Source organism: Hyaena hyaena, unplaced genomic scaffold (genome assembly GCF_003009895.1).
Source record: "Hyaena hyaena isolate Hyena2069 unplaced genomic scaffold, ASM300989v1 scaffold_635, whole genome shotgun sequence".
NCBI lineage: Eukaryota > Metazoa > Chordata > Mammalia > Carnivora > Hyaenidae > Hyaena > Hyaena hyaena.
Window position 1 is genome coordinate 1,074,401 of NW_024081269.1, and position 72,089 is coordinate 1,146,489.

Here is a 72,089-nt window from a genome sequence, read left to right on the forward strand (position 1 = left end):
TTGAGAGCAAATCTTTTCTAATTCTCCCTACACATCTTGTGGTTATCAATTAAAAAAATCTTCAATATGAGAACTTACAATGGCTTCTAAGTTATGGAAAATTACCTCTATTAGCTTAAACTGTTTGCTATCTACTTTCTAGACTCCTGATTTCCACTTAATATAAGTAGCAAGGGCTGCTCTTTGCAGTGGAAGATGATGCCAGTGACTCACTTTCTGGAGGGCCACATGCTCCGAGAGGCTTCTCCGAGTGGGAGAAGGAAGGATTTGCATCCTTTACACTTGGAGGTTGCAGTTCTTCCCCATGTAAGGTGAATAGGCTTTCATAGACCTCAAACCTTGAACTCAGCATTGACACCATGCTTTTTCCAGGGACTAAGAGAAACACTGATGACAATATACATTGAACCCTAAATGGAATAACTATTTTAGAATGATTACATCATGAAAAAGATTCCTGAACATTTAATCCTAGAAGGGACATTGAAAATCACCTACTGTAAGCTTGGGACACCTGGATGGCTCAGTTGGTTGAGCATTCGACTTCAGCTCAGGACATGATCTCGTGGGTTCATGAGTTTGGGCCCCACATTGGGCTCACTGCTCTCAGCCTGTCAGGGCAAAGCCTCTGTCCCCCTCGCTCTGCCCCTCCCCAACTTGCGCTCTCCCCCAAAATAAATATAAAAAGAAAATCACCTACGGTAAGCTTATATTTTTATACTGGCAGTAAGAGATTTTAACAAATAACTCTTTTTTAATTTATTTACTTAAAATTTTGTTAACATTTATTCATTTTTGAGAGACTGAGACAGTGCAAGGTGGGGAGGGACAGAGAGAGAGGCAGACACAGAATCCGAAGCAGGCTCCAGGCTCCTCCATGCTGTCAGCAGAGCCTGACGTGGGGCTCGAACTCGTGAACCATGAGATCATGACCTGAGCCGAAGTCTGACGCTCAGCAGACTGAGCCACCAAATAACTTTTTTCTTTAATCAGGTGAAGATGATAAGCACCCGAAGGAATGCGATGTGCTCAAGATCCTAGTAGATATCACCCCTGACTGCACAATGGAGTAACTGGGAGAGTTCTTAAAAAATACTGATGCTTGGGCCACACTGCAGACAGGTGAATCAGAATTTCTGGGCCTCCGGCCTGGGTACTAGCACGTTAAAAAAAAAGCTCCCAGTTGACTCACTCTGAAGCCAAGAGTTGAGGACCACTGAGCTAGGCACGAACCTCGAGTCGTCGAATCCACTGTAGTCTCTCATTCCTCACCCTTGAGCCCACGGCAGACCTGCCTAGCGGATCATGGACTGCCTTCCTGCTGTGCCGCACCTGGCCTCCTTATCCTGTTCCTGGAAGCTACCATCTGCCCATCAGCATTGGGTGACAACCTGAGACCTAGCTGCTCCTGGGCACTCACGGTATCTTGCTTCCTCTAAACAAAATTCTAGAAAGTATCTAAAAGTATTACTCTGGTAAAACCAGGATTGTATATTCTCATAGTCCAGGGTGTTCATCTGTTAGTCCATCAGGGCTCTGCTGGGGAATACTGGGGTGAAGGCCCTGGGTTACTCACCAAAGGTTCTACCAAAGGTTCCCCTTTCCTTTTACACACAGATGCAGTTGGGTTGATCTAGGTTTTTAAAAAATTACTTGTTTTGTATTTATTTTAGGGAGAAAGAGAGAGCATGAGTGGGGGAGAAGGGCAGGGGAGAGACAGAATCCTAAGCAGTCTCCATGCTCAGTGCAGAGCCCAATGCAGGGCTCGATCCCATGACCCTGGGACCATGACCTGAGCAGAAATCAAGAGTTGGATGTCCAACTGAATGAGCCACACAGGCACCCCAGGTTGATTGAGGTTTGAATCTTACTCTGCTATCTAAAACCCATATGATTTTGGGCAAGTTCTTTATGTCTCAATTTCCTCAACTATTGGTAAGAATAATGATGAAACTATCTCATGGGTTCATGCTTCATGCCTCTCTTCTGGTATTGGTCTCTGGAAAACTGAAGCCTTCTTTATCTATCTGAACCCTCTGGGCTCCTTGGTAACAGCTTGCTCTGATGAAAAAATTCTTGATAAGAAAGGTTTGATCCTTAGGCTTCACTCCCTAGTACTTCAAGGGCCTATAATGGCCTTCTGAAGACAATGACTATGTTTCGATACATTTTTTGGTGGTGGTGGTGGGACTTTGTACTCCCACAGCCAGAGATAAGCTTCAAAATTTCCTAAAAACCTGGATTATTTATTTTTTTAATTTTTAAAATTTATTTCTGAGAGAGAGAGAGAGAGAGACAGCGTGAGCAGGGGAGGGTCAGAGAGAGAGGGAGACACAGAATCTGAAACAGGCTCCAGGCTCTGAGCTAGCTGTCAGCACAGAGCCCAATGTAGGGCTCGAACCCACGAACCATGAGATCATGACTTGAGCCGAAGTCGGACGCTTAACCAACTGAGCCACCCAGGTGCTCCAAACCTGGATTATTTGAATCGATTCTATTCAGAACTGAGGGCAAAGGATGTAGATTTTTGATCTGGATGCAGAAAACAGCAGTCCAGCAGCCTGGGTCACCGCTCAGGGCCATGAGATAGTCATGCAGATACTGCCTTGTTTCTTGTTGGAACCAGAGTTTCATTTAGATCCTGAGACAGGCCAATCCCCCAGAGCTCTGATCCCTATTGATTTTTGGTTGAAGTGTTAAGCTCCTTCCAGCCTCTGCTTTCAACACTGCTCCATTCTTCCTACACATCTCTCTGTTCACCATGAGTTCTGGAACTCCTGTTCTATGGTAAACTCCACATACCCTCCCTCTGCCTTAACTGAACATAGCTTTCTTGGGAATGCCTCCTTGAGGTCCTCCTTGAGGGTGTGGGATATCATTCTTAACCCCCTGAGCTCAACAGGTGAGGATGTGCAGTCCTCCTGGAGGGAGGGGAAAGAGTAATTGTGAACAATAGCACCACACACATTCATGTCCCTCAGGAAAAGTGTTTGTCAGCTTTCTCTCTCAACTGCTTCTTCCTGTTACTTCAATTTCTATTCCACGGGACTCTAATGGACACGTTTCCTAATTCAACCTACTCGCCTGGGTAGCCTCGGATCTTACCACTGCATCCCCTCACCCACATTCACTATAAAAAATCAAGCCAAATCAATTTACTTGTAATTCTTCAAACATATCAAGACAACTTGAAGATCATCTTCTCCATGGAGGAAGAACCTCCTTCTCTCCCAACCTGATTTAAGCATCTGTGCTTGGGGCGCCTGGGAGGCTCAGTCGGTTAAGCGTCCGACGTCAGCTCAGGTCATGATCTCACAGCTTGTGGGTTTGAGCCCCGCGCTGGGTTCTGTGCTTGACAGCTCAGAACCTGGAGCCTGTTTCAGATTCTGTGTCTCCCTCTCTCTCTACCCCTCCCCTACTCGTGCTCTGTCTCTCTCTGTCTCAAAAATAAACTATATATTAAAAAAATTTAAATGTCTGTCTTCTGTAAGGACCCCTTTAACTTCTGAGAGCAGTCATGGTCTCTGTAGTAAATGTTTTACTTGTTTCCCCCACTGCCAGAAAGCTCTAACAGGATGCAGATATTGTCTTTTTGAAACCCATGTTTCTCTGACCCCAGAATCTGGGTACTTCTCCACTACAAGTACTTCACCTCTCAGTGTATGGATGGTACCACATTGGGGCCACCAGATTTTCTAAGAGGAACAGCATTCATACCATCTTCAAGCCAGAAGGAAACGTGTTATTAAATCCAATTCTAATTTTATACATGGGGCCAAAGACACAGTGGCTTCCCCGTGGTGCCCCAGGAAGTTGGTGGCACAGCTGTCTCAGACAGCTCCCCCTATACCAGTGAGAAATCATTCAAGACTTTAAAGAACTTGAAATCTAATCTTCAGGATGACTACACGAAGCACACAATTATAATACAAGGTATTATATGAGAAAAAGTTAAGTTTGAAAGCAGTTGAAAAGGGGAGAAATCATATCTTCAGGCTGGTGTGGGTGTGGGTTGGGAGGGCACAAAGGATTTGTATAGCAGACCTTTTTGGTCTCAAGTCCCTTTTACACTCTTAAAAATTATGTGATTCCCAAAAAGTTTCTTTTTTGCAGTTCTATCTATTGATATTTATCATATTAGAAATTAATACTGAGAACATCATTAAAAACTATGTAAAAACAATAAATATGTTGTTACATTTTTATGAAAATAACTATATTTTCCAAAACAAATAGAGTCAGAAGAGTGGCATTCTGGAGCACATGGGAGGCTCAGTTGGTTAAGCATTCTTGGGATTCTGTCTCTCTCTCTGTTTCTCAAGGTTAATAAACTTAAAAAAACAAAAAAAGAGTGGCATTTTATGTTTCTGTCAATCCCTTTAATCTCTGACTTACTAGAAGACAGCTAGGGTCTCACATCTACTGCTGCCTTCAGTCTCTTGGGATCTTGTTTTGGTTGAAGCCTTGGACGTAAATTCAGCCTCATGTAGACATATTGCAAAAGGAAGAGTATTTTAATAGCCTTTTCAGGTAACCACGGCTCTTCTTCAATACTACATCAAAACTTGAAAAATGCTAGTTTCCCTGTGGAAACGGAAATCCTATCGATGAACTTTTAGTACCCTCTTACATTAAAATCCATTGGTCTATCTTGAATTTTATTTTTATGTATGTACGTATGTATGTATGTTTATTTTTGAGAGAGAGCAAGAGAGAGCGAGAGAGAGACAGAGCACGAGTGGGGAAGGGGCAGAGAGAGAGGGAGACAGAATGTGAAGCAGGCTTCAGGCTCTGAGCTGTCAGCACACAGCCCAACGTGGGACTCGAACCTACTAACTGAGAGATCATGACCTGAACCAAAGTCAGACGCTTAAATGACTGAGCCACCCAGGTGCCCCATATCTTACATTTTAAAAGCATAGTTTTGTGATAACATATGTTGGTCATTTAGCAGTGTTGCTTAGCTGAACTATACAGATTTTCCAAATATTTTCACATTTCATTACATAGTATGGAAAAAAAAATCATTTGTCCATATCTTTACTCGTTTTGTCAGGAAAGTCTTTAAGTATTGGGGAAGATGTCATACAGTGCTTGATACCTTTCCCAGAAGTCTTATTTTTGCTTAAGACTTGAATTTTATCATTGGCAACAAACACTGGCAGTTATTTTTTGGAGGTGACTCACTTAGTTAATTTTTGAGAAAATATATGCCAAATATTCAAGTCTGATCTTGCAGTTTTTGTTCTTTCACGCAAAAATGAATTCCATAGAAAAAGTGGTTTGTTCAGCTCACAACTCAATTGCACCAGTGGTTTTTGTGTACTCTCCGTTTAGTTACTTAGAGTATTAGAAAGACATGTTCTTGAAGACCACAATTAATAAATTTAATAATTTTTACTGCCTTTACCAAGGACATTCTTTTTTTTTTTTTTAACATTTATTTATTTTTGAGAGACAGAGAGACAGTGTGAGCAGGGGAGGTGCAGAGAGAGAAGGAGACACAGAATCGGAAGCAAGCTCCAGGCTCTGAGCTGTTAGCACGGAGCCTGATGTGGGGCTCGAACTCACAAACTGCAAGATCATGACCTGAGCCGAAGTCGGCCGCTTAACCAACTGAGCCACCCAGGCGCCCCAAGGACATTCTTAAGTAAAACTGGCTTTTTCTACTGCATATGCCTGTGCCACTTACTACTTTGAATCACGCTCAATACATTTGCACCGTCACCATGAATGTCAACACAGGGAAAAGGGAAGTTAATGTCTTCGCATTATGAAAATAGGTTTGACCATGTGGACTCTCTCCTGAGAGTGGACAAAGCTCTGATAACAATACAAGGTGAAGGCTTTGAAAAATGAGTCAGATTTGGGGATGCCTGGGTGGCTCAGTTGGTTAAGCATCTGACTTCGGCTAAGGTCATGATCTCAGGGTATGGGGGTTCGAGCCCCGCATCAGGCTCTGTGCTGACAGCTCAGAGCCTGGAGCCTGTCTTCAGATTCTGTGTCTTCCTCTCTCTCTGACCCTGCTCATGCTGTCTCTCTCTCTCTCAAAAATAAACTAAAAAAAAAAAAGGAAAATGACTCAGATTTGGATAGGATAAGATAAGAGAGAGTAGGAACATTAGGAAGGCAGTAAAATGTGAGGTGTATCTAAAGAATAGTGGGTAGGATGTATGTCTGGTTCGAAGAGGAGGGAAGCAGAGGCAGATAAGCTGAGAAGATATCGTGAAAGGCCCAGATGCTGTCATGGCAATCATTTAGGTTTAAACTAGACAGGAAGAGGCTAGGGCGAGTGGTTTTTTTTCTCTTTGTGTGTGTGTGTTTGCTTTTTGTTTTTTGTTTCTGAAAGCTTTAGTTTCAAGTTATATAAAAATAAAGTTTGCCATGTTTACATTTACTAGTTATGAAATAAAAATGAGAGCATAGCTACTTTCCTGATAAGTAATGTTTAGGGAATGAAAAAATAAACATGTGGTCAAATGCTTTGCTGTACAAAACATGCTGCACTATTTGATTTAGACAGTATTATTTTCAGAAGGAAAAAGAATGAGAACATTTATTAAGCACTTATTGTGAACTAAACACTATGCTAGTCACTTTTCATACAATGTAATCCTTACAACAAGCTTATAAAAGAGATATCACCATTCATACAGATGAGGCAAATAAAGCCCAGAGACTTAAGTAACTGTCCAAGGGACATGACTCAACTCGGGTTTGGTAATATTTCATACTGTCACCTATTATCTCAAGGCATTTGGGGAAGGTTTGAAAACAAATTAACAACCAGATACATATATCCATATATCCACTCAATCTTTTAAAATAGGGCATAAAATGGTGTTACAAACCTAAATAAATATATTAAATCTTAAAAAAGATGCATGTTCACTTTGAGAACCGTTTTTAAACAATAGGTAAAGCTGTATTACTAGTAGTGTGTTGACTGACAGAAATTTTGTTAAAATGTAGCATATGAGGGGTGCCTGGCTGGCTCAGTTGGTAGAGCATGAGACTCTTGACTCTTGACCTCTTGACTCTTGATCTCTGGAGTTGTGAGTTTGAGCCCCATGCTGGGTATGGAGATTGCTTAAAAATTAAATCTTAAAAAACAAAAAGTAACACTGAGAAAAGTCAGCTAAGTTACTGCTAAGCTTAGTCACAGTACTTACTGGATGCAACACCTTTTTGTTCCGTATTTAAAAATATCACAGAGAAAAGGAGGAAAAGCAATTCAAAATCATAGTCTGATGCCATCTTCTTTGGCCCAAGAGAAACAAGGTGTCAAGTTCACAGACGTAAGGGTCTAGATGTACACCACCGTATCAACATGGCTCGTTCTTCTTGCACTTGGACCTGCTCCTTTGAATATCAATGCTCCAGAAGCTCCCAACACAGTGTGGTTGTGTTTGTGGCCTCTGTGAGGAGGTGCTTTGGAACTAGTTAGTCTCCTGGTGAGCAGCACACAGAAACCTGGAGCTGGTGGAACCCACTCCTAACCTGGAACCCAGAAGGCCGTGAAGACAGTACCACTTCCTCAGTGGTGGACCCTTGCAGTAAGAATGTCTTTCCCCTCCCATTTGAGTTACCCTCCCATGGGAATCCCAGCTCACCCATCAGGGATCCATCCCTACAGTTTCCTGGCTTTCTTCCACCTGTACCTCCAGGGACCCCAACAAGTCCTGTACCAATGGACATTATGGCTGCTGCTACAATTGTCTTAGTACCCACTGTGTCTATGGTTGGAAAGCATTTAGGAGCAAGAAAGGATCATCCAGGCTTAAAGACAAAAGCAAAAGAGGAAAACTGTGATCCTACCACTATGGTTTCCGTTAGTAACATTTCTAAGTAATCCTCGGACATGCTATTAGACAACTCCTTGCTAAATGTGGCTTGGTTTTGAGCTGGAAGAGAGTACAGGTGCATCTGGAAAACTTCAAGCCTTTGGATTCTGTGAGAATGAGGAGTCTGAATCCATCCCTGTGGCACTCAGGTTATGGCATGATCTGAAGGTTGGACGGTAGAAGCTACTTTTTAAAGTAGATGCAAAGATGAAGCCAAAACTGGATAAATGGAAAACAAAGAAAACTTTTGATGGAAATGCCAGGCCAGAAATTCACTAATGATAAGAAGCCTCAGACGAAGAAACAAAGAGATCAAGTGTGCCTTTGGGCCTTTGAACTTTTAATACATGAATATTCCAGTGAACTCAATGCCCGCTCAAAAGAATCTGATTCTCACCCCAGGAAGAAGAAAAGAAGGACATTTTCTGCAGACTCCAGTGGCTCCACTGATCCCTTAACCACTAACCACTAACGAGGATATAAATGCTATAGAAATGGAAGAAGACAAAAGAGACCTGAGATCTGCAAATTCAGAGACACACACAATAAACTGGGAAAAAAGGGAAAAAAGGAAATGGAAAGACAGGAAATTGACAAAGAACAGAGAGGAGAGAAGGAATGTGAAGGGGAGCAAGAAAGGGAAGAGTGGGCATGAGAAAGGGAGACAATGTGAATGAGGAGAGGAGAAGGAATGGGAGAGTGAGATAGGGACCATGACTACAATTGGGAGAGGAGCTCACATTGGAAAAAGCATTGGAGTCGATCAGGAGAAAAGAGCAGAGATCCTGAAAGGGAGTGGGGAGAAAGAATGGAAATGAGGGGTAGAGAGAAATGAAGTGGGAATGATGGGGAGAGAAGACAAGAAGCAGGATTGTAAAGAGGGTGAAGATGAAGATGAGTGAAGAAAACTTGAAAGCTCTGAGAGAAGAAGCTTCTTATCAAGAACGCCTTAAGAACTGGGAATGCAGAGACCGGAATAAAACCCGGGAGCATGAGAAAGAGGCTGAAAGAGGAGAGAAATGGGAAAAGAAGCTGAATGCCTGGAAGGTTATACTGCTCGAGATGACCCTGAGTATTACTGAGGAGGTTTCTTCAGAAAAGGGTGGACGATAGGGAAAAGGAAATGGAAGCAGATGTATGGGATTGAGGAGAGAGAAGGAAGAACTAGAGGAAATCAGGCAGGGCCTTCTGGCTGAAGGGTGTGGGGATCCAGATGCAGAGCTCCAGAGGACGCAACAGGAGGCTGAGAGGGTGCAGACAAGTACCAGAAAAGCAAGAACCAGAACCAAAGGAAGAAGAAGGAGAAAAGCACAAAAAAGAAAAAAATGAGAAGACTCCATGGAATAGGAAGAGCCAGAACAAAAGCTTGATCTCAAACTAACTCTGAGGCCATCAGTTCTGTTCCATCTGTTTCCTCTGCCAGTGGCAATGCGACCCCAACAGCCTTGGGGGTGAGTCTTCCTGTGGTATTATTATTGCCCATGAAGACTCCCCAGACCAACAACTACCTGAAGAACATAGGCCAAAAAACAGGGCTAAGTCTTTTTTTTTTTTTTTTAATTTAAAGTATTTTTTTTTGGGGGGGGGGGGCGCGGAGAGAAAGAAGGAGACACAGAATCCGAAGCAGGCTCCAGACTCTGAGCTGCCGGCATAGAGCCCAAAACGGGGCTCAAACTCATGAACCATGAGATCATGACCTGAGCTGAAGTCAGACGCTAAACTGACTGAGCGATGCAGGCACCCCTGAGTAGGGCTAAATCTTAAATGGGGTGCTTCCAACAGTCCTGGTCAGCCTAATTCTGTGGAAGGAGAGAAACTCCCCATAGATGGTATCCTTAACAAATTTGAGGATGAAGTCAGTGATGATACACTGTAATAGGAAACTGGTTCTCTTGGATTATTGTGAGGATGATAAAATACTGCCCAAGGCATTGTAAACACTGAAGAAAAGCACAAATACGCAGGAGTCTCATTGAGAAGATCCTTACTGCCAAATCTGAGCTCTCTGCTTACCTCCCAGATTGGTCTACTGTGGAATCTCTACTGACAGAAGGACAGGTTAGACCATGGATTAAGAAGATCATGGAAGGGGCACCTGGGTGGCTCACTTGGTTCAGTGTCTGGCTCTTGGTTTTGGCTCAGATCATGATCCCAGTGTTGTGGGATTGAGTCCTGCACTGGGCTCCTTTGCTGAGCTGCAGCAAAGATTCTCTTTCTCCCTCTGCCTCTCACCCTGCTCACTCACTCTCTCTCTCTCAAAGAAAAATAAAAAAGAAGAAGAAACTTATAGACTACCTAGGTGAAAAGGGAGCTACATAAGCTAGTTTTGTCTGTTCTAAGGTTATGGCTCACAGTTTACAGCTCAGTATTTTAGATGGTGTTACCATGGTACTTGATAAAGAAGCAGAAGCTTTTATATTAAAATGTGGAGATTGCTCTTTCCGCCATCTTTGAACCTGTGGAGGCCTGCTGGGAACAGGACTCCTGAAACGACAAATATGTCTGGAAGGTTGTGGTCCAAAGCCATTTTTGCTGGCTATAAACGGGGTCTCAGGAACCAGAGGGAGCACACAGCTTTTCTTAAAATTGAAGGTGTTTATGCCCGAGATGAAACTGAGTTCTATCTAGGCAAGAGATGTGCTTATGTGTACAAAGCAAAGAACAACACAGTGACTCCTGGTGGCAAACCGAATAAAACCAGAGTAATCTGGGGAAAAGTAACTCGTGCTCATGGAAACAGTGGCATGGTTCGTGCAAAATTCCGAAGCAACCTTCCTGCTAAAGCCATTGGCCACAGAATCCGTGTGATGCTGTACCCCTCAAGGACTTAAACTAACTGAAAAGTAAATAAATAAAGGTGTAGATTTGTTCTCTTGTAAAAAAAAAAAATAAAATGTGGAGATTACTGATATGAAACAGAAGAAAATTGGTCTCATTACATAAAACTCTTTTTCACATTAGGAAACAAATACTAATGCGCTTCTATCATACATGTACACACACACTTCAACTTAGGGCATGTGTCTCCCCTCCAATCTAAATGAACAAATTCTCTGTTCAAACTGGATGGTTTGAAACTCTTTTGTTAACATTTTAAAAGAAATTACCACAATTATTTCAAACTAATCCCCCATATGAATATTTTACTATAAAATAAAACAACTAAATACAGAATAGAGTTGTTTATTATTTATTCATTTCTACACAGGATAAGGATCTGAGAGTAGATCAAGAAAAGTAGCGACCTAGCTTGACAAAAAATAGATAATCACTAAAGTAGAAAATTAGAAATATTAAAAACAAATTAGGCAGAACATCTTGAAGGTTTTATAGACTTTGCATTTTAAAATTATAACTCATCAGAAACTATATTTTTCTTATGCACTGTTACTAAACTAGTTGCATTTTGGCTTAACTTACAACTGGTGATAATTTATCCATTTGTATATAAACATAATTAATATTCTTTCTACAATTTAGATTAAAAATTGTACAACTGCCAACAAAAATGTGAACTCATATATACATTTCTGATATTGGGGAATTACGTTATGGCATGCCAAACATGAGCAATGTATCTATGATATAGAATAGTTGTGAAATAATAAAAGAGAAAAAAATTCTTTCAAATTAATGATTCAGTTAATTTGCACATTTGAATAAAAAGAAAACATCATTATGACTAATGGTTTCTTAGTCAAATCTCCCTGTTTCTTATATAATTACACACAGATAAAATTTTAGGGAGTAAACACTTTTTACTCAGAGATAAGGTCTGTATACACTGTCAATACAAAAATGTAAGCATCTGCCCTGTGAGTTCACTGTGTTCCGTTGCAATGCTAGACTTACTAGAGTAAGTTTTACAGGTAAGCAAATGTGTCATGGCTAGGAAAAGGATTTTAATGGCTGATCTTTCTTCTTACTTGAATAGGGTGACTGGAATGTATTCAGCTTAAGACTAAGCAATCACAACTTTGTTTCAATTACTCTCTTTCAGCATACCTTGTGTCATATATTTGAACTAGATCTTAGACACATGCAGTAAAGAGCTTATGGTAGATTGGAAAGCCCCCACAATTTCTTGATGGTGCTGGGACCTGGTAATTTTGAGGTAACTGACTTCCTGAATGGGCTGCTATTGTAGGGCTCCTCAAGTATCAGTGATGTAAAAGGAGGAGCCCAACAGATTACCTCTTGGTTCAACTATGCTTTATTTCTCTTTCATGCACTCCTGTAATAAGCATTATGTTAAGCTGATCCTACCAAAAAGTCAACAGGCTGCTGAGAAAATATCTTGATGGAATTTTAGGCACTGAAGGCTAGAAAGTACTTGGAAAAAAGTCTAATAATGATCTACCTGTATTAGGATTTTTCCTTGTGATTTTAGGTGCATCAAAAAATTTTTTTTACATATAAATGGATTATTTGCTAAAATAGCAAACTAAGTAACTTTTGATATCTAACTCAACAAATAGAGAAGAAATAAGCTAAAACTAGTAATATATACTTATGATTATTGTGCATATCACTGTGAGTTGTTGAGGTAAGGTCAGATATAGGCAGTGTTTTCATTTATAGCATATCAGTACTCCAAAAAATCCTTCAGTTAGCCGCTGATCACATGGTTTCTGCCGTGTATAAATGATGATTTTTGGCAATAACAGATTTGACCGGAGGAGATGATGTATATACCCCTCAGTAACCTCTCTATACTGGCTAGCTTTATCACCTTTAAATATTATAAATGAGGAATATTTAGCTAAGTGTATTAGCAGTGACTAATACTACAGTTGCTAGTGAATGGCTATATGTTTGTATAAAACGCCATAATTAAACTTCCATTTGACAGGAGATAGGTTAGCAAACTATTTGGATGAACTGCTACCTTATTTACTAAGTAAAATGCCCATATATCAAAAAGAAATAATTCCAAAATTATTGGACACATTATCTTCTCAAGTCCATTTGGTCTTTGAAAATCTATGCTGTATAGTCATTAAATGAAATTTCCTGTCTTTTTCCAAAGGGCATGATACTGCTATGTGCCTTTACCTAAATATGATGGATAGTGGAGACTGCTCTCATGGATGCATTTGTTTAAACATGAAAAGTCTGCATTCTTAATGTTTACCACAAACCCAACGAAGCTGATGATCAGTTTGAAGGTCAGTCAGTTCTTCAATAGTTCTCCAGCTACACTGGCAGGCATATGCCCGTGTTCCTTTCTTCTTTATCAACTTAGTTCTTAATTTGTGGAATTCTGGCATGTTGTTCCTATTAATAAAAAATGAAGATTTTAGCATAGTGGCTTTGTCCTATCAGAGACGACATGATATGAGAAGAGAGTAGGAGGGAGGGTGATTCATCTTCTACCTCAGATACTCACCTATACCGTATTCTACACTTGATCTTAGCCAAAAGGCTGAAAAGCGATCCTATACCGTATTCTAAAAGCCTGCAATATCATCAATGGAAGGTACATAAGAGACATACAGATAATAGGCTTCTGATGTGTTAACTACAACAATTTTTCATTCATAGAGAAAAGGTGCCTGTTATTTTTATTTGTTGAACTAATACCATATCTTTCATTTATCAGCAAGATATACTATTAGTGACAGAATGTCTATGCTGTGTTAAATGTCAATAATGTTAATGTTTATTCATTTTTGAGAGAGAGACAGAGAGATAGAGTGTGAGTTGGGGGAGGGGCAGAGAGAGAGGGAGACACAGAACCCGAAGCAGGTTCCAGGCTCTGGGCTGTCAGCACAGAGCCTGATATGGGGCTAGAACTCATGAACCACAAGATCATCACCTGAGCCAAAGTCGGACACTCAATTGACTGAGCCACCAGGAGACCCTGTCAATAATGTTAAAACAATTAAACCAATGGGCAGGACCATTATAAAAAATGGTAACTATCTGACTTGATGCTACTATAAAAAAATTAATTTAAGCTTAATTATCTGAAAATCAATTATAAGGTTTTCATGGTAATCAATGTATCGAATTTACGTAACGTAAAAAAAGGAAAAATTCAAAATGAAATGATGAAACAATACAAAGTAAAATGATGAACTGTGGTATAAATATTAAAAAAAGAGACAAAGTGCTGTTACTTTTGATGTCACTGCAATAGAAGGCAGGCTACAAAGTGCCCTCTGGTGGCCAATGGGCACCATACTCAGTACTGTTTTGTTTTAAAACCAGGCATAATTTAGGTTTGAACCTAACAAAACCTAGGAGATTTTCCAGGCCAACTTTGTTTTCAGGAAACTGAGACTTTGACTAGGTAAGAGTTACAGTAAACTAGAGGAAGAAATGAATAATCTAGTTTTATCAGAAATAAAAAAACTCCACAAAACTAAATGTGTTTAATAAAAACTAAATGGTTAAATGAAGGAAAAAACGTTCTTTATTCAATCTGCAACATATTGGGACAAATTTAACATTTGATACTTGACTGAATCATTAATTGGAGATTTTATGAGTAGGAATCCTAAATATCCAGGAAACTAATTAATGTATTTTGAATTATTCTAAGAAAGCACATACCTTAAAAGCCTAGAGGGGGACCTGGGTGGTTCAGTTGGTTAAGTGTCTGACTTCGGCTCAGGTCATGATCTCACGGTTTGTGAGTTTGGGCCCCACATCGGGCTCTCTGACTGACAGCACAGAGCCTGCTTTGGATCCTCTGTCTCCCTCTCTCTCTGTCCCTCCTCTGCTTGTTCTCTCTCTTTCTCAGAATAAATAAATAAGTAAAAAGCTTAGAAATATAATTTCCTGTAAAAAATTATTGATTTAGTAGAAAAATAAAAGCATTTTATTTAGCTATTATTGCAGGATGGTCAAGTATAGCTTATACTTCTTTTTGAAAATTCCAGAATTTGTCAAAGCTAGAATACACTATTTCCCTCATCTATGAAATAAGGACAATAAAACAAACCAAGGTACATACTGATACCACTAAAAATAAATGTCTCCCCGTGTTCTGCTGGGCAATCAACGGCATCCTGTAAACCGTTTAACTTGCCTTCTTTGGTGACCAGCTACTTGTGCTTTCCTTCAGCCATGATTCCCGACCCTCCCTAAGTGTTTCATCTTCCCTCCACTCCTTTACTTTCTGTAGTTCACATCCTCATTCAGAATCCAGGCCATCAGATGTGAAAAACAATTCCGTTTCCTAGCTTTCCCCCTGAAGGCATCACTATTTTACTTCCTATTCAGTCACAGAGGGCTCATCATAGCACTGATGCTATATGCATTCTATTATTCTACACTAGTGTTATAAAAATGTATGTTTCATACTGGTGACATATGGGGATTATTGACCACTCATTATATTAATCGGAAGCTAGCACAGAGCAGAGGACTGAGAAAGGTCAGAAATGGCAAAATGGATCTGAAATCACAAGCTAGGATTAAAAAGTGGGCTAACCTGATCTGGGATTTGGGGACTTCATAAGGGTTTATTTGGGTTGGGAAAGGTGAAACTTCTCAAATTACAATTTTTCCATGTACTTGTATATTTGAATTTTTGTGGAGAGGATTCAAAGTTTTCATAAGATTTTGAGAGCAGTTTGATGTGAGACAGTTTAAAAACAATTCAACAGAGGAGATTCCTATGGATTTATAAGAGAATGGCTACCAAAGAGGTGTGCAAGAAACTCTCACCTTTTTCTTTTTCTTTACTACTGGAGAGAGCTGCAGTATATTCTGATTACTTTTATTGGAAAATAGAATTCTTATTCAGGCCCAGGTTTGGGAGGGGGGGAGGGTCTAAAAGCATGACTTATGTACTTTACTAGTTTTTAGCTCTTAATTTTTTTTGAAAATGTGATGTACAGATCAGATACATTTTTATAACTTACAACATCTTGAAAATGTTAGGTATGGTGTAAGTGTATAAGAATTTACAAACTGTGGGGCGTCTGGGTGGTTCGGTCGGTTAAGGGTTTGACTCTTGACTTCGGTTCAGGTCATGATCTCATGGTTTGTGAGTTCAAGCCCCGTACTGGGCTCTGTGCCTGCTCAGGATTCTCTCTTTTTGCCCCCCTCCGCTCGCACCAGTGGACTCTCTCTCTCTTCAATGTAAATAAACACTAAAAAAAAAAAAAAAGAATGTACAAACTGCGAAAATATAAGATACTATCCTGAGCGCAAGGAGGGAGGCAGACGTATACCAACTAAGATTTTTCAACCTTCTATTCCCGTGAACGCTATGATAGGTGCAACGTGCTGTGGAGACACAGGAAAAAATAAAATTACTTCCAAGTTGACGGAGTGGTGAGGGAGTCGTGGAAGATGCGCAATGGACTGTACCCTGAGGGACAGTTCAGGTTTAGGTAGATAAATGGTGGGATGGTGGGAAGGTGTCCTAGGAGGGGAAGAACTCGCACTGTCCCAAGAATTGGCAGTACTGAGTACTCGGATGCAGCTAAAATCTCGTGAAGGTGAGAAGTAAACGGGGGAAGGACAAGGGAGGGGGCAGACAGATGAGGGCTGGCTCGTGAAGGGTCTTGATCTGTACCCAGGAACTTGGACACACTTCCATAAGCAGAAGACATTTGGGCAAGAGAATGACACACTCAGAGTTATGCTTTAATTCTCAGCAAGGAAAGGGTGGTCCGAAAGAAGAGACTGTGGGCAGAAAAAACAGTGAGGAAGCTATTTCTACACTCCTGTCCACAAGTAACAAATCCTCGCCTAGCCTGACAGCATGGAGATGAGAGAAACAGTCAAGAGGTGGAGGCCATGCGATCTTGCCAACTCCACCAAGAGACATTAGATCAAAATAAGAAATATAAAGTTATACTTGGTACGTTTTTTTCACAGAGTGAAGCTCTCTGGAAACATACCTGAAAAACAGATAATCGCACGATTTGTCCCACATATAGTCGTCGTAGCTTACTACCTGGAAATCACACGCTGTACAACGCAGATGGTCACATGCTCTGTTCAGAGAAAAAGAACAGTATGTTAAAGATTACTGGTAAAATTAAATATGGAAATCTGGTAATTATTAGGATAAACCACATATTAGAGATGACTGAGTAAACAACAGGAAAGTAAAGATTAATGTGATTATATCTTATATTTTAACTAAAGGACTGATTATATTCAGGTAAAAATTTTCAGGTTTAATTCCTGCACAAACTGTCAGGTTCAATTTCTGTACAAATCTACATATTTTACTACCATCTTACACACTGATACACACACATACAAACTGTACAGATATAAGACAAACAAAAGGGATGTGCATATCTTTTAGTTCAATGGTTTTCAAATTGTGTCTGAGGGAGATCTTCACTTAGGATAACTTCTTAAAGTTGCTTCCCTCCCTATTGAAAATTCCAGGGGAGCCTCTATCACAGAATTTGCCACATTATATGGAAATAAATCTATCACCCCATAAGCTACTTAAATGCTAAGATAGCATCTTACTTGCTTCTGCTGTCCCACTATTTGGCATTAATGCATTCATCCAGCCACTTAAAAGATATTTACTGAAAGCATATTATGAGCTGGTACTCTGTTCTCATGGAGCTTAGATTCTAATGAGAGAAGAAATAGACAATACTCATAACAACTAAATACAGTATGTTAGAAGGTGAAAAGTGCTTCTGGTTTTTGAAATGATGAGTAAATAAAATTTGGAGTATCAGGAGGGAGTGGATTACAATTTTTAGTGGAGTAGTCTGCACAGGCCTCACTGAAAAGGTACATCTATCTGAGCAGTTTCTTTAAAGGGAGTGAGAGGTGGTTAAGAAAACGGGTTAAAAGAAGGTTATATTTAAGAAGGCAAGAAAAAAAAAGCCTATTTTTCTACTGATGGTAAAGATGCAGAGAAAAGAAAAACACTGATGATACAGGAGAAAGAGGGTAGAATGACTGGAATGACACTTAGCATGTACTAGGTACTTACTGAATATGTGAGTAATTGAAATGTCACACGTTTTTCAAAACTCATAGTACACAGTAAGTTTAGGAGTAAAATGACAATATATGGAAATAGTTATGAACTGCTGCTGCAAACAACTTGATTTGTAGAATGACTGTGATTTACTTTAAAAAAGAAGACATTTCCTCCACTGTTTGAAGTATTTAAAAACTAGAATCAAGGTATGGGATGCCTGAGTGGCTCATCTGGTTAAGCGCTGGACTCCAGCTCAGGTCATGATCCCATGCCTCGTGGGTTGGAGCCCTGTGTAGGGCTCTGTGCTGACAGGAGACTGCAGCTGCTTCAGATTCTGTCTCCCTCTTTCTCTGCCCCTCCCCTGCTCATGCTATGTCTCTCTCTCTCTAAAAAATACATAAACATTAAAAAAAAACTCTAAAAATTAAACATTAAAAAAAACAAAAAACAAACTAGAATCAATGTAGATACACATTTGATCATCTAAAAATTAAAAGGAAATAAAAAGAGGTTTAAGATACCAAAAACAAAATGAAAAGACCAGTGATAGAGTGGAAGAAAATATTTTCAACACATGGCTGAATACTTAACACTATAAAAAGAGTGCTTACAAGTGACAACAAAAAAAACCCCTAGAAAATATTCATTATCTTTAATACAGGCATCACAGTATAGACGGTGGAAACACACTGCCTAGCTTCAAATGTGATTCTACTACTTACAAGCTGTAGCCAAATAACTTAACTTTGTTGTGACTCAGTTTCCCCATCTGTAAAATGGGGGTAATAAGAATACTTCTATACCTCCTAGAATTATTATTAGGACCTAGTGAGTTAATATTGGTAAAGTGCTTATAATAGTGCCTGGGGCAGTGTTTGTTAAATAGTTAAAAGATAACATAATTAAAATTTAAAGCAACCACAAAATAAATGTTTAAATCTAGCACTTTCAGACATTCCTGGTGGGTACGTAAATGGCTATCACCTTTTGGGAAAAATCTTAGCACTATCTTAAAATTATCTCTAGCTGTTGCACCTAGCAATACCATTTTTGGGAACCAATTACATATAGACAAAAACATGAGTATATAAGCATTTATCAAGAATTTTTACTGTCCTGCAGCATTGCTGAAGTGGCAAAAACAGGACAGCACCTGGATACCTATTAAAAAGGGAAAAGACTGAATAACCTTCAATATATTTATACTATGGAATATCAGGTAGCTGGCTGATAAAGAGAATTAAATTTACCTATTGATCTAGAGGGATGTCTAAAGTAAAGTGCACATTTAACCTATGTGGCATGATTCTATTTTTGTAGAAACAATTAAAAAAATTTCCTATATAGGTGTTGTACGTTTGGAAGAACATAGAGAAAAGTCTAGAAGGTTATATACTATGCGGCCAACACTGGCTGCCTCAGGGATAGTGGGAATGGAGGCATTTATACATTTTTAAATTTTGTTTTTATCTCTTAAAATAAGCATTCAAGATGTCTGCAATTAAAAAATAATTTTAAGAAACCCATCATTAGATTTTTTTTCACTTGTTGCTCTCTAAAAATCAGATATGGTAATTTCAAAATTGCAAATATTTTTTGTCCCGAATGTTTTTGAAAACAAAGGCATTTATTTTAAAAATTATTATTAGTCATAAAAAATTAAACACTCAAAATCTATACAAGTTTCATAAACAATTCCATATTTTCTTTCAAACTGTTAACAATTTATAGGGTTGTATTTGTACATATGGAAATTTAACACAATTACATTCGTACGTATTTGAACTTGGATTTTGAACGTACAAATCAGGAAATGCAAAATGATGATTCCCAAAGCTGCCGTAACTTGCTTTCTTATGCATATGTAGTTTATTACATGATTGCACAGAGTGTTAACTTTAATGCCTTAATACATATGCGCAATTTGGCTAAATTATTGCTGTTGTGGGAACTATAATTTAGAATCTCCTGACATGTTGTATGTGTAAAATCTCAACCATAATGTTAAATACAGCTTTTTAATTTAATTTAAAATTTAGTAGTTTATTCAAATCTATTCACACTACCACATTTTCCTACAAACACTGCCCTGCGAGAAAAATAAAACTAACTTGCAGCTAAGAAATCATTCTGCTGCTACGATTCACTCTATTAGATCATAATTAGTAGCAGCCTATGAAATAATCCAGTCTTAAGAGTAGTTTAAAAAACAGGAGAGTAAAATTCGATCTGGCTAGAAAATAACTCCTTGGTTTTATCTGTACTTTACTAATGCCACCATGCTTCCTGCTACGACCACCAACTAGGTAAAAGACTCAAATCTTTACATTCTAAATTCAGTCAGCATTACTCCCAAACTAGAGCTTTAGCTAGAAATCAGACAAATAAAACACATGGAGAATTTGACTCGATTTCCTTTATGTCCTTGGCATGTAAATAAGTGCTTATTTTCAGGGCTAAAATATATTTCTCTCTCATAACTATGTACATATTAGAGCACATCTAAAAAAAAAAAAAGGCATGATTCTAATGAAAGATAAACTGTCAGGATTCTTCCTCCAAAATGTGGAGGGAACACAAATATGAAGTTGTCACCACTAGCCTTGTTCTTTTGTTCAGCTAATAAGTATAATCTTTACCATTTTAAAGATGTTCATGATGGGAATCCCCAAAATACAGTCCAATGTAGTCTTCTGCCTAGACTCTGGTTCTCAGTTAAATCCCGTCAGATCTACACAGTGGACTAGGAAGTCTTGCTGTTTGGACAGTTGGAAAATGACAGTCACAGCATTAGGAAAAACATCTAAGATTCATCCATTTTGCATATATTACATGGCCTTCTGCAAACTGGTATACTAGAAAGTATCATAGACCAGGAACACGTTACATATTTGAGTCCTTTCTTTGTAATGATTTTTGTGACCTTGGCAAGGCACATTACTTGGGGTGTCATTCTTGACAACGTTCTCTCTTACTTCCCGTAGCCATTTAAACACTGAGTTCATCAATGCTAGATTCTAACTAGCGCAGAGGTGACACTTTTCCCTACAGCTACTGTCACCACTCAGGTTACAGCTACCATCGTTGTGTCTTTCCTGGAGCACCATACCTACTACCTGCTGACTGGTCTCCCTGTGTCCTTGCCAGTCGTGTCCCTCCAACTTCCAATCCATGTTCTATTCAGCAGCCAAAATGACTTTCTTTAGAGACACAAATATTATTGTCACTCCATCCGCTAAAAACAAAATCTAGTCTCTTCCTCCCCTGACAAATAAAACAATTAATGGCTTCCACTGCATATATTCACATACATTTTCTAAAACCCCCCAGAGGACCACAGGACCCCAAACAAAATGTCCCTCAACGACCTCGCCAGCCCCATCAAGAGCCATTCTTTCCCCGACTTGCTATGCTCCATCTCACCTGGCTGCCCTCTGCTACTCCAAACCTCTTTCCCAGCTCAGGGGTCATCTGACACCATGTGCCCTTGGGCTCTAAGGGTCTCTTCTCTTTGCTAACTCTTTTTTCCTACTGTAGTCTGATTAAATGTTATTTGCTTAGGGAAGTATTCTCTCGCCCTTCCTATCAACTGGGTGCTAATATCTATGCTTATAGTAGCCTGCACTTTCCCTTCAAATTATGTATTATATGGAAATTAAATACTTACTTGTGGAATTATCTATTTAAAGTCTCTCTCCTTATCTAGACTGAAAACTCACAGAGAAGTGTCCATGTATTTATCACTTATAGCCTAGGACCTAGCAAACAAGTTGTTAATATGTGTTCAATGAATTTGACACCAGTGTCTCAATTTCCTTATTTATAAAATGGGGCTAAAAAGTCTTGCTCTATTTGTATCCTGATTTTTTTTCCTGTGGAGTTGAACCAATAAGCATATTTTAAAAAGTGCTCTGGACAGCATAAATTACTCCACACATAAAATGTTTTACATACACATGAACAGGTATATGCTTAACTTCCTGTGGGTATAGATCTCTGTTATGAAGACGTTGGTAGATGAGGGTATCTTTGTAATGGTGAGGAAGAAAAGATCCATGAATGTAAGCATTTATCTATGCATATATATGCTAACAGTATGTGTTTTTTCCCTTTGTAGCTATGCAGAAAGTAAGAAGGGGTTTGATGGATGCATCATGCACAGACCCATGCATGCTTTATGGGTCAATATTATGTGATAGTATCCTCCAGGTATAAAAATAGGCTGTTCTTCTGTCTACTTAAATTCCATCTAGAGTAAGACTCTTCTGTGGTAGAACTGAAGTACACATGAAAAATACTATATAAAAGAACATCTTCATGAAACATTTACTCTTTAGAAGTAAACCAGAATGTATTATCTTAAAGACCATTTTTAAAATCAGAAGATACCTGTAAGTAAACACTGATACATACTTTCTGAGACAAAATGGGAAAGTAGTGGGCGAATAAAGGATTCCTGGTGCTGAGGTATAACATAATGAGAAAGCAGCACTGGCAGATGAGAAAGACCCACAAATATTTGCTAACTATTACTCAAACTATCTCAGCCATCTTTTGCACCATCGGCATACTCTAATGTACCATTCCTTTTTAATCCTCACAATATCACCATGGGCTATGTTCCATTTTTACAGGTGAGGAAAATGAAGTTTTAGAAGACAGATCCCTTCTCTCAAGGCTTCCCATCTTGCAAGTGGTACAGTGAAGGAGCTGAACTTCTGCATTCTGCCATCAAAGCCCTTTCTCTTCATGTTTTGGCGGTGGGGGGTAGGGTCGTTATTTGCTTCTTTACCCGTTCCTCTCCTGGTTAGGGTTGTATGTATGTATGTATATGTGCATGTATTTATTATTCTTGGTATCTAGGATTTAGCAAAGGGCCTAGGACACACTGGGCATTTAATGAATATCATACAAAGAAAAGAAAAAAGCTCAAATAGAATGAGAAAATAAAATTGTAGATAAGCAGGGAAGACAGCGAGGACACACATTAGAAAGGATGGTCATTCTAGAAAGGGAATAAATGTAAAAAATACTCAGAGGCAGAAAAATATAAATGGAAAGTAGAGGATAACAAATGTTCTGGTGGAAGTGAAGTATCTGACCTGGGCTTTCACTGGAGGTGAAGGGACCCAGAAAGAACCCAATTTGGCAAAGAAAATAATGACTCTAGAGTTCATGTGAGACCAATGGTAGCTTTCATTTTCCCTCTGGACAGGGGAGATGTGCTCAAAAGATCATCCTTCATGTGCGATGTGGGCGAAGCTAGAGAAGAAGGAATGGGTGGTCACTGGGAAACGGCTGCAGTTCCTAGGTGACCCGAGAGAAGCCGGGGTTGGAGGCGGTGTGGTCTGGAAGCACAGAGACAAGTCCCAGTGACTCCACACAGGTGAGGCAGGATTCCCAGCAAGCACTGTGCTCTTCCGTGAGGGCCAGCTTGTGTTTCTACTTCTTTGTATAGAAGGCCCTTATCACACAATGATTCAAGTGCTATCAATTGTTATTTACAGCCCTTACAGCAGGCAGCACCCCGGGTGACTTCTAGTAGCCCCTCTGAGCCCATCTGCTGCCTGGTGTCCTCAGTACAGGGTTCCCCAGACTCCCAACCTCCCTTCGGTCCCATGGCCTTTCTTTCTAGGCTTTTTAGGTTTTAGGCCAGCAACACTACAAATCCTCCTACAATGACTTTTTAGATCCCACTTCTATTATTCAATATAACCATTATTCCTTCTAAAACGTTGTCAACATGTAATTATATGTCTCATTCTTTTCTTTCTTAAAAAATTCACAGAAAGTAACTAAGTGGTTTAGAAATGACTAGGCAAAATATAATAATCTAGGCAAACAGGCCTCTGCAAAAATAGAATCAACAGTATCAGGACAACAGAAAGATACACTAAACCAATTTGTGTTCCCACATGATGATAATGATAATGCACTATGCTAGCAGTACGGGGTGGGTGGTACCAGGACCATAAAATTGTCCTGAAAGAAGTAATGAATGAAACAGCGGGTGTAAGGGGTGGGGAAGAGACAAAGAAAGAAGGGTTTCTGCTTTTTAAGTATGTAAAATCAAGGGACCAAGCTTGAGGACTTTCTGGGTACCCAAGACCCAGCTTTCTCATGCTGTTTGGCCAGGACAGTGGGTAAGACATCATGTAGCTGCATGGCCACATTGCTTTGCCTGTCTTATCCACTGGCTTCTACTGCCTAGAAGGCAAAAATGGCAAGGTAGACGTTCTCTTGGTGTCCTTTGGAAAGCAGACTTGGATTGGAGTGAACCAGGCACTTCAAGTAGGGCTTAGAAATGGGCATCAACACAATGAACACCACACCCAGCATCACAGCTTTCAACAGATATCACCCAGAATAACAAACATTTCAGTAGTGTTCTTAGCCTGGCTAATAAAATACACCTCTCATCACGAAACAGATGGACGGCAAGATGATAAGAACTACATTTTAATGACAAGGTATCAACTGGGAAAAACCTAGTGAAGAAAGAGAATCTATTTCTGACCTCTTACCTCTGTGAAGTATTTGTTCCAATTCCACATGGAGTGGTGCTTCCGCCAAAGTACACCGGGCTGCAACTAGACATGCTCAATAGATGGGAGAAAAAATTATAACAAAAACATATGAGAAGTTAATTTGGCCTCGTTGACTCTATATATTTGTAATCAAATAGTATATTTTCCTGAGCAGGCTAATTCTTTTCAAAGAAGAGATATTTATTCCAGGATCACTGCATTATTGGATATAACCCGTACATTCAGGAACACTCAAGGAGTTAAAATGAGTCACAGAAAAATGTGTTTGCCAAATAATATAACGGACAAAGTAAACACTGAAGAATATAACAGAACATTAATTTTGAGGTACTGTTCACACTTATTTTTTTTCATGTGGCAGAAAATTATTTACAATAGCAATAATCTTCCATTCAAGTTCTTTTAAACCGAGGGATCACAGACAATAAGAACAGGGAAGATATTGTGATTGGTCTTTCTTTTGAAAACCAACCAGTGCTTTGTTGTTCAATGTCACTGCTGTTTAAATGGTAACAAAATCTACTAGACTATGCTCATAGTGTTTGCTCACTAGTGTGTAGAATTCACTAAAGCAATCTCAACTTACCTTTTACAAAGGCCTTGAATGGGAGCTCTGACAGATGTGTTACCTGAAGATTTAGATTTTAATTTCTGTTAAAAAAACAAAACAATAAAAGGCCAAGGGTAACTTGGAGAATTCTAACATAAAAACTAATATTCTTTATTTTACAGCAAGAGTATTTTTTAAATGACTTAAATAAAAATTTTGTATAATTTTAAAGTTACTGAAATAAAAACAATGATCAAAACCTTTTAAAGGCAAAAGGGAAGTAGACGTCCCTAAGGAATTGGTAAATTACTCGGCTAACTTCTAGTCTAGAAAATTGATATATGGCTATTATTAGCATGCTAAGATTTAGAGTCACTTTATAACTCTTCAGTTAATACTAAGTTCAATGATTTAATATGAAGGACCTGCTATTTAAAACTTTATCCTGGAAAAATTCAATTGAGGAGGAAAAAAACCTCAAGACTCATTTTTAAAGGCTGTGAATGGTACTCACCTGAACTGAAAATAAACTAACCAAACTCCTGGGTAACTTCAGAAATATTAATTTTGATCATATGGAACAGTACCAACCAATAGACATTCAAGGAAATTGTACAACTACCTAGTCACAACCATACGGTAGTTCCTGTATAGTTACATAACATCATCATCATTAGCAAGCATTTATTAAGTGTTAACTGGTATATGGTACCAAACAACATAAACCAACCACATACTAGGACCACCGCCAAGGAAAGGAAGTAAGATGGAGTAAATGCAATTTAAACTATGCAGAGACATGCCTTCATTTTACCTAGCAGGCGAGGAAATTTAATGGAGGCAAAAATATTTCATTTCACTATTTCTTTTTTATTGTTAGAACTGGAAAAATTTTTGATGCATGTCTAAAAGATAACAAAGTGGGGGCGCCTGGGTGGCTTAGTCGGTTGAGCGTCCGACTTTCGCTTAGGTCATGATCTCACGGTTCGTGGGTTCGAGCCCCGCGTTGGGCTCTGTGCTGACAGCTCAGAGCCTGGAGCCTATTTCGGAGTCTGTGTCTCCCTCTCTCTCTGACCCTCCCCTGCTCACGCTGTCTCTCTCTCCTAGAAATAAATAAAAATATTAAAAAAAAAAAAGATAACAAAGTGGATGGGTCTTTTTTTTTTTAAATTTGAGGGAACATGTTTCATGTACCATCCAGGCTCGCACCACAGTGGGATTTGTTGTTCTTAGGCTTTCTTGTGTGGGTCTGAGAGCAGTTCAGAAACTCAACAGAATGAGTGAGCAATGGGGGAGGAAGCAGTATTCTCTTGAGGACGAGCTGGTTTCTAAATACAAGGTGGGCATGGACACCTCTTCAAAGACACCTCTCTTCCTCACCCAATCTATGTTTTACATAGATCTGCTCTACTCTAGAAGTCTACTTAGATTGTTTTTTCCTTCACGATCTGGAGAAATGGATATAATAATTAAAAAAAGGGAGCATCAGAAAAAGTGCGAAGTTTACCTACCCATCATTGTAGGAATTATTTCAATTTTGTATCTTAAAGCCAAAGCAGAGAAGTATTTCCTTCTCTTTCTGGACTGTCTTGAACTAAAGAGATAGTGCCTCACATACAGATACATGTCCTATAGTACTTAGTAATGAATTGTTCAGATGATTCATGAATAATAAGAACATCATATGGTTTTTGTCAACTATTGATTAAATCAACATTACTATTTGGCAATTATGACACATTGTTTGCAGAGTACACATCATTCTTACTATGTTGATATGTTAACCAGCTAGGTCATCAGCTTAGTAATTTACTATCTGCTTATGATGCAAAAATGTTAAATTCAGAGAAATAAAGTTGTTAAGCTCTATACTAGTCATTTGATTTTTAGCCTGGCTACCCAAAATAAAAGTGGCTCTTATCTGTATCCTTACTACCACCACTGCCTAGTGACTTTTAGTCTACTATCTTGCTTTAATCTTCCCCCTTAAAAAAAACCTCTTTGAGGGGCACCTGGGTGGCTCGGTTGAAAGACTGACTTCGGTTCAGGTCATAATCTCACAGTCTGTGAGTTTGAGCCCTGCGTTAGGCTCTGTGTTGACAGCTCAGCACCTAAAACCTGCTTCAGATTCTGTGTCTCCCTCTTTCTGCTTTCTTCAGCTCACACTCTGCCTCTCTCCCTTTTTAAAAAATAAACATTAAAAAAATTTAAAAAATCCTTTGATGTATTTATATATACATATTTATTTGATATGTTTGAGAGAGAGAGACAGAGAGAGAGAGGATCAGAAGTGGACTATGTGCTTGATAGCAGAAAGCCTGATGCAGGGCTTGAACTTGTGAACTGTGAGATCATAACCTTAGGTGAAATGAGGAGTTGGATGCTGAACTGAGCCACCCAAGTGCCCCTGGTATTATATTTGTTTCTTAGATTGTTTTTTCCTTTGTGGTCTCTGTGATTTAGACTTCCATTTGGTCTCCTTCTTTTAAATTTCATAAATATATTTTCACCAAACTGGTAAAAATTAATGTATACAGATTCTCATCCATTGCTGGCCAGAAGAATAAAAATGGTATAGTCACTTTGGAAAACATTTTGGCAATGGGTAGAAAAGTTGAAAATAAGCACACCTTAAGACCTAGCATTCCTCCCTTAGGTTTGTACATTCTAGAGAAACTCTTGTACGTGGATAAAAGAAGCCATGCAAAGACTATCAGAAGAAGCAATGTTTCTAAAAGCAACAACTGGGTACAATCTAAAAGTCTATTACCAGAGAAGTGGATAAACAAACTGTGGCAGGATTACATAATGGACTATTGTGCATCAGTTAAAATGGTTTAGGATTATATAAGTATGTAATTAAAATATAAAAGTATGGATGGAAAGGATAGGTTACCTCTGGGAAGGAAGGCAGTAGAGGAGGATTTGGAGTTATTAAACTATATCTGCAATTTTTTTTCTTAAAAAAATCCAGAGAAGCAAATATGACAAAATATTAAGATATGTTCACTATGAGTGGTAAATATATAGCTGGCTGTAATAGTATTTTATGAGCTTTTTATAAAGTGCTTTACAAAAGCACTTAAACATTGAAATACAATGTACTGATTGGTTCATGGGATAACAGCAATGTCATTATATCTGAGACATTAAGCAAATTTCTATAATTAAAGTTGTTTTCAGTCTTTTATTTTTATTTTATTTTGAGAGAGAGAGAGAGAGAGAGAGAGAGAGAGAGAGAGGGAGCACCAATGGGTGCAGGAGAGGGGCAAAGGGAGAGGGACAGACAATCTTCAGTAGGCTCCACACGGGGCTCATTCCCACAACCCTGGATCATGAGCTGAGCAGAAATCAAGGGTATGATGCCTAGGTACCTCTGTTTTCAGTCTTTTAGAAAAATATTCTTAGAGCATACAAATGTAGGTAAGTAACCAATTTCATCTGTGAGCTGACTTCCGTTCTAACAGCTTTTCTAGTCTCATTCTTGTTGAGAAATGAACAGCAAAACACATACTGAGAGTTTTTAATATTTTATTTCTTCTATAACTCTAAGTAGAATAATTCCTTTAAAACAATTTTATTTCTCAGAATTCAAAGGACAAGATATCTGTGCATTCTACACATTTACAGACTATTCTAAACATGTTGAAATAACGAGAGAATTACTGCACATTTATAATACTTGACTTACAAAAGGTTTTTTGTCAAAGTTGGGCTCTTCAAATATTTCATTCATAAGACTATCAAGATCATCTTCTTTCACAAATGTTTCTGTTGATCTGAAAACAAAACAGTTGAAGCTTAAGTGCAGATAAAGTCAGCCAGTGTCAGAAGAATTCTGTCTAACTGGTTTATTATTAGAGTTGGTAACAGAAGGATAAATGTGATGTTAATTTTTTTCCTTCTATAGGCAAAGTTGAAGATTGTGGACACAGAGATGCAGTTTATCAGGTACAAATTCACATATGTACTTTACTATTTCACACCTAAAATAAGATACTTAAAGCTTTGCATTATATTCAAGAGAAAGCTGTGCATGTATCTTTCTAAATTACATCAACCACTTATTTAAAGAACACAAAATATGTACAGTTACAAGTAGAACCTGAGAATTATAAACAAAGATACTTTTAATTAGTTTTTCTATTTGTTTCCCTAAGAGTTTCATTGTAAGTCAAATAACCATATCTCTTTACTACAGGAGCTGAATGTTATATAATCAAATGATCTTATCTCTCTCTCTCTATCTATAAAGAGCATTCGCTTGACAGAATATATCAATTACCTTTCTACTTTGTGCAGGGAAAGCCATCACAGGATTATTGATATGAACCATTACTGCACAAAACTCTATTTAATAGCTAACATTTACTGAATACTTACTACATAGATGAAGAAGCAGGGACTGAGAGATTCAGAAACTTACCCAAGGTCATACAACTAGTGGGAAGAGAGGTTTGGAATTCAGTCTAGGGCAGTCTGCACACCTAATGCTAGACAAGATGAATTTTTTTAGAGTTTATATGTTATATATACTCTACAGCAACTTCATAATTTCATTAGACCATTAAAGTATATATTTTAGAAGATAAGTTTAGTTAGACTCTGACTTCAGAAATGTATTTACTCTGAAAATTCTATTTTGTTGTTGTTTATTTTTTTATTTTAGAGAAAGAATCTTAAGCAGGCTTCCCACTCAGTGCAGAGCCTGATGTGGGGCTCCATCACATGACCTTGGGATCATGACCTGAGCCAAAATCAAGAGTTGGAGTTCAACTAGCTGAGCTACCCAAGTGCTCCTGAAAATTCTTAACTTCAGGATTATAGTCCTTTGTTACTGCCTGGAATAATTAACCCAATGTAAGAAAATCCAGACACTGCTGCTTAATACTGAATGTCTGATTCCATCTATTTCCAGGCTTTGCCTCTTAAGTTGCTCCCTCTCTTTTATCCTTAAAGTCTTCCACTAGCCACTGGCTTGTTCTCTTGACTTACAAGTATGCGCAAGACTCAAAAAAATTCTTGAGCTGCCATCCTCTTACTCACTACTGAAGTCTATATCCTCTATTTCTACTCCCTCACAAATATACTGGATGGTGATCTGAGTGAAGGTTTCTCAACCACGGAGCTACTGACATTTGGTACCACATTATTCTTCGGTGTGTGTGTGTGTGTTTGGTGGTAGAAGCAGGGCGGTTGTGCTCTGCAGGATGTTTTACAGCATCCTAACTTCTATCCACTAGATGCCAGTAGCATACACCTTCCCGGCCGTGACAGTTAAAAATGTCATGACATTGCCAAATGGCCCTTGAATGGTAAATCATCACTGGCTGAGAACTACTGACCTAGTTTAAACTATTTAACCTCTCTGAACCTCAGATATTTTGCTTGTAAAAGTGAGATCTAGACAACTATTTAAGACTTTTTCCAGGTGTAATATACTATCTCTGTCCTCTACATCCCTCAACTATAGTGAAACTGTTCTCTCAAATGTCAATACTGTCTACATCACTAACTTCAATGGATGCTTTCAGTTCCAATCCTCTTTTAATCTTTCAGAAATACTCAAGGCTGTGAGACACAAATTCCTTCAATTTCTTTTATGACAGCAGGTTGCTAAGTTGTTCTCCTGAAACTCTCTCCTCCTTTAGTTTTTAGGGTATTCACAATTTCAAAAATCAGATGCACTTAAACTTTATGAACCCAATGAATGCTATTAGGGATCCACACTTATGTAAGATTCTAGTCTGTTATGCCATTTCATGATGCATACAATTGCCTATGCTTTACTATAGAAATGAAGGAAAGAAAAAAAAGAATGCTATTATTTCAGTGAGAACTCATACAAATTTTAACGGACCCTAGAATACTTTTTTTTTTTGTCTTTTGATGCTGTAATACAATAATCTTTTTTTTTAGTTCATTTATTTATTTTTTTAGTAATCTCTATACCCAACGTGGGGCTCAAACTCATGACCCCAACATCAAGAGATGCATGCTCGCCCAACTGAGCCAGCCAGGCATTCCTAAAATACAATAATCTTTATCAAAGGTTCATAAACACTTATTGGTTCCCCCCAACTTAGCTTCTTATATTCTAATTTTGATTAAAGATACAGTTTTTGTCAAAAGTAAAAGGTATACTCTAATATATATTATATATATAAAAATAATATACTCTGTATATATATATATATTATATATATATACATACAGCTGAGACCCACAATTAAATGTAAATGGTATATATAAAAGCTTAAATCTAGATGTATAGTATCCTGGTAGACCTGGAAATATGACCTTGGGCAAGTAACTTTTACTTAAGTTTTAGTTTGGTCAGTGAAATGGGGATAATAATATTATTCACCTTATAGGGTTGTGGAGATTAAATGATATAACACATACAAAGCACTCAGCATATAGAAATGACTCAATAAATGTTGGCTATTATTATAGCTATCATCTAGGAGGTTATGATATCTGTAAATATTCCCATCTGTATCATCCTGAACCATTCAGTCCTATTGCAGTTCAATCCACAGTTTTTTAATTTTTTTTAACTAACCATGTCCTTCTCTTTATCATTTTGAATACTTCAACAAATTGTATAGGTTTTGACCTCTTATGTAAGCAGTTTTTCCTGGTGTCCAGATGTAGCATGGTCATTTATTTTATTATTTGTAGAGCTATCATTTTAAGAGACAATTTCAGTATTTTAACTCTTATAAGGAAAAAGATACTGGCTACATTGCTATACAATTGGCAGGTAGTCTCCTGTTAATCAATTCATAATATAAATAGGTTCCTAATTTTTAATATCAGTTTTGGCTCATGATAAAATTTTAATGTTTGATCTTATATAACAGGTAGGGACTGTATTTGGTGTTAGGTTTAGGGCCTTTGCTGCTATTTTTTTTTTTTTTTTTTGGCATAATTCACCTTAACAAGTACATCACCAAATGAAAAGTTTTAACACTCAAATAACAGCAGTACTGGTTTGCTACAGCTTTTGTAAAAGTATTACTTAAAAATCTGATGTAGTAAGGTGGGATGGGATGCCAGAAACATTTTGGATGGACTTTAGTAATGTAAGAACAGGCTATGGAGAAAGGCATAAAAGGACCTCTTCTTGAAGAGGATACACCTTGGGAGCCCTTTCCATTTTGAGCAGCTTGCTCCAAGGCATCCTACCAGTCTGCATGCTAGCTCTCCTAAGATGAAGGCTTTCGAAGGCTCCGATAAATTCTCTCCATTCCCCACAGGAATGAATAAAAAGAACCAAAGAAATTGCAAAATACAAAATAACATTGCTATGGGATGGGGATGGTGGATGTACTGGGAATGAGTACAGAAGACCTCCAGCAAACCAGGCACTAATAGAGAAATTAATGAGTAATACTTGCATAACCAGTCCAATAAGCATTAGCCCCTTCAAAGTAGTCATTTTAGTTGGCTCTACATTTGTTTTTTAGAATGCTGCCCAATACTCAGCTAATTTTTAGAATTTGTTTCTGAACTTTAGAATCTTTTCAATAATTTTAACTTCTGAGGGTCAATTTTTATAAACAAATGTCACTAGAGGTTAGGCTGGATAATTTGGGTACCAATGTTGGGTAAACACCTCTGGGAAATCATGCACGTGTACATCAAGACCAAACAAAACCAAACTACAGGTGCAGCCATAAATTGGCAGGAATGGTTTTCTTGAGTTGTTCCAAAGCTGCCTCTGTGTAATTTCACAAACATTTCTAACAGAGTAACTACAGAGGCTCTCAAGTCATCACTTTGAAGGGCAATCAATATTCATTCTGATGCACAAATTTTGACTTTTTGGGATGGAGGAAAAAATGAGAGGAAAAAGGAAGCCTTATTATTTTATGATTAATCAGAATCAAAAGATGGACAAATTTGAAAGGTAGTTTTTAGGATCAAAACACAGAATACTTAAGAAATCTGAAATTTCAATTTGGATGCCTGAGATTCCCTGAGACACTTACCTAGGGGTCACGGGGAAAGAAGGTAGGTGGCTGTACGAACACTGTCTTCACAATAATTAACGACTCGTCATAAATCTAATCTTACTCTATTCTCTTGAGTTAAAAAAAATAGCTAATTATGACACAGAATAGAACGGAATCGTTTTCTCGAACAAATGGCCCAAAGGTTATTCTGCCTGGCGAATTGGATCATAGGCTGAGGTTCTCCGTGCGAACGAACCTTACCGGGCGATGAGAACACATGCTAAGGCAGACAGAGACCCAGGTCCCAGGCCCTCTAGGGCGGGGCTCAGGAGAGGGCCCCTAAGCGGCACCTCCCTCTCCCCGGATCCATTTGGCCCCTGAGACTCTGGGTGAAAGAGACTGGGTGAGGGCTCTCAGGGACGGATCACTGGGCCTTGTAAAGAAATGCCCAAATCCTCCCGGACAGGGAGTTGAGGTGTGTGCTGCCCTAGAAGCGGGAAGCTGAGGATCTGGGCCCGACTAGGGAGAGGAGCTGCCGATCCTGGGCAGCGGGCGGCTTTAGGGCGTGAAGCAGGCTTTACCAGGACAGCAAACCCCTCCCGCCTGTTAACCTGAGATTCTCTTTCGCTTCGGCTCGGTTCCGGTCGTTGCTGAGGATGCCGCCGCCGCCGCCGCCGCAGCCTCTGGGCCGCTCGACCATGCCCAGTCTGAGTGGGTCTGGTCTGCAAAACTTGGACTCGACCTCATCCAAGAGCTCGTCCAGGTCCTTCGCCATCTTGAATCGTTACGTCGTTCCCCCCTTTCTGGTCGCGACAGCGTCGAGTGGTTTCCAGGGGCAACGCTGGGCTCTACCGTACGCGCTCTCGCAGCTGCCACTCCCGCGCATGCGCTCGTCATCCTTAGGCAGCCCCCGCGTCCGCGGGGCCCTGACGCTGACGTGCTCGCGCAAAGGGACGCAGTGGGTCCGCGAGTTCTGGCGGAGCCGGGCAACCGGTGCGGCCGGAGGTCCGAGCTGTACGTTTTTTGCGCGACCTCTTGACGCTTTGCCTTTCTTCGTTCCATGTTGGCGTGTTTTGTCCCGTCTCCCCCTCCTGGGCCCAGGTTGTAACCACAATCACACGACACCCTAGTTCCTTCATGCGCTCCTTTTACGGTCCCACTGGGGTCCCCGCTGTATTCCAAATGTTCATAAATTTCTTAAATAATCCGCGGAAAAAACTGAGAAGTTCCCAAACGAAAACAAGTATCGGCAGCAAAAAAAAGCTTATCTTCCCGTAGTCGGCAGGATTCGAACCTGCGCGGGGAGACCCCAATGGATTTCTAGTCCATCGCCTTAACCACTCGGCCACGACTACTGCTGCTGTTAATTTTGGCAGTGAGATCTATGTAGACTCTTCACACGAGTGTGTACAGTGTAACAGGTATGTTTGGAGCCGGGAGAAAAACAATTCAAGGCTGTTCTATCAGATAACAACGTATTTGAGTATTATGGTCCTAATTTATCTTTCTGAGGGACTCTTAGAGCATATTCCGTCCAACTATTTTCTATCAGAAAAAACTGAGGTCTAGTCCGTTTTCTAAAGTTAGAGGCAGAAAACAGGAGAGAGCGATGAAAGCCTGCCACTAACTTACGCTTGCTTTCTCAGTAATGGAGCCGTTTCCAGGACGGAATCTGGAACCTAGGGGCTCTGGCCGGCTCTAGGTTTCCTTGTCTGGCTCCCAATTCCATCCCTGCAGCTCTCTCGGACAAATAGCTCCTAGGAGTCTCTTTTTATGCACAAGACATTAAAATGCTATTATTACTCACCGGTTTAAATTCACTACGCAGGATCAGACTGTGCCCTAAACTTTGAAGAGTGTAATGCGTGCTACATATGTAAGGTGTTGTCATTTAATGGTATTCCTGTAAATACTACCCACAGTGTAACCCTTAGAATCTCTGAAAGTAGTTTGATTCAGGTGATTTAGTAGCTTCATTTATTTGGTTTGCTGTTTGTTAAAAATGCCTTCAATGTCCCTGAGGAGCAAAGTGCAGTGGTGTACTGGCGCCAAAGGTACCTGCTCACTAGAGCCCATCTTTATATTTTTATGAATTTTGGGAGCCAATTGTTAAATGCAACCATCAATTAGAACTAAATTATGTAAGCTTACAATTAAAATAATGACACTAAAACAACATAGTTTCAGAATTCAACATAGTCTAGTTATTTCACCACATTTTATTATAATTTATGCTGTTCAGATTAGTTATGTCTGTTGTGTCTAAAATATTATACAGTAGTTGTTAGTGTGAATCTCATTCAGGGATATCACTTTGGGTAGTTTGAAATCAGCCTTCATGGGTGTAATGACACCAGGGAAATTGCAAATGCTATAAAACATGGCTTTTTCTCCATAAGAGCTGATTGTCAAGCATCTACCAGCAACCACTAATGTTACCGTCAGAGCAACCTTGAATATTCCCAGCAAGGCAACACTCCTCTTACACGTAGGGCTGCTCTGCTTATTCTTCCTGCCGCTTTGTTTTAGCCCTAAGAATCCTGACATACTGTCTGATTTCCTCCTCAGTTCTTTGAATTTTTTTTTAGCCCCCCCCCCCCCCCCCAGTTGCCTTGCTGGGTGATTGTACTTGGAAATGGCCTCCCGCAGAAAGATAGGAATAAGCCATTTGATATTGAAGTTGCCCTTGCAACATGGGTTCCACGGGGAGTAATGCACAGTCGCCATCCAGTTTAATAGGCTTAAATTAGTAACTTGATTTTTCTCTAGAAATGGTGAAATCTGAGGTGGTATGGCCAATAGTTGAAAGAACCTATTGGCATGAGGAAGATTTGCTTGAAGGACCGTGAAATGTTAAAAGTGGAAATGCTTGTAGTTGCGTGTTTTGTTTGTTATGAATGTTAGAAAAATTTGGAGCCTGTTTCCATCTTCTTCCACTCCCACCCTCATTTTAATAAAATACCACATATGGATAGATCGTCCAGAGACTGGTGCTTTCAGAATTTTGCTTAAAGTTCATTCAGCTCTCCATTGGGTCTCTTGACTTTAGTCATGTTGTCTTTCTGATTTGCCTTAGAGAAAAGTTCAGTGTCTACAGCGAGAAATGACACATGTCACATACGTGTGTGTCTATGTGATAAATTGTAAATCATAGAGAGTAGATTATTAAACATCTCTAGGTGTCAGGAGTGATACCAGGTGTGCTTCAGTGGACTGTAAACAATGGAAGTGGATGTACATGATGAATGTTTACGTAGCTTTAGAAGATGCTACATTCATGCAAATCGTATTAGGTTAAGAAAAAACTATTATATATATTTTTTCATTCTCTTTTTATTTTCCAAAGTGAGAAGTTTTATTTATTTATTATCTCTATACTTGTTGATATGTGTAGACAGTGGCTTGTCCCCTAAGTCTTTCCCAGTTTTGGACAGTATGTGTAGTATCAGATGTGTCATAAGGGAGAAGAGCGAAGTGTCTTCAGATGATACAATTATTAAACATGGTAAAAGGAGCAGGCAGGCTGTGTATTATTACATTACTTAGTATTCCAAGGAAGTATTGTAGGAAAAAGGTGTCCAAAATAAGGAAACGAATCCCTTTTGGCTTTTCCAAGTAACTGAGGAAAGCTCTGAGCCTGCCTTCTTGCTAGCACCATTCGAAATGAGTTAGGGGTGGCGGTACAGCTGGTTCTGTGGTCCCACACAGCTCCAGGCCAACCTCTTCAGTTACAAGGTGTTTTATAATCCTCCTGGCTATTCACATAATGAATTGCAAGGCCTCTTTAAATTCCCATGTACTTGGGTTTAATTTTCCCAGCCCTGCTTTTCACCCACATACCCCAGACCTTCTAAATGAACATCCAGTGCTTCCCTGGGGACAGTGGTGCCAGGGGACATCCTCCCAGAATGATTGCCAGTCCCCCCCCAACCCCCCCAGCCCCCACCTCCTCCAGCAGCTGATGCTGTGGAAGAAACAAAACAGCACTGAGGCAGCTCCAGTTCTTTTAAGTGGTCCCTGAGTTAGGCCTCGATGTCGTGTAGGTAAATTCAGTCCAGAACATGCAGAATCTTTATTGGAATTTGCGCATTCAACTCTCACAGCTGTGGAGAGTTTAGGCTAATCACAACCCTCACTGGGATACTATCATCTTCATAATTTGAAAAAGGATCAGGAGCCTGCAGGCTTGGAACATCTTGAGAAAACTCTGGCCCCCAAATACATCATCACACGTGGGGGACACCACTTGCAGCATCATCGCAGAGCGCTTAAGAATGTTGAAATCAAGTATTTCTCTGGCATGATTTCAAATGGCCTGAGAAATCTGAGAACTGCCTTTTTTTTTTCTTTAAATCTTTTTTTACTGCAAAACAGATTCTTTCCTCTTCCATCAACCCTGTTGCTGTCAATGTGTCCGATGTTAGGTGCCAGAAATGAGCATAGCCTTTTAATGATAACAATGCCAAGGTTAACATGGCCGCCAGGGGCTCTCTCAGAAATCTGTTAGGGTGTATTTCGATCCACAGACACGTTCCGAAGGCGTGCACCTCCTTCGTCTTTCCAGTCTCAGTACATTTCTCTTCAGCGGCCTGGATAAAACTTGTCACTTTTTGCCAGAACTTCTCATGCTTGGGGGCCCCTTGGACACTATTTTTCATTGACCCCATGTGTCCATATGGCAGAACTAGGTTCAAAGTTGGTATTTAGGAAGCAGCCTCTGACAGCACAGAAGCCTAGTGAACTATGGTCATTTGTTCAAAAGGCCCGTATTCACAGATGTGCTTTAAGAGTGTAATACAATTTTTGACCCCGCCCAAATAGATATTTTATCACCCTCCATATAGCAACCAACCAACAGATCACCCTGAAGAGGCAAGTGCTAACCTATGTGGCTCAGACCAATCAGCCCTCTAAGAAGTCAGTAGTCCAGCCTTTCTTTTGAGGCTTGAACATTAAAATGTTCCTTTCCATTCTACAGTACTCCAAGTGCAGCTTCCTTTCCCCCCTCCTTCTTTCATATTAGTTTTTGCTGTATGATTTTCAACTTTCAGAAAGTTAAACCTGATCCAAAAAAAAAAAGGATCGATTGGAGAACTATGTGGGAGTGGGGAGTAGGAGTAACAGCTAGGTGTTACAGCTAGGTGTTAGAATGAAAGCAAAGTGAGAACCAAACTGACCGAGGGACTCAGGACTGTCTCAAGGCCGGGGCTTAAGTTTTGTGCCTATCAGTCTTCCATTCCCTGATTGGCCATACTGCCTTTTAGGGAGGAACCCAGGGTTTTAAGCAGACCGTCTACTCTATTTTCTCAGTCACATTTCCACATGTCAACCATTCTATGGCCTTAAAAAAAAGATGCCTATAGGTTTCTGAAAATCCAGAAGCTCTCCATATCCACAGAAAAACGTGTGGAAGTCCTGAAGGATAAAGCCAACAGAGCTATCTCTCTTATGGTAAACTGCCCAAAGATTATTTGGAGGCTGGAAAGGACTTTGGTGATTATGTATAAAACTCTTCCATTTTATAGAAGGAGCAATCAAGACCAGAGAATTGAAACAATTTAGAAATTCTTTGATTATTAAGAGCTTTTTCATTGCAGCCATTACATTGCCTTATTTCATTATCATGCTGGTTATTCTGGATAAGACTCTTTCTGGTGGCCATGCAATTGATGATGCAAGTTTAATTTCAGATTGCTACATTTGGGAACCCTTTCATGCCTGCATTGGCATATCAATAAAAACATCTCTTATCCCTTCAAGTTCTTTAATCTCTGATTGTCGGTGTCACTCTAATGTACCCGCCGCTTTATAGTTTAGTGATTATGTGTAGACCTTATACTGCATATGAGGACACAGGCTCCATGAAGTACAGGGGCTGTAGCTGATGCATATCTGTTTCTTCTGTAGTGCCTAGGAGGGAGAAGTATGGCTTTTGAGAAGATCTAAGCTGAAATCCTATTATAATAGTACTTTTAGGGATCAGGGAATCCCTATTGTCCTCTAAAAAGAAGGCTGATTCTGTGACCTATGACTTGGAAGCCTGTAGAGATGGTCAGTTCTTCCTTTCCCTGATTCTCCTTTCTTATTAACATGGGCATGAAATGGTCCTTTCAAGCCACAGAAGCTCTTGGCTGCCTGACGGAGAATGAGTCTTGTCGAGCATGTGGGGAGGTCTCATTCTAAGAGAGAATGTAGGGGCTACAGGGAAGGGCCTGAGCAGAGCTGGAGCTCTGGGAGGGCAAGGCCTGGCCTCAGCTCTGCGCCCCTGGAGCTGGCATGTGCCTTGCATGTGAATTCTCCATTGTAGGAGAAGCATATTTTCTGGCTTTCTTTTTAGCCCCTCTCCCCCTACCGCCCGAAACCAACTCATCTTAGACTACATATGACCAGGTTCCACAAGATATTTACTGGCAGAACATCACTGATTACTCTGTCCATTTCTGTTTGCCTGCCCCGCTCTGGGTACTGAAATATCTCATCTGAAGGAGGAACTCCACCAGCCTCTGAGCCAAGGATTCGGGACTTGCTCACTCTTCTCCATCATGATTCAATCTGGAGTTGGTCTGGATGGCCTAACTCTGGTATCTGGTGAGTGAAAGGCCACACTGCTGTCTGCCCCATGGACCCCTGTGGGATGGACTTCTCTTCTACTGTTAGATTGAAGTCTGGTTCTCTTCTTGGGCTTGAACTTCATCCAAACCCCAGACCACTGTCCAGGGCTGCAATCATTTGCTAGTGCTGCCAATAGCAAATGGCCACAAATTTGGCGGCTTAAAACAACAGAAATTACTCTTTCAGTTCCAGAGGCCAGATGTCTGAAATCAAGTTGTGGGCAGGACCACACTGCCTCTGAAGATTCAGGGAGTGAATCTGTTCCTTGCCTCTTCCAGCTTCCCATGGCTGTTAGCATTCCATGGCTTGTAGCCTCATCACTCCAGTCTCTGCCTCTGTCTTCACACTACCTTCTCCTCTGTATGTCTTGTCTTGTGTGTCAATTAGCAATTTTTTTTTTAGTGTTTATTTATTTTTGAGAGGGAGAGACAGAGCATGAAAGGGGGGGGGGGCGCGCAGAGAGAGAAGGAAATGCAGAATCTGAAGCAGTTCCAGGCTCAGAGCCCAGTGTGGGGCTTGAACTCATGACTTGTGAGATCATGACCTGAGCTGAAGTTGGATGCTTAACTGACTGAGCCACCCAGGCACCCCTTGTGTGTCAGTTTTAAAGGAGACATGTGATTGCCTTTAGGGCTTTCCCAGATCCAGGATGAGCTTCTCCTTTCAGGATCCTTGACTTAATCATATCTGCAGAGACCCCCTTTTCTTAATGAGGTAACATTCATAGAGTCCAGGGATTTGACATGGATATCTTTTTGGGGGCCATTTCTCAGTTTACCGCAAGGACCCTGACAAACCCCTGGCCCATGATGGCATCTTGTCTCTTGTGGTTATGACATTCAACGTGAATGAGTCTGTCTGGAATCAAATTCTGTCATCCACTTAACTATAAATATCTCCACAGTTCACACACATTCTTACTGGCTTTCCAGGCCTCCACTTCCAACCCCTTGGGTCTAAGTGTCAGGCTGGATCAGATCCAAGCTTGCCTTTGAATACTGTGATTTTCTTCCTGGTGGACTCCTTTTCTACAAATAAGTCCAAAGTCAGGCCAGTTCTTTTAGCCTGAACCAAACTGTAATGGTTTCTATCCTCCTGTCAACCTGGCAGTGAGGCGTCCGCGTGCCGCAGGGCAGTGACCATTTGGGTGTAGTAATCTCACGTCTGTAATATAATTTATTGTACACCTACTGTTTTCTGAGCTCTTTATATAACTTATTTTATTTAATTGTCACAGCTAAAGAACTAGAGACAGAGAGGTAGAGTTACTTGCCCAAAGTCATATAGCCTGGGGTTTGAAATTGGGTCTTAACTCATGTTCATTTTACCATGTCATACTAGAGTTTACATGCTTTCATTATTTATTTTAAGGTTACTTTTTCTCCTTCTCATTTAAAAAAAAACCTGAGGCAAGAGTAGGAATTTGCTTTTATTTTTTTTAAGTTTATTTATTTTGAGAGAGAGAGAGAGAGAGAGAGAGAGACCATGCACGTGCCAGTGAGGGAGGGGCACAGAGAGAGGCAGAGAGAGAATCCCAAGCAGGCTCTGAACTGACAGAGAGGTGTGAACTCATAAACTGTGAGATCATGACCTGAGCCAAAATCAAGAACAGGATGTGTAACTGGCTGAGCCACGCAAGTGCCCCAGACGACTTAATTCTTAACCCCCCCACCTTTTTTTTAAGAACATTTATTTATTTTGGAGAGAGAGAGAGAGAGGAAGAGAGAGAGAGAGAGAGAGAGAGAGAGCAAGCAAGAGCACAAACAGAGAAGAGGCAGAGAGAGAAGGAGACATAGAATCTGAAGCAGGCTCTAGGCTCCAAGCTATTAGCACAGAGCCTGACACGGGCTGAAACTCATGAACTGTGAGTTCATGACCTGAGCTGAAGTTGGATGCTTAACCGACTGAGCCACCCAGGTGTCCCAGACAACTTACTTCTTAAATTTTGTCTGTGGGAGATCTTTTTAGTTTAGGATATTTGAGTGTATATAAGTTCACATGTCTCTTGCCAGTTGGCCTTATTCTACAGTTATTGTGATTCCCCACTGTGTGTAGAATCTGTCTGTACTCTCAACATTCTCCAGCAACTGTCTTGTGTACATAGGGAGGATGAGTTGTGAGTGTGAAGGAAAATCCTAGCAAGTTCAATCAGCCAGGAGGAGTTTAAAAGTGTATTTCAGGGAAGAAGTTGAGCAATGAACTTACACACTGGCTTCTGACAGAAAATTAGACCAATGTCTATGCTCTGAGTATAGTTACATTAAAATTCTTTGAACCAACAGCTATATGTCACTTAGCCTTGCTAGCCTTGGTCTTGGATCTAGTTCTGTCACTGGCTTATGTCTTGGATGAGACATTGAAACTTCTTGTTTTTCAGTCTTCCAATTAACTACATGATATGTGTCCATATCTTAGCTTTCTGTGGTATAGTACAATAAAATCAATCTTAAAAATTTTAAGTTCTCTTGATCTACAGGAAACATAATTTAATGAAAGGCAGTGTGTCAATGGGTGGTAAACACGTGACCTTAGATGGGTTGCCATCTCATTTCTCCTCTTTACTAACTGAGGGTGGTGGGTACTTGAAGGCATTGCTTATCTTCTCTGACTGTCAGTTTCTTCATCTGTTAAAAAATGGAGTTACTGATATAGTACTTACCTAGCAAGGCTCCTGTGAGGACTGAATGGGAGCCCAGGGTGGAGGCAACAGAAGTGCAAAGCAACTGAGAGAGTCAGGATGGCCTCTAAGGATGAGCCCAAGAGGAAAAGACCATCTTCAGGGTCATGAACCTCTCTGGGCTTGTCTAATGTTTTCTCCCCAAAGCCAGGATGTATTTTGTAACAGATTACTGGACCAAAGAGAGAGGAGTTACTTTCATTACTTTAGAACAACCCTACACATCACCACTTTGCTTGAGCTCTGGGGAGGGGTGGAACATAGAAGTGAAGTCTTCTGCTAGGAAGTAGGCAGGCAGGTCAGAAGGGGCCTTCAAAGGATCCCTGTAGAGGGCACAGAGAACAGGAGAATGAGGTTCCAGTGTAGATGAAGTCAGGGAACACATGTACCTATTACACAAAACCCCTTTCTGTCGAATCCAGCTGCTACCATGCACCCTTTCTGTCGAATCCAGCTGCTACCATGCACTTCAGTCTCCTCCATGACTAAAATATCTGCAGATATCTTCAAAATGGTTTCCCTGCCCTCAGACACTCTTCCTTCAATCAGATCAGTATGTTTGCACTCCTGGAAGGCTTCTTAGAGCTGAGGACTTCACACTTTTTGACCCTGACCTACAGTAAGAAGTCCATTAAAAATTTCTTTTAATGTTTATTTATTTTTGAGAGACAGCAACAGAGAATGAGCAGGGGAGGGGCAGAGAGAGAGGGAGACACAATCCAAAGTAGGCTCCAGGCTCTGAGCTGTCAGCACAGTGCCTGACACGAGGCCTGAACTCATGAGCCTTGAGATCATGACCTGAGCTGAAGTCAGATGCTTAACTGAGTGAGCCACCCAGGTGCCCCAAGAAGTACATTTTAGATAATAGCACAGTATAACATACATCTCCCTGCCATCTATCTATCTATCTATCTATCTATCTATCTATCTATCTATCTATCTAATCACCTACTTACTTACCTGTATATTACCTACCTAAAGTGAGACAGAAGTTTTATAAAACTGTATTTTAGTCAATGGAGATGCATTCTAATATTTTCTATTTGAATCTGTTCTATCTTTTCATTAAAAAAAAGATGCTAGTTAAAACCCACTTAGGGGCGCCTGGGTGGCTCAGTCGGTTAAGCGTCCGACTTTCGCTTGGGTCATGATCTCGCGGTTCGTGGGTTCGAGCCCTGCATCGGGCTCTGTGCTGACAGCCAGCTCGGAGCCTGGAGCCTGTTTCAGTCTGTGACTCCCTCTCTCTCTGACTCTCCCCTGCTCACGCTGTCTCTCTCTCTCTCTCCTAGAAATAAATAAAACATTAAAAAAAATAAATAAATAAAACCCACTTAAATAGATCCCATGACATACTCATACATAGTAACCCACAGTTTGAAGTATTCTGTTCTTAGAGCATTGCTCTGATTATGTTCTTAGTTTCTTACTAAATCTCTGATGTCCTTACTTTGCCTGCCATATGAAGTCCAGGCATCTAGTTCCCCCTCAGATCCGTTTCCCATTACCTCCGGCAGGAGACATTAGAGTGTAGTGGGGGCTTGGAGTCAGATGGGCCACAACTGAGGCTGGCACAGTGACACCAGTGCTGTGGCCTTGAACAAATACCTGGACCCTCACCTGTAAGGGAATGATGGTGTCTACCTCATCAGGCTGTCATGAGATCAGATGAGAATGAACATAGTAAATACTCGGTAAATGTTAGCAGTGTTGTTATTCTGTCCAGCATGTGCTCCAGTTTCTAACATATCCCATTATTGGCTGTTTTCCAGAAGCATTTGGTCTTCCATGACTCCTTCCCCGACCATACTGCCTTTTTTGGGAAATCTTATCAAGCTTTTATTATTCAGTTAAAATAAGACCAGCACTTTAGTCTGCCCTGACGAGTCAATGAGAAGTAGTTCACTACTCTCTTGAGTATCTGTAGTCCTATAAATACATCGTGGGACTTAATGTTGTTGTCTGTCATCATTCTTTCTTCTTTTTTTAATGTTTGTTTATTTTGAGAGAGAGACAGAGTGCGAGTGGGGGATGGGGAGAGAGAGAGAGGGAGACACAGAATCTGAAGCAGGCTCCAGGCCCTGAGCTGTCCGCACAGAGCCAGATGTGGGGCTTGAACCTATGAACCGTGAGATTGTGACCTAAGCCAAAGTTGAACACTTAACTGACTGAGCCACCCAGGCGCCCCTGTCATTATTATTCCTTACAGGGATGTGAGATCCATGAGGATGGGGAATGTGTTCATCCCATGTGTGCTTCCCCAGTGTACACCCCTTCAAAACACCTAGCACAGATAATATGGTGAACGATCATGTAGAATTGCCACTTGCTATAGGAGGCTGAGGTGAGTATGGCTCCAAGATTTCCAGTTAAAATAGAATGTCTGATACTGTGTACCTGAGGATGTCTTGCTTACCCTGTATTTTTAATTCCACTAGAAATAAAGTTAAAAATAGTCCTTGGTTGTTTGAACTTTTCATGTAGACACAAACTGCCCAGGAAAATGACCAGCTTGTGGCTGGTTTTATATCAATGATATCAATACTGTTGACACTGATTGTCATTCCCAGACCTGTCTTGTGTGCATGTGTATGTGTGTGCTCTAGTTCTTGTAACAATGCATGGTGGGGGAAATGAGTTAGCAAAACAACAGAATGGCACAGTTCTAGAATGAATTCTGGCTTAAGAACACAGGGTGGTGGTTATGGGTACCAGCTCTGGGCCTAAACCTCCTGAATTTAAACCCTATTTAAGGGATGCTTGGGTGGCTCAGTCCATTCAGCATCTGACTTTGGCTTAGGTCATGAACTCATGGTTTGTGGGTTTGAGCCCTGTGTTGGGCTATGTTCTGACAGACTGGAGCCTGGAGTGTGCTTTGGATTCTCTATCTCCTCTCTCTGCCCTTCCTTTACTTGTGTTCTCTCTCTCTCTCTCTCTCTTTCTCAAATATAAATAGGTAAACATTTAAAAAATAAGCCCTATATAATAGAATTCATATTTTAACTGGCTGTGTTATTTAACCTATTTAATTATCAGTGATTCTATTTCCTCTTCTATAAAAATGGGGACTAATGATATCACTTTCACTGTTAGGACTATTATGAGGATTCAGTGAATTAATACATGTGAAGCACTTAAACCGTATTTGGTCAGTGTCTACTAGTGGAACACTATGCATACCCTATGTCCTGGTAATTCCACTTCTAGGTATATATATGATACATATGGATACATGTATTTACCAAAAGACATGTAGTAGAATGTTCACAGTTGCAGGATTTATAATAGCCCCAGACTGGAAGCTACCAAATGCTCATCAACAGTGGAATGGATAAATAAATTGCTATATGTTTATGTAATAGAATATTATATGGCAATGAAAATGAATAAACCTTATGTACTTGCAAAAACATGAATGAATCTTGGGGCACCTGGGTGGCTCAGTCTGTTAAGAATCTGACTCTGGATTTCAGCTCACATCATGATCTCATGAGTAAGGAGTTTGAGCTCTGAGTCCGGCTCTGTGCTGACAGTGCAGATCCTGCTTGTGATTCTCTTTCTCTCCCTCTTTCTCTGCCCCTCCCTGGCTCGTGCTCTCTCTCTCTCTCTCTCTCAAAATAAATAAATGAACTTAAAAAAATTAAAAAACACGGGTGAATCTCACAAATGTAGTAGAATAAAAGAAACCAGATACAGGGTCACCTGGGTGGCTCAGTCGGTTAGGTGTCAGACTTCGGCTCGGGTCATGATCTCACAGTTCGTGGGTTTGAGCCCTGCTTTGGGCTCTGTGCTCACAGCCTGGAGCCTGCTTCAGATTCTGTGTCTCCCTCTCTCTGACTCTCCCCTGCTCACTCTCTCTCTCTCTCTCTCAGAAATAAGTAAAAAAACATTTAAGAAATTAAAAAAAAGAAGCCAGATACAAAAGGTAGATGCAGTTTGGATTTTGTTTATATAAAGATCAGAAATAGAAAACTAGAAAATAGGATAGTGACTGCCCTAGTTGGGGAGGATGACTACCTAATCTGCATCAGGAGGGTTTCTAGGGGTGCTGGAAATGTTGTGTTCCCTGTTGTGGTAACTGACTACGTGGATGTGCTCAGTTTGTGAAAATTCACCAACTTGTATATTTGTGATTTGTGTGCTTTTCTGTATGTACATTAATTTAAAAAATTTTAAAAAAGTATGTGGTGTTAAAAAGTGCTTAATGCATGTTAGATATTATTATTATTAGCCAGGAAGCCCAGGTTTTGAGTGCTGACTTTGTGGTTATGGAGAGGGCCCAATTTTTAATTTTTGTTTTTATTTTATTTTATTTTATTTTATTTTTCCTAAGTATAATTTATTTTAAGTTAGCTAACATACATACAGTGTGCTCTTGGTTTCGGGAGTAGATCCCCATGATTCATTGCTTATCTGTAACACCCAGTGCTCATCCTAACAAGTGCCTCCTCAATGCCCATCTCCTATCCCCTCCCCCACCTTCCACCACCCATTATATGAGTCTCTTATGGTTTGCTTCCCTCTCTGTTTAAAACTATTTTTTCCCCTTCTCTTCCCCCATGGTCTTCTGTTAAGTTTCTCAAATTCCACATATGAATGAAAACATATGATATCTGTCTTTCTCTGACTGACTTGTTTCACTCAGCATAAACCCTCCAGTTCAATCCACGTTGTTGCAAATGGCAAGATTTCATTCTTTCTCACTGCCAAGTAGTATTCCATTGTATATGTAAAGCACATCTTCTTTATCTGTTCATCAGTTGATGGACATTTGGAGATGGCCCAATGTTTTAATTCTTCCTTCTAAAATTCCTCCTTTTAAATTCTTTTAAATTATTCCCTTCTAAAACAATAAACAGAAATCATGATGCCTGTCTTGAGGAGATTTAGGTATTGAGAACTAGTGAGATGAGATTTCTAAACACTTTTTTAAAAAGTTTTATTTTTTTATTTTGAGAGAGAGAGAGAGATCAAGCACACATACAAGCAAGGGAGGGGTAGAGAGAGAGGGAGAGAGAGAGAGGAAGAGAGAGAGGAAGAGAGAGAGGAAGAGAGAGAATCTGCTCTAACAGTGCAGAGCCTGTCATGTGGGTCTGAAACCCATGAATGGAGAGATCATGACCTGAGCTGAAATCAAAAGTCAGACCCTTAATTGACTGAGCCACCAAGGTGCCCTGGTGAGATGAGAGTTTTAAAATGGAACCAGTCATTAACATCCATTAGCAGCCTTGGAGCCAATTTTTATTATAAAAGGAAAAGTCACATGAGTGCCTAGTAACATCTTACCCCTGGGGTAATATTATTAAGGGATTTTTGCTTATGGTTTGACAAAGGTAGTCCCCTCACCATAGAACTTGGTAAATAGAACTGGTCTTGAGTAGAAGTTGGTAATTTTGACAATGTTTTGTATGCCCATGTGATAGCCCCCAAAGAAATGGTACCTGGTGAGCTAGTAGAACTTCCTAGTTATTTCTCTGATCTGGCATTTGGGAGTATGATTGACATTTTATTTATTTTATTTTTTTAATGTTTATTTATTTTTGAGAGAGACAGAGACAGAGTGGGGGTGAAGCACAGAAAGAGGGAGACACAGAATCTTAAGCAGGCTGCAGGCTGTCAACACAGAGCCTGAAGCAGGGCTTGGATTCATATGAATCGTGAGATCATGACCTGAACTGAAGTTGGATGCTCAACCAACTGAGCCATGCAGGAGCCTCTGATTGACCTTTTAGAACTGAAAAAGATCTTAGGATGTTGGATCCTGTAGGGATGGAGGAATGGGAAAGGCCCCAAGGAAGGAGTTCTACACTTCCTGCTCTAAGGTCTTTGGGTCTCAAGCAATTCAGTAGAAGAGTAAAATAAATTAAACACTATTTGTATTCTGAGCTAGTAAAGGATATATCCTGGTTAATAATAATGGCTCTGGGGCTCCTGGGTGGCTCAGTGGGTTAAACATCCAACTTTGGCTCAGGTCATGATCTTGTGATCCATAAGTTTGAGCCCTATGTTGGGCTCTGTGCTTACAGCTCAGAGCCTGGAGCCTGCTTCGAGTTCTGTGTCTCCCTTTCTCTGCCTTTCCCTGCTCACTCTCTGTCTCTCTCAAAAATAAATAAACATTAAAAAATAATAATAGCTCTACTAAAAGCTATCATTTATTAGGCACTTACTGCATGTCCAGCATGGAGACTGATTTTTGTTCACCAAAATTTGTCCTCTCCTCCTTCCAAGACATGTGACTAGACTAACTTTCTCAACATCCTTTGAATTAGATGTGACGCTGTGACTAATTTCAGAGCAGCAACATTGTATAGTACTTCTGGTGTTACACCTCAGGGCAGTTGAAGGTTCTCCTCCAGTGCTCCCTTGCCTTGCTGCTGTTTGGACCCCATAGTTATCCAGGGAGCAGTTAGCAAGGTCCTAGGGATGACAGAGCAACATAAAGGAAAGAACCTGGGTCCCTGAAAGACTGTGGAGTTAGGCTTCCCTGCCACTCTGCACTGGAACTGTTATGAGAGGAAAAATAAATTTCTTTGATTTCTGAGCTTGCATTTCCCAGCATTAATGGGCACAAGAATCACTTGGGAATCTTGTTAAAATGCAAATCCTGATTCAGTAGGTCTTGAATGGGGGCTTGAGTGGGGCTGGAGAGTCTGCATTTCTAACGAGTGCCTAAGTGATATTAGCAATATTAATGATTTTGGTAGTCCATGTGTACTTTAAATCTTTCCCCCAGGAATTCGGATTTAATTCACTGGGGTGTTCAGAGACATATGGTACTAATCGCTTCCCACCCCCACCCTTCCCCAGGTGATTCTAATTTACAGACAGGATTAAAACCCACTGGATGGGAGGAATATTTTCTGAGGGTTCAGGAATCCTGTTCCTTTCCTGGTACCCTTCAGAGGAGGAGATTACTCCTTATGGCTCTTCTAAACAACCTTGTCATCCTATCTTTTTATTAACCACTTATGGGTAATGCTTCTGGTTACTTGTCTGCACTGCTGGAAGTACTTGTCTTTCTAAACTTCATTTCAGCCAGAAACTTTTCTTTTTCTTTTACATCTTCTTATTTGACATCTTGTTTTGGATGCTCAGCTTTGTCTTTGAACAAAATAATTCAAGATGTTGATGTACAGAGAAGCTGATTGTTGGCTCTTCCTAAAACGTGCCTTTAGGGACCACATATTGAGCACCGGGACTTAAGCCCTGCAGCAACAGTCTAACCTTGGATCTCAGTGCTGAGACAGACACTCTCCATTACTGAGATGGATGATGTAATAATTAAACTACTATTTTGTGCAATCAGTTTCACCTGAAGGTTCTAAAGCCCTAAGAACATCTGGTGGCAATTTGTAGTTAACACAACATTATTTTGCATTTATTAAGTGTTGATAATGCACTAGGTGTTGTTACAGAATACAATCCCTGTTCAGAGGTCAAGACAGAGGGCAAATATGTCCCATAAGAAAGGACATAAGGCTCATAATAGTTAAGGACTATTCCTAAAAACCCTCTATCTAGGTTAGTGGAAACTTTATAATTTTGGAAAAGGCTGCCATTTGTATAGATTTTCTGCAGTTTATAAAATGTTTTTACCTAGGTTATCTAATTTTAGGTAATATGTCTATTTCATAAAGGAGTGGGGGAGTGGAGGGGTGACCTGCAGTGACTGACTTGGGTGCCTGAACTAATTACTGGCAAGGAAGGATGGGATTATTATGATTGGCATAGACTATTCAGGATCCACTCTTGGAGCTGGGTGTGGAGTCCATTACCCTTGGGTCACCTGGAGCGGGGGAGATGAATGAACAAAGTCAGGGTACTGAAAGGAAATAAGCAGAGGGGAATGGTTGCTGGTAGCACTCAATAGGGTTCAGTCCAAGTATTTGGTGCCAGTTTACAGGGGAAAAACACCGGGGCTTACGGAAGTTGAGTGACCACCTGAGTTAGGTGGGGGGCAGAACAGAGACTTGTTATTACAAACTGTTGTCCCCCTCAATGGTGAAACCAACCCAAGGTACTCCTCAAAGCAGAGGTTTGTCTGAAGTGCTTCCTTCCCTCCTACTCTCTCAACCTGTTTCCCTTATAGTTTAGGGGGAAAAAGCATTTATTGGCATTGTTGTGTGGTCCCAGCCTATACAGTGATGCTCTCAGCTAAAAATGCCTGAGGCACTTGCCAAGCCCAGCTGGTATTACATGTAGGGAGCCCCTGCAGACATTTCTCCAGCCTGGGCCAATATTGTGGCTGTACTGGCCCTTGTGGTTTTTTATTATGATTGTGGTATGCCCTTCAGCAAAACCATCAGGGAATTTTGAGGATCAGGGTTTATTACTCATGAGTCCTGAAGGATACACGGCACACCCAAAGACCACACTGTGAAGTTAAAAGCAAGGGAGTAAGGTGGGGGTGGAGTGGGGAGGGGAGAGGAAATGAACCTGGGATTTTGCTTTTGTTAGGGTCTGAGGATAGGATGTCCAAGGTGTGCAATTTCACTCTTTATTGGCTAATTTAGAGCATAGCAGCAGGAATTAGGGTGTGGGAAGGGAGAAGGAGGGTCACTTAGGTGGTCAGTTACTTGGGTTACCCAGGGCTTTCTGAAAGAGCAAACTTCATGTGGGGGCAGTCTAATTCCTTATCTGGCTGTTTTTCTGGTACCTTTGTCACCCAGATGACAATATTTTTATTTAAGATGGGTGTTTCTCAAAATGGATGCCTTGGCAATCAAAAACTTAATGTTAGGCACTCACAGTACAGCATGAAGATACCACTATCCACACTGTCATGAACCCTAGAACTTTGGGCACATTATTTTGATTCTTTGGGTTTTCATTCTTCAAGGAGGGCACTAGAACTATTGTAGCATTTGCTGAGGATTCCAGTTTTCATATATTTTACAATTCTTTCCTCCCTCGTCCCCCATTTCCCCTGAAGCCTCTACTTATCAGTGGTTTCAACATTTTTTGGTAAATACAAATGGTCAGGTGTGTATTTTATAACTAGTGCATGTGCGCACACACACACAAACATCCCTGAGTTAAAAGCTTCATTGAACAGTATTTATTCTTAGTATAGAATGTAGTTCACTCTTCTAGTATAGTCTACTGTAGTTTATTTTATATCTTATCCTAACTTAATCTATTTTATTCCACTTTATCTTATTTTTTTTTAATTCTGGCAAAAAATGGACTACATTGATTTCATGACCCTTCCATGGATCTCAAGCTGTAATAAATCTTTCAGGGTCAACCTTTGACTCTTTGGGCCTTAGACTTGGCAATTCTGTACTCTCTGTCTCCCTATCTAGTACCTGACACTTGACACCAAATTTCTCAGTCTTTCATTATATTTCCTTGCCATTATTTCTCCTGCTTTGCCCTGTGACAGTTTGTTAGTTAGATTCACTGGCATTTAGCACACCAGTGTGCTAACAATCTTTATTTTGCCTAACTCTCTCTGGCTCAAACTATTATGGAAGCCACTGGTTAGATCTGGTTGAGTCCTCACAGGGCATTTAGTTACAGTGGATCTCTCTTGATTTCTGATACCTGTAAGTCATAAATGAGACAGAGAAACTTCTTTTTTAGAAGTGATAAAAGACTAGATTACAGAATTCAAAAAAAGAAGTGAACCTCTTCTTTCCTCAGAATTCTGTAAAATCAGCTCCTCTCTTCTTCTTCTACTTCTCCTCACTCCATATCCTCCATCTTTTCCTTCTTCAGAGTGAGATGGTCAAGTCTAAGACTTAGTAATGGTTTATCCCACCTAAATATTGAACCTCATTGCCATGGAAGTTTGATATTTCGTTTGCCTGTAGAACTGTATCTCTGCCTAGAATTCCTGCAGAAATGCTGGATTCGTGTAGGTTCACCAGCAACTTTCACCCCCAGAAATCAAGTCCAGTTTAGCTATTCGTAAGTACATAAATCATTTTAGGGAGGGTGAAAGTTCATCTGGCCCAATATTTCTCCTCTGTTTTTGGTTTATCTTAATCCCGTTTTGCTATTTTTTCACCACGCCCTCAATCTTCTCTGTCTCCAAAAGAAGCATAACCGCCCCTCCTCAACTTTTACAAACTCTGTTAGAGCCACTTTCTTCAATAACTTATTCCATATGTTGCATCCACAAGCTCCGTCAGGATCCCCCTCCCCCCTCTGCTTCCTTATTTTGGTATGGCATCCCTCAGTGTTTGAATCATTACAAAGAAGAGGAAAAAATACTCTCCAGCCCCACAACAACAGGACCTTTCTCTTTGGTGTGTTCAGTCATTTCAAAGGTTTTGTGGAAATTTTTCTTTTTTTAAATTTAAATGTTTATTATTTATTTATTTTGAGATAGAGACAGTGTGAGGGAGAGTCAGCGTTCACATGGGGGAGGGGCAGAGAGAGTCTCCTCCCTCAGCGAGGAGCCTGATGTAGGGCTCCATGAAGGGCTTGATCTCATTACCAGGAAATCACCACCTGAGTAGTGATTTCAAGAGTCTGATGCTTAACTGACCAAGCCACCCAGGCACCTTCACTGTCCTCCTTCTTCCCTTAAAAGCCCCATGTAGCTTGGGTGTTGCTGCTCCCTGCTCAGGACACTGTGCTTCCTAGGATAAAGGACAGAATAGGCCTCCATCTTCCTTACAGGGGTCCAATAAGAACTCTGAGCAGACACAGGACACCTCTCTGGTTTTCCAGTCAGTTCCTTTTGTGAACATACTTTCAGATTTTAGCTGTTTTGCAATGCAGCTGGGTATAGGACTGATGATGTTTTAAAATAGATTTTTTTTCTTTTTCTAAATAGCTACACTTATCTCTATTTTGGTTCTTTTTCTGATCTGTGCCCAAATTTAACTGTTCCAGGAGAGACATACTCTGTTGTTGTCTCGGCTCCCAGAATATTCCATTTTTCTCTAGTAATAATCACTTTTCCCTTTCAGGTGGATATAGTGTTTCCTTGTGATGAGATCTTTTATGTGCACAACAGGCTTAATTACCCTTTACCTCCTTCCAAATCTCTAGGAAACAGGAGAGGGGCCTTTGCCTGCCCTGCCCTGGGCTGGGGCTGCATGTGTGCCAGGAGCTGCAAGCAGTTCACGGGCACTGGCGGGGCTGCAGGCAGTGAGGTGCACTTCATTATCACTGATTTGTAAGCCTGACTTTTCTCCTCCTCTGCCAGGAACTACTTCAGAGTCTTTGCCCTGCCTCACAGGCATGGTACCCTGTGGATGTGGTCAGCCTGTAGACGCTGTGCCAAGGCTTATGAAAGGGAGAGTGATGCGTGGTGAGTATTTTTTCACAATACCAAATTCTTCCTTCCTTTCTCCCTCAGTCTTTTACTTTTTAATTTTTAAATGTTTATTTATTTATTTTGGGAGAAGGAGTATGAAAACTCGTGAGCAGGGGAGGGGCAGAGAGAGGAGAGAGAGTATCCGAAGCAGGATCTACACTGTTAGCGCAGAGCCTGACTCTGATCTCCAACCCACGAACTGTGAGATCATGACCCGAGCCTGAGCTGAAATCAAGAGCTGAATGTCCAACCCACCAGCCACCCATGTGCCCCGCCCCTTTCCAGTCTTCTACAGATTTCATTGGGTTTGCGCCACAAGTCCAAATGACTGACTCTTTGCAGACACTGCCCTTATATGTACTGATCCTCATTGTTGGAGGCACTTTAAAGGCAAAGGGGACTTGAGAGATTGCTTTGTTTCTCATTTGACTCCATAGTGCATTAAGGGAGTTCTTTTGTTTAACCCCCTAATATAGTATTTAAGTAAATAAACTCTGACACCATACTGCCTAGATAAAATATCCCAGCTCTACTATTTACTCATTGTGGATCTTGGGGAAGTTACTTCATTTTTCTCTACTTCAATTTTCTCATCTGTAAGATGAAACTAATTACACTACTCTCCTGAGAAATAAAGGAGTTAATGTATGAAAGTGCTTAGAAGAGTGCCTGGCACATAGTAAGCACCCAGCATATCTTGGCTGTTGTTATTTGGCACTTCCGAGTTCTATCTAACTCCATTCTCCAACCCACACCACCTACCCCTGACACATTTACGAATGGACAGTTAGGAGAGTTCTGTTAGGTCACAGTGGTCCCTGGAAATGTGTTCTTTTTTCCATCTCTGGTTTTATTTTGCTAACTTCTGAGCTTCTAGACTTGTGCATAGTATGGACATAGGATTTTTGCATTTGTGACTCCCAGTAGAAAAAACCAAAGAAGTTTTCAGCCAGTTCTGTCTCTCCAGGAAGGCAGCTATATCACTTCCCCAGTTGACTTAAGGGAATCAGTTCCCTCCAGGTGTCTCTGCATAATTACCCTTATTACCTGCTCTGATTCAGCTTTTACTTTGGTATTGATTAATTATGCTGTGACTGGTATGTCTTTTGTTTATGCAACTTAGCCAGGATCATGTTTTGGGGCGGTAATGATAAGCAGCTGCTATAGCTTGACTCTCTAAGCTCTTTCCATATCTAATTTTTAGTTTGTGTTGGTAATTTATGAAATAGTGTAATCACTTTTTAACCCTTGTGTATTTCCCTGGGTGAGCTGCCATTTTAATTTTGTTGGCAAGTGAGCCATAGGTAAAGTCTGTGATTATCGCAAAACATGTTGAATACTTTTGACTGAATTGAACACAAAGTTAACTGACTCTTCTACTAAATTGGCAAGTTAATTGAATGAATTAATTGATTTATTAATTTCTCCAGTCAACTTTCTTGAGTAGTTGATTTGTTATCATATAGATAGAACCTGCAACAGTTTTGCTTCCCCTAGCTTCATGTAAACAGAAGTATTGATTTGCTGTAGTTTCTCAAGCAGTATTTCTCAAAACCCTGCTTTAGGGGATATTTTCAGACATGATTACATGGATTGTCTTTGGAACTCTTCTTACTCCATGTGTGAATCAGTTCATCAGAGTAACAGATATGTCTGAACCACCAGGCAATTTCTTGGACTTGAATCACTGCCCTTGAAGGGCAAAACTTAGGATTAGTGTGTGTCCTTTCTTTATCACCAAGCAGACCAACTACCAATTCTACAGGGACTTGGGGGCAAGGGAAGTCTCTGAAGATGGCTTATTTCTCAGCTTGGGTCGCCTATTGTGTCATTGTGGATAAGTCAGTTCTTATGGTTACAGGGTCCACCTTCTAGCTTTATAGGCTTCAACATTTATTAATTTCCAGGCAGTGATAATAACTACGCCATAACCCTTACTATGTAGGCACAGCTCTAGGTACTTTAGATGTGTTTCTCCTTTTAATGCTTTCAACAGCCCTATGAGGTAAGTTCTATTGTTATACCCACTTTACAGATGAGGAAACAAAAAGTGCCTCAGAGAGTAGGTTCTGTCTGAGGCCCCATAGCAAGTAAATGGTAAAATCCAGGGTCTCAGAGCTAGTGAGGGTACTGCTAGGATTTAAACTCAAACAATCTGGCTCTGGAGTCAAGTCATACATACTATACCGAGGGGACTGATTTAACTCCTGCTGAAACCAGAATGGAAGTTGATTTATTTGCAACAGGAGATGTAATAACTGGGATAACAAGTGGTTATTTTCTCTGGTCCCTTCCTTCCAGTGAGAAAATCTGCTTGAAAGTTCAAGTCATAATCAATTGTTGCTAGATGAGTATAAAATCAGAACAAAGACATTAAAAAAATGAGTTGGATTGGATGGATAGGGAACCAGGGACCATCGGTGGTCCCTCTGGACTCTAGTTCACGTGGCCTCTGTCTTCTTTTTCAGAGGCATATCCGTGTTTGGAGCTAAGAGGTGATGTCTGGGTCTTACTCCACAAAGTCTTAGGTCAGTGCCAAGAGTCTGGGGCACTGTTACCTGCTCCACCCTGGGAAACGAGCAGAGAGGGAGCCAAGGTGAGAAGCCAAGAGAACTGAGAACCATGTGTGATGTGTGAGAAGGCTCCAGGCAGGCTATGTGGAGGCATTCTGGAAGAATTTCCTGAGGCCGAGTCCAGTGTTTGCCATGGCTTTTTATGTGTGCCTCTGGTGTGGGCATCCTGGGAAGAGTTAAAAGAGCTGCCAAGGAGGAGGCTTGATTTCTAGGACTCTGAGGAAACTGCATGGATTAACCTTCCTCCTTCTAGGGATGTGCTTAGAACTCTGATGAGAGTCCCAGAATCAGACTGTTTTCTATCTTGGGTGGATCAGACTCACAAAAACACTCTTATTCTCAAATCCCTTTTGGAAAAACTTTATTTTGAAATAATTATAGATTCATAGGAGGTTGTGAAAATAGTACCAAGAGGTTCCTTCACTCTGTTTTCCCAATGGTAACATCTTACCTAACTAGAGTACAGTATCAACCAGGAAGGCAACACTGGTACAATCTACAGAACTTTTTCAAACTTGGCCTGTTTTACATGCACTTAATTGTGTGTGAATTGTTCTTTTCAGTTTTATCACATGTGTAGCTTTGTATAAACACCATAATCAAGATACAGAACTCTTCTGTTACGGCAAAGACCCCCAAATTCCTTTTAAAGAGGAAGAATCCACTCCTGAAATCAGTAGTTCATGTGGCTATAATACAACTGAAAGGCTAGAGTTTCCTTTATATCTTTTACATTTCATTAATGTTTTTGTGTGAATATATCCTGTTCACCTCTAAGGACCTAAACTCACTTGGATCTTTTTGACTGGATTGGGAAATTGAGTCTCATTATCATCATACTCTTAGGCAAGCCACTTAAGGAAGCAGAAGTTTGGACTGTCTTTACCACTCTTCCCAGCAGCACTTAGGACAGGACAGAATGCACAGGAGGCACCCAATAAACATTTCTGAAATGAATTGATTCATTCTGTCTTGATTCTTAGTGAGGGGGCTCACTAACTATATGAGGGGTCTCAACCTCATATAGTTCTGTCCCAACACCTTGGTTGACTTTGTTTTGGGTCTGATTCAATCCTACAACTTTTACTGCATGCTATTGTAATGGATTCTTGTCTCTAATTGACTGCTATGCACTTTAAAAAAAATTTAATAGAATTTTTATAAAATTAAAGAGGGGCGCCTGGGTGGCTTGGTTAAGCGTCCGACTTTTGCTTAGGTCATGATCTCGCAGTTCGTGGGTTGGAGCCCCGTGTCGGGCTCTGTGCTGACTGCCAGCTCAGAGCCTGGAGCCTAGTTCAGAGTCTGTGTCTCCCTCTCTCTCTGACCCTCCCCTGCTCACGTGGTCTCTCTCTCTCTCTCTCCTAGAAATAAAGAAAAATATAAAAAAATAAAATTAAAGAAAATTTATTAAAAATTATTTTTTATTTATTTTTTCAATTCTTTTTTAATTTCTTTATTTTATTTTGAGAGACAGAGAGTGAGCAGGAGAGAGGCAGAGAGCGAGGGAGACACAGAATTTGAAGCAGGCTCCAGGCTCCGAACTGTCAGCACAGAGCCCAATGCGGGGCTCAAACTCACAGAACACGAGATCATGACTGAGCTGAAGTCAGATGCTTAACCAACTGAGCCACCCAGGTGCCCCCAAAATCAAAGAAATTTTAAACAAATTGCTGTTAAAAGTTGTTAAGTTTAGAGTAAATGTGTTTGACAAATATAAATGGGCACTGCTTATGTGCCTGCCCCCCTCCCTCCTCACCTGCCTGCTAGATGTTTCTTCTCACAGCTCTTTATTTTATTGAGCTAAAACATCTACCAATTCAATGACATTCATGCTACCCTCTCCCTCAATATAAGTTCTAATGAAACATCTCATTAGCAGAGAAGTGGAACAAATTACATTTTTTTTTGTGTTCCAATGGTTTGAGTTTAATGATACCTGCTCTTGTTAAGGTGATGCATGCCCAGTCACTGGACAAATGGATCAGAACTTGTTTTCATGACTGGACTAGGGTTATTTCACAGTTATTGAATGTCCCAAGTTGAGTGACTGCTGATTGCAAAGGGAAACCTTTAAGGTGGAAGGTAGAATGAGGAGGGGTGGAAAGCCAGAATGGAAAATCACTAATAGAACGGGAAAGATATTCTTTAATTACTGAGATATATACCTTACTTCTCTCACTGTTATTGAAAATCCAGGCAATTTGTTCATGTGTCAACAAAGTGCAGGGCTCAGATATTCAAATGGACATTGGTTACACCAAGCTAGCTATTCTTTCCAGTGTTCTCAGTTTGGACAGAGGCTTTTTTTTTTCTTTCTTTCATAGTTTATTGTCAAGTTGGTTTCCATATAACACCCAGTGCTCATCCCAACAAGTGCCCTCTTCCATGCCCATCACTCCTCTTCCCCTCTCCCCCACCCCCATCAGCCCTCAGTTTGTTCTTAGCATTCAAGAGTCTCTCATGGTTTGCCTCCCTTCCTCTCCCTAACTATTTTTTCCCCTTCTCCTCCCCCATGGCCCTCTGTTAAGTTTTTCCTGATCCACTTATAAGTGAAAACATATAGTATCTGTCTTTCTCTGCCTGACTTATTTCGCTCAGCATAACACCCTCAAGGTCCATCCATGTTGCTACAAATGGCCACATTTCATTCTTTCTCATTGCCATGTAGTATTCCATTGTATAGATAAACCACATTTTCTTGATTCATACATCAGTTGATGGACATTTAGGCTCTTTCCATGATTTGGCTATTGTTGAAAGTGCTGCTATGAACATTGGGGTACATGTGCCCTTATGCATACAGGGTATTCCTGTATTCCTTGGGTAAATTCCTAGCAGTGCTATTGCTGGGTCATAGGGGAGTTCTATAGTTTTCCACTCTTTTCCAGAGGGGCTGCACCAGTTTACATTCCCACCAACAGTGTAGAGGGTGCTCCTTTCTCCACATCCTCACCAGCATCTATAATCTCCTAATTTGTTCATTTTAGCCACTCTGACTGGTGTGAGGTGGTATCTCAGTGTGGTTTTGATTTGTATTTCCCTGATGATGAGTGACACTGAGCATTGTTTCATGTGTCTGTTGGCTATCTGGATGTCGGACAGAGGCTTTTTTTCCTGCTCTGATTTTGAGATCTGGGTGAAATTCTCTATGCTTAGTATATTAGTTCCCTTTGTTTCTTCCTCTGACACTGCTTTCCTCTAATGTCCAGACTCTTGAAACTGTATGTCTTAATGGCATCCTGACTTCAGAAACCACCTCTCCCTGCTTTCATACCCACAGGTACTGCCCCTTATTTCCAGCTTAACCGTAAAAAAAACCCCAACTTTAATCAAGAGCCTGTGGCTGCCCTTTGGACCAAGTCAAGTCAAAACTCCTGTCATTCACAGCTCCCTTCCTTAACCTGGCTCCCTACTCTATGTCTCTGAGGTCTGTATGCTCCTTTGATGGTCCTCTTCACACAACATCTCTCTCCTATTAGTACACACAACAAGGTGATGCACAATAGGTAGGAAATTAATGATATTAACTTCCTAGAACTACTATAACAAATCACCCAAACTTGGTGGCTTCAAACAGTACAGATTTATTCTTTCACAGTTGTGGAGGCCACATGTCCAAAATCAAGGTATCTGAAGGGCTATGTTCCCTCTGAAGACCCTAGGGAAGATTCCTTCATTCCCTCTTTCAGTTTCTGATGGCTACATGTGTTTCTTGGCTTGTGACTGTTTTGCTCCGATCTCTGCCTCCATATTTATATGGCCTTCTCTTTTCTCTGACTCCCCTGAGTGTCTCTGATAAGGACATTTGTCATTAAATTTAGAGCCCACCCAGATAATTCATGATGATCTCATCTGGAGATCCTTATAAATTAAATATATCTGCAAAGACCCTTTTTTCATATAAGGTCACATGAACATGTTCTAGGGGCTAGGATGGGGACATCTCTTTTTGGACATTGCTATTCAATGGGTATAATAATTAAACTCGAAGAGCATTGCTTCTGAAGTATCAACCAGTGCAATTAAAATATTAGTAACAATTTGCACAAAAATATAAAAGATGCTTATTAAACTTGTGGTTAGGATGAAGCTGAGTTGGGCAGTTATACACTTGAAAACAGAAGGAAGAGACTTTTATAGGTTATAAGAATGAATTAACAAACCAGACTTTTACTTTGTACCTTTCTCTGTGATATTACTTCTTATGTGGTTCTGCTGACCCATTTTGCCTGGAAGTTCCTTGACTGTGTGTCTCGTTCCTAGCACACTTGTGAAAAAAATGAATAAAGGAAGAAATGTGAAGTCTCAAATTGGGTTCAATTAATGAACCATAAGGCATGGGCTAGGGGGAAATCCAGCTTTTTAGGAATTTACATAGAGAATTATTCAGTAGACCTGAAGCTCAAAATAACAAAATAATGTGACATGGCTGTTAAAAAATGTCGCACAATCTTAGGGTGCATTATTTGAAGTCCAGAGTCCAGCTCATGGAGGTAATATTTATAATTTACAGAGGCTAGAAGACATTTGAAAAGTCTCCAAACAACACATGGTAAGGACCATTTAAGTTTTTTATAAGCTGATAGCCCTTTTTAGAGAAAGTGAAGATTCTTATTGCCTTCTTATTGGGATTTCTGAGCACCTAGGGAAGGCAATGATGAAAGTTGAAGGAGGCAGAGCTAATCCCTTGTCACACAACTCCTATTTTCATCAGTGCTCAGAGAATGATATATTGATCTGCTGTCTGCTCCAGTTGAGTATGAAAGGGAAGGTGCTAGCTATGGGCTCTGTTGCTAAGTTGAACATTCTCAGTGGTTGCAGTGGTCAGTTTTATGTGTTTTATGTGTCAATCTTGTAGCTTGGTGTTTCTATGAAGGTGTTTTGTGGATATGATTAAACTGTTGATTAAAGTCAACATGTCAGTTGACTTTAAGAGATTATCCCAGATAATCTGAGCAGGCCTGATTTAACCCTTTGAAATGTCTTTAAAAGGCAAGGCCAAGGCTTTCCTGAGAGAGGAGATTTTTTCTAGGATAGCATCTTCAGCTGTGTAGTCTTCTCTTCCTGATGGCCTGTGCTATGGATTTAGGACTTGCCTAAGCAGCCCCACAATCTTGGAAGCCAGTTCCTTACAATAAATCTCTTAATAATATCTCTTTTTTTTTTTTTTTACCAGTTTTGTTTTTCTGGTTGAAACTGATACAGTGATTTCCAGGATCCCTGGTAAAGAGCTAAGCGTCTGGAGGGGAACTGGGAGGCAGTAGAGTGTTTATCAGTGAGTGTTTCTTAAACTTCAAAGCGGTATGACTCATCTGGGGGGGGATCTTGTGAGTCAACAGGCCTGAGTGGACCCAGGTGATGTTGCTGCCTGCAGATTGCGCTTTAATTGGTAAGGATGTATCTGTAGTTCTCAACTCAGGCTACATGTTAGAATCATCTTGAAGGGCTTTTGAAAAATACTGATGCCTATAATGATTATGATTTGATTGGCCTGTATTAAATGCAGACAACAGTATAGAAGCAAGCGTATAGGTGCATGGTTCTCAAAGTGCAGTTTCTAGACATCAACATCACTTGGGAACTGGTTAGAAATGCAAATGGTCAGACCTTGGGCTAAACCTGCCGAATCTGAAATGCTGGGATTTGGTCCCAGGAATCTCGTGATTCCTTGCAGGTGATTCTGATGCCCACTAATGTTTGAGAACCACTGGCGCAGGTGATAAGAATCTGGGTTATATAGTCAGGTTTCCTTCTTGGGGCAAGCAGTTTAAGCTCACTGTACTTGTTTTTCACGTCTGTAAAACAGGCTCTTCTGTGCTGCTGGAGCTGGATCAGAGAATTGGCCTGGAGATCATGGTCAGGGAGGCTGAGGCTCAAATGATAGAAGAGGTAAGTGTTAAACCCAGAGGAGGTGAAGATAGGGATGGAGGCAAAATTTATAGTAAGTGAGATGAGAGAGAGGAAGTAGTTCGTGCATCCTGCTGGGGTAGAGAGCCAAGGTTCAGAATATTGAAGCTGAGGGAAAGAAACCAGGCTCTAACAGGACAGAGATGGGAGGCCTAGAAATTGAGCTAGTTTGGCGTTTGCTTTTTGGAACCAATGGGAGGGAAATGCCTAAACCCCTAGGTTTAGTGACCATTGACGTGGCAGACAAGCCCACCAGCCCAAACTATAGCCCTTCTGAGGCTTATATGGTATTAGTGCTGTTCTGAGGTCCCAGGCCAAGCCAGAATGGGAACTTTTGTCTACTTTCCTAAGGTTGGTGGTGGGAGTGCAGTGAATCCTGCCTCTCCATTTCCCCTACCTTGTGGCATTCTTAAAGTTGCAAATTGATTTCTGGGCTGCCCTCTTGGACCAAAAAGTACCTTGGTCATAAGCACACTGCGAGTCCAGCTTCCTGCTAAGAACTCAGAGGTTGGTGTAACTAAGAATGAAATAGCTGTATCTGGAGTGGTTGCCATGATAAAGGAACCCCAGGAGTTTGGTATCCCAGGAGAATGGATGAGCGTTAAACCTCCTTCCTGCTTGAATTTATTTTTCTGTATTATTGCATTGGGTTGTTTCTACTTTTCTTCCTCTTTGTCCTTCCTCCTCTTCCATCTTTTTGTTGGAAGAGAAGGGGGAGCTGGCCAATAATCTGAATTAATAAAATCTGCCTTGCTGTTTGAGAAAATGTGAATACTGTATCCCAGACCTAAATAATTAAAAACCATTTATAACATTAAACTACTTATGGAAACAACACATGTTGGAATTTGTTAGTGTGAAGAAACCCTATTTAAGCTTTGAGAAATAAGCAAAGCTTCCTGTGGGTTTTGGAGAAACATAGCACACCAGAAAGCCTGTATGCTGGGGCAGTGAAATGGTCTGGAGACTGGGGCAGCTTATGAGAAACAATGAAATGATCTAGAGTTCCAGAGCTTGACAAGGTAAAAGGGACCTCCTAATTGTGTTTAAGTAACTGAAGATCAGTTTTCAAGAGTATATTAAGGAGTTCAAGAAGGCACAGGAAAGTCAGTATTTTTAAAAATGTTTTATTTCTGAGAGAGAGAGAGAGAGAGAGAGAGAGACAGCATGAGCAGGGGAGGGTCAGAGAGAGGGAGACACAGAAGCCGAAGCAAGCTCCAGGCTCTGAGCTAGCTGTCAGCACACAGCCCGACGCAGGGCTCAAACCCACAAACTGTGAGATCATGACCTGAGCCGAAGTCAGATGCTTAACCAACTGAGTCACCCAGGTGCCCCAGAAAGTCAGTATTTTTAATGGTCATCCCCAAGGGACATTTGTTGGCTGGTAGGCTTGGCTGCTGGTATTTAGTCGGTGGACCACACTTACGGATTAGTAACTAGGAAGTAAAGCACCAAATCCTTTTTTTCCATTGAAATTTCCAGAATTTTTCCAGGGAAGTTGAAATTTGAGTTTTACAAATGGTGCCCTCACTCAGTACCCTGGAGTCAGATAGGCTAGGTTCAAATTCCGTTAAGGGTGCAGTTGCTCCCAGGGTAAGTTATTTCTCAGAACCTTGGTTTTCTCATCTTTGAAACGGAGATGATGATGGGAATGAAATAGAGTAATAACATATGTGACTGTGGCTTGGAAAGAGCTATTCAGTACTACTTGTTATCCTTCCCAAGTCTTGTTTCTTCACTTAGAAGATCAAACGAGACACCTTGAGGGGTCTCAGGTGTTTGTGTTTCCCTCGCACTTAGAGGCATACACAGAATGTATTCTAGCATCATCACCCCAACTGCAATGGAACCCCTTGTCTTTCTTCCTTATCTACTAATAGCTAAAGGAATAATCCCTGGCATTGCAAAGTTTTGTTGAAGCCAAGTTTTTCTGCTTCCCTACTCAGGCTCTTTGAGTTGGGAGCCTGTGTAGAGAGAAGGGGAGGGCTTGGCTGGCTCCTCTGTTCCTTCCCTTGTTCTTCTGCCTCAGCACCACTCCTTGGACTGCACTGGGTGGCAGTGGGAGGATGTGAGCAGGACCTGGAAGGTCTTATTTGACAGAACAGTTGTCATTTGGCATTGGGGTGCCTGAGTGGGTTGGATGCTACAGTGCTAGCATTTACTCCTGGGGGGAGGGAGGCTTTCAGTGAGCTTTCAGGGGTTTCAGTCATAACATTTTGTCACCTGCTGCTCCCCTGCTATGGGCAGTGGACGTTTGTGCTTCTCAGCTCTTAACTCCTTGTGATGTCTCTCTGTTGGGATCACTTTGACCTTCTAGGGGATCTATTTAAGATAACCCAAGTCTTCCTCCGCCCCCCATGCGGGTTTATGGTTGCCCAACAGGAAACTCCTGAACATCTTTGTTACGCCAAGCTCTGGAAAGGCTGGCTGTTCCCTTTGTTGTCCTTCTTGTCATTAGGCAGGATACTTCAGCTAGTTTCTTACCTTTCATACTTGAGGGACAAGTCAGGTGTCCGTCCTGCAGTCTCTGGGGGGAAAAACTGAAAAATTCTAAATTCTCTTGAAGAATCCCTCCCTTCATGGAAGGTAGGGGTTGGGAGTGGGGGGGCACCACTTCCTCCTTGCCCATGATGAGGAGGACTCTTGGAGCACCAACTCTCTTAAAATCTCTCCTACCTCCTAGCGTTGTTCTCTCTAAATGAATACATTGCTTTTTATATTGTCAGGAGGTGAGTGATGAGCTCCCTTTGGAAAAACCATTTCTTTGGTCGCCCCCCTTGCAAATCCTGTGGGGATGGCCTTGGCATCTGTTTTCTAAGCTTTGGGGCATGGCCCACTTCGAGATGGGAGAACACCTTGCTACACTTGGGAAAATTTAAGTGTTCACAAAGATGAGGCTGTAAACAGAATTCCTTCAGAGTCCTTCTGCTGCCCTTGGATACCCAAAGACCCCTGGAACCCAGGCCTCTGGGCCTGCCTTCTTTCTTGAACCTGCTCCAGATCCCTTGATGCAAATCTTGAAACTTTCAGTCCCAGTTAAACCCAAACCAAGTTGTTGGTCAAAGCCAATCTGTTTCAAGGAAATCCCACTAAAGCAAATGTAAAACCAATGCATTTAACCTTCCCAGAGTTATTTGCATGCTGAAAGGGAAAGAAAAAAATTAAAGGAGAATTTCAGAATAGGGTTTTTGGCAGATGAAACCAATGTGTGTCCTATTGTGGCCACACTTTCTGGGTTGGGGGCCAGGATGGGCAGCCCTTACGATTTGAGGCACTTTGTTCCCCTCCCTGGTAGGGTTCTCTTCTACTTTCTTTGTAGTTTGAAGTTCTTTCCCTTCTGACAATGGATCATCACTAATGTGACTTAGAGATATTCTATGTAAGCTTATAATGAGGAGAGTGTAGGTACCAAAATGATACCCAAATCGAAGGGCACATATGGGGGGAAAATTCCCAGCCCTACCACAGAAAGAATCTCTTAGCACCATTTAGAAAGTCCCTACCATTCCCTCCATTCCTTCAGCCTCTTCTTAAAATGACCAGTAGGGGGCACTGCAGGGTGAGATTCCCAGCTCTTCCTCCTACCTCTTGCCCATGAAGTTATTGGAACACAAAGTATCAAATAAAATATACCTATTTTAGTGAGAATAGTAGAGTTTTAGTTGTAGTGCTTGCTGAGAGCTTATAAATTTAAGGTCTCAGTTGCTCTTGGGATGTGATTAACTGAAGGAAGAAGTTTTAGCTTGACATGGAATACACTTTGGACATCAGAAGGATGTAAAGCACTGGGCCCTAATTGTCCCTGGAAGAATGATTCTGACACCACCACTGTGGGACCATGATGCATTTGGCTAAAGCACTGAAAGAAGGATCTGGCAACCTTAGCTTGGAGGATGTGAGGGAGCCAGAGATGTGAGAGCTGAGTGTTTTAAAACCTCAGGAAGCAGCTATCTTCTCTGCCCAACTTTATTGGATGCTATGAGCTTGGGCAATTAAACTTAAAGCCAGCAGCAAGTTTATCATAAAATCAGATGGAGGGACAAATAGTTCTTCTCCTCAAGGAAGGGAAATTGAGGTACCCATGGATAAAGAGAAAATCCTAGATTTTAAGAGTCCTATACTAAAACAAAAATTGAAGACCAATTTTGAAACTTTTTTTTTAAACAAAACTGTTTTTCAATCAGAATACATCTGAACTGTTACTCAAACCAAAAGGTACAAAGAGGTTGATGAAAAGCTTCCCATCCTATCTATTTGGTACAAATTTCCCCTCCTCGTGGCTTTCTAGATATATTTCATGCATATATACAATTATTTTCCTGGTTTTATGTTTTTAGTAGGACTATGACTTGGAGAGGTTTTTTTTTTTTTTTAGTCCTGAAAGTTTCCTCCTTTTTAAGTGCTAAAAATGTTTAATTTCTAATATAGTGCTTCCAGCAATAACTGAAATTAAAAAAACTTAAAACACAGCTAGAGAGTAAAATATACAATCTTGTTGAGTATGCTGAAATGAAGTTTAACCATAAAATAAAAAGAATGAATAAGCATTTGTAGCTAGGCTGTCATGGCTGCTTCATATACCCTGGTGACAAGGAGCACATGTGTCAAATCTTGTGTAAGTTCAAAGGTTTTAGAGCAAGGAAGCTTTTTTGGTAAGACTCAATTGGGAAATAACAAAATGCAATTTCAGTCAAAGACTTCTGACAGTGTTCAGCTTCTTTGTCAGATTCCACACCTTGAACTACAGGTAAACTGAAATTTGTTTCAGCAGTACATAGGTCTACATAGATCTACTTACACACACCCCTGTGTGTCCCAGGATGTATTAAATATGGAATCGGCATTCCACAAATACTGTTGCTGTGGCGTAGAAGAATGTGTATTTTCCAGGAGTCTATCTTCATGCTTTTCTGTGCTGGGTTGTCAGCTTGGATAAGCTGGGAGTTTAATTTCTTAGACTCTCCTTCCCTGTGTAGTTCTGGGTTAAAATCATCCCGAAGCAGGGTTTAATTTATGCACTAAAAAGTCAAAACTGGCAACATAATTTTCAGGTACTAGTGCAAAATGAAAATGTGGGGCTCTACGTTAATTTGCAAGGGCTGTCATAACAAAATCTCTAAGGCTGGGTGGCTTAAATGACAGATTGTTTTCCCATAATTCTGGAGAGACTGGAATTCCCAAGATTAAGGTGTCAGCAGGCTTGATTTCTACAGAAGCTTCTCTCCTTGGCTTGCAAAGCGTTGCTTTCTCTATGTCCTCATGTGGTCCATCTTCCGTGAGTGCACACTCCCCATGTCTCTGTGTGTCCAATGTCTTCTAAAGCTACCAGTCATATTGGGTTAGTACTCACCCTAAGAACCCGATTTTAACGTAATCACCTGTGTGAAGACCTTTTCTCCGAATACAGCGCTAGTCTGAAGATACTGGCAGTTAGGGCTTTAGCATATAAAATTATGCAGGACATAGTTCAGCTCATAACTTCTCTTGTTCAGATAGCAGGAAAATAGTGCTCTTATTTCCCTTCTGCTGTCTTTCTCTTGTTGTAATGTTTGCTTTGCTATTTAAGATCTCTCTTCCAGGGATGTAGTGATCCTCTCTGGCCTCCGTCAGAGATGCTGACTCAGTTTGCACAGGTACATAGGTCTGCCAGCTGCTGGAGCAACACGCTAAATTCTGGCTGGGGGCAGGGAAGTCGGTTGACCCAGAGATCCTCTCCAGGTCCCTGTGCACAGGTCACAACTGGGGGTGGAGGGCAGTGGAGGCCCCTTGGTAAGGCGAGGGTAGGAGGCCAGTCAAGGCCCAGAGCCATAGTACTTAGCTTCTGAAGATCTTTCGTCCTCCTCCTTTTTTTTATTACTGGGTTATTTTCAGATGTTCCCGATTATGAGGACTTGTGGGACATCCTTAAGCTGGGGCTCTGGGGGGCACACTGAAGGTCTCCACAGTAGCCAGTTCAGTGTCTGGCTACTTCGAGGGGGCTACCCTGGAGGGAGCACATTCACAGGAAGATACCAGGACTCCAGAAACTCTTTATATGCCCACCAACTTAAGGTAAAGGTCTATATGTCAGCTCTAATCCAAGACCCGATCTTCTAACGTTTTACTTCTACCATGGTGTTGCTCTGTGGATCCCAAGGAACTTTCTGCTTTAATTCTCTTCCTTTGTTTCCTCTGGCCTCAGTATATTCATCTGTAAAATCTGAAAATTGGGGTATAAGATGTTCTTAACCTTTTTCTTAAGCCATAGTACTTTTTTTTATCCAATGAAATATAGGGGAAACTCTAATAAGTGCTCTAGATAGAAGCAAGGAACGGTATGCCTCTATAGGGGGCTTATTTTTTGGCGAATGAGTTTCTGTACCTCTAAGAAGCTGGGGAATCTATGGAAGATTGGATGGAAAAATAAAAAGACACCAGATAGAGGCCTTTCTGTTCATGTCTATGATAACATTTATAATGATGTCTAACTTGATTCATAGGAGCACAAGGGTCTGTTCTTTGTACCATCCACCAGCTTCTACATAAATCATTATTAGATTGTCCAGTACAGGAAAGGCCAGAGACTTGAAATATGAGAAGTTTGTCTGGGTGGTGATGGTGGGGAGGTGGGTGAGAAGGAAAGAAAGGAAGGGTAATAACCAGGGAGATAACAGACATTCATGTGACCTTTAGCTTCTTCAGGCGTTGAGCTGTAAGTAAAGTTGTCCCCACTTATCTGGGGTTTTGCTTTCTGCAGTTTTTGTTCTGTGGTCAACTGCGGTTGAAAGCAGGACTATCTGAAAGCAAAGAGTCCTCTTTCTAATGAATTGTATGAAGGTCAGTAGTAGCCTAACTCAATGTCACAGTGCCTATGTCTTTCACCCTCCATCTCCTCGCATAGGCCTTTTATCTCCCATCATCACAAGAAGGGTGAGTACCGTAAAATAAGATACTTTGAGAGAGACCATGTTCATATAACTTTTATTACAGTATATAATTGTTGTATTAGTCTCTTGCCCTGCATAACTCATAAGCTAAATTTATCATACAATATGTATGTAAAGGAAAAGAACATAGTATGTAGGTATGTATGTAAATATAAATATATAATATATGGTTTAGTACATCTGGTTTTAGGCATCCACTGGGGGGTCTTGGAACATAACCCCTGCAGGTAAGTGGGGTATACTGTATCTTTTGTGAGCTGATTTGTGCATAGGGGAAGCTCTGAGGTGGAAAGGATGCCACATAGTTTGCACAGAGATTGAGATGCTTACAGTTGAGATTTTATAAAAACCTAACGTTTAGATGTTTTGTTCCCCCCCCCCCCCCCCCCCCCCCATAAATGACCTCCATCTCTGGACTTCTAGTTGGAAAGATTGTAAACATGGTGTGGTTATATACCTTGGTGGAAGCCTATTTCAATCTTGTTCCATCTTGAGGAATCATGATGGGGGTGCATCTTTGTCATGTTGTGGGCAGATTGAACCATCGGTACTTGGCACCATTCACTTCTCACAAATGTTTTTTGTGGGTCTGCGGTTCCTGGGGAAATTTGGCTGAGGCAGGCAGAGGTCAGTGGAGATCTAGCCTTAAAACACTCCAGAAAGCATATGTGGGGCCCTGGCACATTGAGTGATCGCTGAGGAATCAGAAAAGCGAGTTGACTTGTGAGTCGTGTCTAGTCCCTGAGCAGCTTCACTTTCCCCCTCAATTATAACAAATTATCCTCCACATCCAAGTTAAGACTCCCAGCAAAGGGCACCTGGGTGGCTTAGTCGGTTAAGCATCCGACTTTCGCTTAGGTCATGATCTCGCGGTTCGTGGGTTCGAGCCCCACGTCGGGCTCTGTGCTGACTGCCAGCTCAGAGCCTGGAGCCTGTTTCAGTCTGTGACTCCTTCCCTCTCTGATCCTCCCCTGCTCATGCTCTCTCTCTCTCTCTCTCTCTCTCCTAGAAATAAATAAAACATTTAAAAAAAAAAAAGACTCCCAGCATTGATAAGCCAAATATCCATCTTTCCTTAAAAAAAAAAAAAAAAAATAGTAATTAAGAATAAAATCGGGGTTCTGAGCTCGTAACTTGTAATATTATGCTACCATTGCTGCCATCTCCCCTTTTCTCTGAGGTTTGCCATCTAAGTTCTCTAACTGAATTTAACTTCAGTCAGAAGAGGGAATGGGGACGTGCAAGGTGGGCATGTTGGTGCATGGGTGGCACAGCAGGCAAAAAAAAAAAAAAAGTTAGGGCTTCAAACTTTACTCAGAATTTCCTGAGTGTATCAGGATTGCAGCAACAAAGTTTGGTCCAAATAATGTGTTTCTTGACCTTTTAGTACTGTGTGGAATTAGGAGAGAGAGTGGGATTTTTTTCTTCCCCCCTGCAGCTATCTGGGAAATTTTATGGATCTTACAGGTAGGATTTAAAACTTCCTATGTAGTCAGTCATCGGTAAGCCATCCTGTCCAAGAAATGCTTTATCACAGTGCAGGGAAATTGTGAAGTCTTTTGATTAAAATGCATTTGCCATGACAAAAACAAATAGCAGGAGAATGCAGGAGACATGCCCTGACCGGTCCTAGATTGGCCAGTCAGCCTCTGAACTTGGGAGTAGAAAACTGACCAGGCCAAGAATAGGGGTCTGATCTCTTCAGCGGGTGTTGAGTGATTGGCCAACCCCAGAATGAGCTAGCTGCTACTGTTCAGAGAAGAGTAGGTTCAGAGAGAATCTTCCCACAGCCACTGAAAATCTACTTCAAAATCGTTACTAATGTTTGGTCAATGAGGTCTCTGTAGAACAAGGAGAAAATTTTATTGTTGACACATAGCTAGTCAAATGGCTTATTGACTGTCTACTTTGAGAAGTCTATTAGAATGGTTATAATAATTGTGAACAAGCAAATCAAATTTTTTTTGACCTGATCTCTGTTGAATTATGCATACTAACCATTGGGAAATGCAGGATTGCTATCCAATTGTGGCTAATAAAGGATATTAATCCACATATGAAATCATTATAAGCAAAGTAGAGAGTAACTTTTTCCCCCTTGAGGATAGTGAAAAATCTTTTTATTTTTTTAAAGTTTATTTACTTATTTTGAGAGTATGAAGAGCATGAGCTGTGGAGGGGCAGAGAGGGGGGGAGAGAGAATTTCAAGCAGGCCCTGCACTGACAGTAGTGTCTCAAACCTATGGACTGTGAGATCATGACCGCCAAAATCAGGAGTCTGCTGCTTAACTGACTTAGCCACTAAGGTGCCCCCAAAATCTATTTTTTTAAAATATTTTTTTTATTTATTTCTAAGAGAGAGTCAACGTGAGCAGGGGAGGGTCAGAGAGAGGGAGTCACAGACTGAAACGGGCTCCAGGCTCTGAGCTGGCAGTCAGCACAGAGCCCGACGTGGGGCTCGAACCCACGAATCGCGAGATCATGACCTAAGCGAAAGTCGGACGCTTAACCGACTAAGCCACCCAGGCGCCCCCCCAAAATCTATTTTTAAAAGGGGTTCTTTGAAGTGGTTGAGGCACCTGAAAGGGTAGGGACACTAATTAAAATTTTGATTTCATTCTCTCTTCCATGCCTTCTGGTGTGATCTTGGGCAGAGTACATTTATTTTTTGAATTTTTGATTTTTGAGAGAGGGAGAAAGTACATGTGTACTAGCAGGGGAGAGGTAGCGAGAGAGGGGCAGAGGATCTGAGGCAGGCTCTGCTGACAGCAGGGTGCCTGGTATGGATTCTGTGCTGAGAGAGCTCAAACTCCCAAACCATGAGATTATGACCTGTGACAGATAGAACAGTGTTCTAGTTTTCAGTATTTGAAATCATTCCTCCTCAAAGATCTGCAGGGAGGCTGTGATGATGGAAGGCAGCCTTATGAAGGGGATGTGGAATTCGGAAAGGGATAGAAAAACTGGAGAATGTTTATAGGAAGAGGCAAAAGCTTCTTAGAAATGCTGGAAAAAAGATCCTAGACCAATCTGATCTCACTGAGCTATGTCTTCATCCTCCCCAGCTGTGTGATTGTGGGAAAGTTGCTAAAACTCTCAATACTTGCATTTCCTCACTTATAAAACTGGAATACTTTATCTACACATAGGGCTGTTTCAGGAATTAAATGAGCTAACATGTTAGAACTTGGAGCAATGATTGGCAATAGTAATTTCTCAACAAATGTTAACTATCACATTCATTAAAGATCTTCGGGAAAGGATTAGCTTCTTTTCTCTCCCCAAAATGTAAAATGTTTG

At 40.7% G+C, this 72,089-nt stretch overlaps 2 protein-coding genes, 1 non-coding gene and 1 pseudogene across 3 annotated transcripts; 2 read left to right on the forward strand and 2 right to left on the reverse strand.

Annotated features, from left to right (window-relative positions):
• Positions 1 to 7,562: 7,562 nt before the first annotated feature.
• LOC120219655 lies at positions 7,563 to 10,298 on the forward strand (annotated as a pseudogene).
• A 44-nt stretch (positions 10,299 to 10,342) lies between these two features.
• LOC120219656 (60S ribosomal protein L35a-like) lies at positions 10,343 to 11,803 on the forward strand. Its single transcript, XM_039216502.1, has 2 exons — positions 10,343 to 10,665; positions 11,779 to 11,803. The coding sequence occupies exons 1-2, from the start codon at positions 10,343 to 10,345 to the stop codon at positions 11,801 to 11,803; spliced, it is 348 nt and encodes a 115-aa protein (XP_039072433.1).
• On the reverse strand, positions 11,019 to 33,683 carry CUNH8orf37 (chromosome unknown C8orf37 homolog). Its single transcript, XM_039216524.1, has 6 exons — positions 33,437 to 33,683; positions 28,556 to 28,643; positions 24,901 to 24,965; positions 24,291 to 24,356; positions 16,706 to 16,801; positions 11,019 to 13,121 (listed from the first exon to the last, which is right to left on the reverse strand). The coding sequence occupies exons 1-6, from the start codon at positions 33,598 to 33,600 to the stop codon at positions 12,968 to 12,970; spliced, it is 633 nt and encodes a 210-aa protein (XP_039072455.1). The 5' UTR covers positions 33,601 to 33,683; the 3' UTR covers positions 11,019 to 12,967.
• A 415-nt stretch (positions 33,684 to 34,098) lies between these two features.
• TRNAS-AGA lies at positions 34,099 to 34,180 on the reverse strand. Its single transcript has one exon. It is a non-coding gene; the product is annotated as a tRNA-Ser (tRNA).
• Positions 34,181 to 72,089: the final 37,909 nt, after the last annotated feature.

Excerpts from the sequence above, each read along its gene's own strand:
- LOC120219656 (XM_039216502.1), top strand. The coding sequence starts at position 10,343 with ATGTCTGGAAGGTTGTGGTCCAAAGCCATTTTTGCTGGCTATAAACGG. Across the intron at positions 10,666-11,778 it reads CGTGTGATGCTGTACCCCTC|GGTGACTGGAATGTATTCAG; the intron begins AAGGACTTAAAC and ends TTACTTGAATAG.
- CUNH8orf37 (XM_039216524.1), bottom strand. The coding sequence starts at position 33,600 with ATGGCGAAGGACCTGGACGAGCTCTTGGATGAGGTCGAGTCCAAGTTT. Across the intron at positions 24,357-24,900 it reads ATTCAAGGCCTTTGTAAAAG|TTGCAGCCCGGTGTACTTTG; the intron begins GTAAGTTGAGAT and ends GAGCATGTCTAG. Across the intron at positions 13,122-16,705 it reads TGCGATTATCTGTTTTTCAG|GAACAACATGCCAGAATTCC; the intron begins GTATGTTTCCAG and ends TTTTATTAATAG.